This window comes from Schistocerca americana, chromosome 5, assembly GCF_021461395.2.
Source record: "Schistocerca americana isolate TAMUIC-IGC-003095 chromosome 5, iqSchAmer2.1, whole genome shotgun sequence".
Classification (NCBI taxonomy): Eukaryota; Metazoa; Arthropoda; class Insecta; order Orthoptera; family Acrididae; genus Schistocerca; species Schistocerca americana.
In genome coordinates, this window is record NC_060123.1 from 19,289,766 (window position 1) to 19,361,854 (window position 72,089).

Consider the following 72,089-nt stretch of genomic DNA (forward strand, 5'->3'; position numbering starts at 1 on the left):
TTTTCTTTTCTAACCTCAATTTCGGTTCGTGTTTTATTCGCTAGCAACAGGACACTAACTTTTGAGCCACTAACAGCTTTAACATACGACCAGAATTCCTTTCCGTTTTGTGAAATATCATTTGACACTGTTCTGATATGGTAGTCAATCAAGGCATCATCTATAGCTCTCTCGACATCTAAACGCGTTTCATTCAGCATATCTCTATCTGTAGCCCTGCGCTTTGTTTAGCACCTATTATGCAGTAATCTCTGTTTCTTTAGGTGTTTCTTTACAGTGATTGTATACCTGGGAGGTTCTCTCCCATTATGAACATGTTCTACTAGGTACATGTCTGTCCAGTGCACACTCAACTATTTTTGTAAAACTTGAGCTCCTGCCCTGTGCTGAAAATTTCAAGTTCCTCTTTGAGATATGACACTACGTATTTTTTATCTAGTTTACTGAAAAGTATATCTTTAATCTTGTTTTAGTTATCTTTTGTACTTTGGTAATCATTGTTGCCACAACCGCATCACTGTCACAGATACCAGATTCAGTGTGGACATCCCCAAAAATATATTTCCACCATGAGTACGGTTCCTAACTATCTTTTGTAGATAGTTTTCCCAGAAGGCGTGAGTACGGTTCCTAACTAGCTTTTGTAGATAGTTTTCCCAGAAGGCATTTAGTAAAGTTTCACAGGTTGTCTTACCACGCCCACCATTAACAAAACTAATTTTCCCAATTTATTGTTGGATGATTAAAGCATCCACTGATGGTTACAGTACAAGAGGAACTGCTTTCGTTGTGGAATGGAAGAAAGACTGAAGAAAAATCAAGACACGTTAATTTGTCGACATGGGAAAAGCGTTCGACATCGTAAAACAGTGCTACATTTTTGAAATTCTGAGAAAAACTGGAATAAGCTATACGGTAAGACGGGTAATATACAATATGCACAAGAAATGAAACAGAAGCATAACACTGGAAGATCGACAAGGAGTGCTCGGATTATGAGTGCTGTATGAGAGGGATGTAGTCTTTCGCACCTACTGTTTATACGTCGAAGAAGTAATGTGGAAATAGAAGTGGGGCTAAAATTCAAAAAGATATCAATGGTAAGATTCACTGATGACATTCGTACCCTGAGTGAAAGTGAAGAAAAATTACAGAATTTTTTGAATTGGATGAGCTGCCTAAGTACAGAATATGGACCGAGAGAAAAAAGAAAGGAGAAAGAAATGAGAAGTAGAAGAGACGAGAAAAGCTAGAAATTTGACGTCAGATTTGGTGATCACGAAGTGCATGAAGTTAAGGAATTCTGCTATCTAGGGAGCAAATGACGGGGCAAGGAGGACATAAAAGCCAGACTACCACTGGCAAAAAGGGCATCCTTTGCTAAGAGAAGTCTACTAGTATCAAACATAGGCCTTAATTTGCATGAAGACGTTTCGTACGTTTGGAGCACAGCATTGAATGTTCGCTGAACTATGGGAAAAATGGTACAGAAGAGACTCTGTGCATTTGATATGTGGTGCTATAGAACAATATTGAAAATTATTTGGACTGGCAAGGTAAGAAATGAGGAGGTTCTCCGCCGAATCGGTGAGGAAAGGAATATACAGGAAACACTGTCAGGAAAAAGGGACAGGATGATAGAACATCTGTTAATACATCAGAGAATAACTTCCATGGGACTAGAGGGAGCTCTAGAGGGGAAAAACTATAGAGGAAGACAGAGAGCGGAATACATCTCGCAGATAATTGAGGACATAGGCAACCGCATAATTTGCGTACAATGTTAAAGAGCTTCCGACGCTTTCTACCAGATCATTTATATACACTGTAAACAGTAACAGACCTATCAGTCTTCCTTGGGGTACTCCAGAAATTACCTTTACATCAGTCAATTTTATTGAGTTAAGAGCGTCGTGTTGAGTTCTGTCTACAAAGAAGTCTTGAATCCAGACGCAAATCAGGTCTGATATTCGGTAGGCTCGTATTTCTTTCATTAAAGACAGAGTGGGACATTGTCAGATAGGTTCGTGAAGTCGAGGAAAATGGCACCATCCTCAGTGCCGATGTTAACAGGGCTGTGGTTTTCATGGAGGAACTGACTGAGATGAGCTACTCTGTTTGTGGAACCCATATTGATTTTTACAGACGACATTTTCGTTCTCCAAAAACGTCATAACAAATGTTCCATAATCATGTAACTGATTGACGACGATACATGCATATAATTATGTGCATCTGCCCTACGACCTATGTTGAAAACGGGAATGACGTGCGCTTCTTCCAGTCGCTGCACAAGGTATGATAACTTGCTGTTTTTTTCTTTCTTTTTTAAAAGTAGCTATATCAATAACATCTTTTTCGAGGTTCGTACGGAGATTGAAGCGAGTGACCATACTTCGACCTTCGGCTGTGAAACTATTTCGGAACACCAAAATCAATATTTTGGCCTTCCACTATAGATCAGATCGTTACTGGAAACTATTTATGACTAATTGCAGTAAAAATTTTGCCTTTAATTTCACGCTAGTAATGGAGACAATACCTCTGACTTGTTAGTACAAGAAGATAGGAAATACGTTTACTTTGGTGAAGGTCTTCGTAAACGTGTCGAAATTGAAAGACTGCACAGAAAGTCTCTGGAACAGCATTCATACAATCCATGCCCACTGGACAATAATTGTATACGCTACACTGAGGCGCACGTGCTTATGCGAATCCTGACTTGTTTCTTTGTGGTCTACGCGGACGCAGTTGGGCGTACTAGAGCGTGCTACAAAGGGCGGCGCCCAGGAGTTGCGGAAGGGCCGCAGGGCTCCTGGGCTGCAAACTTGCCGGCTGTTGCGGTACCTCCTGTGTAGCGGCCGTCCGCCCGTACGTCCGCCGAAGGATGCCCGCCGGCGAGGCAGCGACAGCCGCCTGGAACCCATAAACCGAGCGAGCGCGCTGTCAACCTCTTTGATTTCGTTACGTACTTCACTAACACGGAGCGACGCAGTACAAAGGGTTGCTTACTCTCTGGAAATTCAGTTTGCGACAAACACTGTTTTGCTTGGTAGAACCTCCGATGCACAACGACGCAATCATCCGCCTTACGGAGCTCCATTAACAAGGATCGCTGTTTAGAGAAATTCCACAGCCGCTCACACTCCAAACGATGGGTGTTCAACAAATACCTGTTTGAGATAGAGTGATATAAGGTGGACGTTGCCAAGCGAACCAATGCCTAGGTGCAGACTTCATCCTGTCCGAGCATTCATTTAGCCGAATATCTGCTCTTCTCCAGTATGGATCCAGGATTTTGCGTGTAGGGTAAGTGAGTAGAGTTAACCCGATGACACCGACGTGGGTAGAGCCGGACAGCTTCTTCACCTGGATGAGGATGTGGAAGCTGCTGTCTCCTTGGACCAAAGGGAGGTGAGCTGAATTAGGGACACGACGTGTATCCTAAGTCAGAGTAGTTGAAAGGGTATTACTTCAGTATTAAAGAAAACACTTCAGCAGTTTTCTGACTCGGTATTGATGATATAACATATAAACTTTGTCAAGACTTATGTAGAAGTTTGCATATGGTTAATATTGTACCACAATATGTAAGGGTAGATACTTTTGTAGTCAAAGCAGGAAAATACGCGTCTGACATATTATAAGGAAATTATTTGATATCTTCCAACGTTGTACGAGGCTTAAAAGAACATTGCTAAGTAAATATCTGTGTCCTGTTACCCGAATAGAGGGTGACGATGCAATGGTGCGCCCATTGAACACCTACAAAAGAAGAGGTAGCGGATGGTGGGGGAGGGGGGGGGGGGGAATGGAAGGGGGTAGAGATCTCAATTCTGAATTCCCAGTTTAGGTTTCATGTATTTTCTCTGAAGTGCTTCGTGAGAACAGAGGGAATTTTACTTGAATAACATTATGGTAGTTTATTTTGATTCATCTCTAACAACTTTGACATCGGTGACACTGAAAACCAGTTTCCTTATTTCGTTTCTGTTGCTTGTTGCATACGTAATGAAAGCACTGGTTTCAGGATCCGCTGAATATGTCATTGTTGACAACGATGTTCAACATTTAAAATTGGCCTTCTAAATCTTGTAAACCCTTACTCTGCATATTTCGCAGTTTTGTTGGGTAGAATCATTTACATCGAAAGTACATCCCCATCTACGTCATTGTAATTATATGACAGCAAACCTTTTTGGCTCTTTCTGGATCGTTTGATCATGCCCAGTGCAGTTCTGAAATAGTTCTTCATATGAAAACGACCACATGGGGTTACATCATTTACAGATGTTACAAAATGAATTAGAAAATATGTATGTCTTAAATGTATCCAGCCTGATTTAGATTTACTGCAGTTTTAATTTAAAGCTCACGGTTCCCTCAAAAAAGCGATAGACAGTTTCCTGCCCTTTTCCATCTGCGTTTGTGCTTCTTTCCAAGACACTAGCGTCAACTGGATAAGAAACTCTATCTCCGCTTTCCTGCATATCTTAATCATCTGTTACCTGTGGCAGTAATCTTCTTTTGGGTGAATCAAAATTTAGACAATGCTGAGGTATCATCAATACCTTTGATCTGTAAATAAATGGAAAGAATGCATTGAGAATCTTCTCGATTTTGAACTCATGAATCAATTACAAGAATTTTGGATTGACAGATACGAGGCAGAAAACTGTTGCGCTCTTGTGAGGATTACCATTCTCTTATTCACCTTTAAAGTGACTTAGGACCAACATGCATTCACCGTAAACTACGTTGTTAAGCTTGGTAAAACTAAATTAGGGGACCCGAATGTAGGTGTTAAGCCCATTACTATTGAATATAATTCTAATATCGTTAACTCTGCGACATCACGCTTAGTTTATTAACAAAACCTCAAATATTTGTGTGTAGGAGAGCACAAGTTCAGTCACTGGAGTAAAACTCACTGCGAGCTGTGGTTCGAAACACTGACAAATAGGGGGCGTCTAGACTTCTCTGCTCCAAATCGACCTCCCTCCTCTCCCACACTACCTAAAACAAAGAAGAACAAAGTCTACGTAATTCAGAAGCTTATACTCTACATTTATAAATGGTGATTCGAAAGTATAATTTAGAAATATAGACTACAAGGGCCAAGATTATCGAGCTAAAATGATATATTAGTTTATAAATGTTGCATGTTAATTAAAGAATGCAAAAATGAGAATTCCACAGCCTTCTAGAATACCATCTCTGTATTCTGCTAAAATCATCGTTTACTTACAGGTCATCATACTAAATTACAGCCGGCCTCTGTGGCCGAGCGGTTCTAGGTGTTTCAGCCTGGAACCGCGCTGCTGCTATGGTCGTAGGTTCGAATCCTGCCTTGGGCATGGCTGTGTGTGAAGTTCTTAGGATAGTTATGTTTAATTAGTTCTAAGTCTAGGGGACTGATGACCTCAGATGTTAAGTCCCATAGCGCTTAGAGCAATTTGATCCATTTGAAATAAATAATAAAAAGTGAAATCAATACACAGAACTAACAGAACATTGCTTCATTGCAGCCGATTGCCTACATGCATTTTGAAGCAAGCAAACTTATATTTTCGTTGTGCATGAAATTTAGTAACCCATAGTAAAGAACAATATTGAATTCAACGCATGCTGTTGGATTTACAACCAAAAAATGTAGACAGAGGGCTCATTGACGTTCCTGAGGAACTAGCGAAGAAATACGAGTTGCTTCTCTGGAAAACTGCAAGCGGACAACTGAAGACCATTGGAGCCGTGTGGAGCTATTTCAGTGCTTCTCCACGCGTTCATCCAGTAACGAACTATGGCTCAATGTAAGTGATACCAGGTCTACTTACACACGCCTCACTCCCTGGGCAGAGATCGGATTAAATCAGGTGAAAATGTATATCGTGGCGTAGTGCCTGTTTTCAAATGAATTACAGTGATGAAAAAGTAAGAAACTATAATCGATGCTGTTTTCCGTCTAATTTCATGCAGACTGTCCTTAAGCAGTTATACAAAAATACTAAAAATATATTAAACGTGCAAAAAAGAAACTGCTAAGTGTAACTAAGAACAGAAATGAGAGATCTACGTTAATTTTAAATCTAGCAGCAAATCTGTGCAGCTGACAAGAAACTCTCATGTAGCGCACTTATCCATATACATGATTGAAAAGATATGACACATTTCGTACTGACAGTCATCTGCGACTTTCAAGACGCAGTAGCTCTTTTAAGATTCCCATCACGGTACCTCACCAGCTACTGACGTTTACAATCAAACTTTAAGGCCAAGGAGACGCTGATTTATTATGTCTTGAAACTGGACAGTTCGCATCCTTACGCAATTCTGCTTGTGAGTAATGAAGTGGGTACTCTTGCAGTAAATGACGGTTATTATTATCATGATCGATATGTGAATAGTTGAATGTAGTGATCACTGAAATCCCAAAAAACAGTAACTTACAACAATTGCTAATGATGGTTCATTGGGAGAGTACAAGGTATTCAACTGAAAAATTTATCGGAATAGTAGCGGATTGTTCTACCTCACTTTGTTTGAAGTTTTACTATGGAGACTTTTTTCTATGGAGACTCTGTATCAAGTAACGAACAATGACCTAAGTTACATGTTTTAAAATTCTGATCGCATAGAAGGTTCAAGTTGAGTGGACAGACTTGAAAAACGCAAACAAGTCACTTTCAACGGACTTATTTCACAGCGTTCAAACAAATGAAAACTTTAAACCGGTAGGCGAGTCAGAAATATATTCATTAATTATGCTCCGAATTCTTATTATTCGTTATTCCAGATTATTTTTGAGCATCAAAATATTAAAATGACATTCCCCCCAAAAAATTTTCTTACAGTACATCAAAAACATTTTCATTAAAAAGTATACATTCCGCTTCGAACACTTGCGTGGGTACATTTTTCACTGAACTGATTCTGGAGACCTTATACGAGGGGATTAATAGCCTCTTATCGGCTTTTGGGTACCATAATTGCTTCTTAGTACGAGTGTTTCTGGTCACATTTGGAAAGCAACCTAGAAAACTTCAGAACACGATACTAATGACGAAACTGTACAGAACGAAAAAATATTTTACTTTTAATTTAATGTAAACGAATGTTGTTTTCAGTGATTAGTCTTGTGGCTTGACAGATACGACTCGCCACGAATTCCTCTCCCGTGCCAACCTTTTCATCTGACAGTAGAATTTGCAACCTATGTCCTCAATTATCTGCGAGATGTTTTCCGCCCTCTGTCTTCCTCTATAGTTTTTTCCCTCTAGAGCTACCACTAGTCCCATGGAAGTTATTCTCTGATGTATTAACAGATGTTCTATCATCCTGTCCCTTTTCTTGACAGTGTTTCCTATGTATTCGTTTCCACACCGATTCGGCGGAGAACCTCCTCATTTATTACCTTGCCAGTCCAACTAATTTTCAACATTGTTCTGTAGCACCACATATCAAATGCACAGAGTCTCTTCTGTACCTTTTTCCCATAGTTCCGCTAACATTCAATGTTGTGCTCCAAAAGCACATTCTCAGTAACGTCTTCATCAAATTAAGGCCTATGTTTGATACTAGTAGACTTCTCTTAGCAAAGAATGCCCTTTTTGCCAGTGCTGGTCTGGCGTTTACGTCCTCCTTGCCCCGTCCTTTGCTGCCTAGATAGCAGAATTCCTTAACTTCATGCACTTCGTGATCACCAAATCTGACGTCAAATTTCCAGCTTTTCTCATCTCTTCTACTTCTCATTTCTTTCGCCTTTCTTTTTTCTCTCGGTCCATATTCTGTACTTAGGCAGCTCATCCCATTCAAAAGATTCTGTAATTTTTCTTCACTTTCACTCAGGGTACGAATGTAATCAGTGAATCTTACCATTGATATCTTTTTGAATTTTAACCCCACTTCTATTTTCACATTACTTCTTTGACGTATAAACAGTAGGTGCGAAAGACTATATCCCTCTCATACAGCACTCACAATCCGAGCACTCCTTGTCGATCTTACAGTCTTATGCTTCCATCTTGTTTCTTGTACATATTGTGTATTACCCGTCTTACCCTACAGCTTATCCCAGTTTTTCTCAGAATTTCAAAAATGTAGCACTGTTTTACGATGTCGAACGCTTTTCCCAGGTTGACAAATTAACGTGTCTTGTTGTTCCTTCAGTCTTTCCATTCCGTAACGACAGCAGTTCCTCTTGTTGCCTTCATTGTTCACAAAGTCAAACTGATCGTCATCTGACAAATTGTCATTCTTCTTTTCTATTTTTCTATATATTATTCGTGTCGGCAACTTGGATGCATGAGCTCGTAAAGTGGTTGTGCGATAATTCTTGCACTTGTCGGCTCTTGCGATCTTCGGAATTGCGTGGACAATGTTTTTCCCTAAATCTGATGGTATGTCGCCAGTCACATACACTCTACACACCAACGTGAATGATCGTGCTGTTGCCACAACCCCCAGTGATTTTAGAAATTCCTATGAAATGTGTTTTTCTTTCGAACATCTGTGAGAGCTCGTCTTAGAGATGTTCACTCTCTTTCAACTGAACTGCTTGCTAGGTTGTTTGTTGTCGCTGTATCTACAGTCTTAGAGAACTTCAGTCACATCTCGTCATTTCTTATGATTTCCATATCCAACTTCTTTGTAGACTGATGCTTCCGGACTAGTCTCCTAAATTTCAACCTACTCTTCATCATTACTTAATTGTGATCACAGTTGTTTCGCTCCTGGGCACGCCTGACAATCCAGTATGTCGAAAACGTCGAACCTCCATCTGATAACACTCCGACCGACTACTTTAGAAAAAGAGTGTCATCTATATTTTTAATGCCGCAGCGAAATTTTAATTTAAGGAAAGATACACCACGAATACCATTCGGACGATTCTTCTTCTACACTTCAAGTTCGAGAAATATTCCTGATACGGTGTCCATCTCTTCCTTGGCCTTCCCAGACTTATTCGGACTATAGCATTTTTTACAGTAGTCCGCCGCTGTTATTTCTGTCGAGATGATTTACTGCATTTCCTTCTACTGCCGTCAGTTTTATTTCTTACGTTCTACAGGATGGTTAGAAACAGTGCGAAAAATTTGTAAGGGTGTTGCAGGATAGGTTGCGATGAGAAAAACTGATAAGAAAAAGATCGATACTTCCCACAATTTCCGAGTTAATTAGCATTGATGTTAGCCAATCAGACGGTGTCACCAAACGTGTTCTTCGTCTAGTTTCCTAAAGCCCAACAAGAGAGCGATGCAAAAATTAGATATGGGACGAGAGTGATGATCTAACCGGAGTCAAAAAGTGGGCTCTGTCGTGAGCTGTCATCTACGCTATGACAAAAACTGTGACACTAACTGTATCTGGCGGGCCACTTAAATTTACACCCGAAGGACTGATTGGATAATGTCAGTACTTACTAACTCAGAGGACTACGGCATTTTTTAAATCAATTGTTTCTCAGCTCAACCTACCCTGCGACACCCTTACAGGCTTTTCAAACTTTTTCTGGCCATACCATATATGTTTAGTTCCTTCCTTATGTCTCCGTTTCTTGATCTGTCAACCTTGGTACATACTTTTACAGCTCTAAAGCATATCGTTTCAGCTGTCTGGCTCTTATATTCTTAGCGATTGTAAATGACCCACGTCTCACCTCCGTACTGTGTAGACGGCTATTCCTTTATAAAACTTATTTCTTGTGTCTTGTTTCTGAAGTTGGGGAGAGTGTTGTGCGTCGGGACACTGCCCACACTTCCACATCTAACCAACACTGCAGTACATTGAGGTGATTAAAGTCATGGGATGCCTCCTAACATCGTATAGGGACCTCCTTTTGTCTGGCGTAGTGCAGAAATTCGAAGTGGAGTGGACTCAACAAGTCGTTCGAAGCCCCTGCAGAAATATTGAGCCGTGCTGCCTCTATAACCTCCCATAATTGCGAAAGTGTTGCCGGTGAAGCATGTTTTGCACGAACTGACCTCTCGATTGTGTCTAATAAATGTTCGATGGGCTTCATGTCTGAAGATCTGGTTGGCCAAATCATTGCTCCAGTTGCCCAGAGTATATTTCAACTACTGGCCCAGTGACATTACATCGCTGTTTGGGAACATAAAGTCCATTAACGGACTAGATAGATGAACAATGACCGGTTCAGTTGGACCCTACAACCCAGTCCGTTCCATGTAAACACAGTCCACATTATTATACAGCCACGACCAACTTGCACACTGCCTTCTTCACAACCTAGGTCCAAGGCTTCGAGGTGTCTGTGTCACACTCGAAGCCTACCATCAGCTGTTACCAACTGAAATACGGACTCATCTGACCATCTGACGCTTAGTAACAGAACTGAGGCATCTGTGGCAAAAGTGTCTTCCCCTCAGTTGGGCGGAAAGTAAGTGGGACATGTTTTTGATCCAAACGCAGTGTTCCGTCTCGCCTTTGGAGATTAGCAATAAATCTGCCTGTTTCGGACGCTGACAGGCTATTTCGGGAAATTAGAAGAGTCGGACTGTCTTACGTTTCACATCTCCTGTTTCGCTTTCCTTCTGATATGTACACGGAGTGTAAATGCGAACTCAGTAATTAGGGTTCTGCTAATCGACTTTGGTAGGCCTAGGATTGTGATAGAGACTGAAATGCCTTCAAAGCTATAATGCCTGCAGCCTTTACATGTCTTGTACATATCTGTATGACACGTATCTATCATGCAATTTTTATCGTGAGCGAAAAGCGACCATGTGAAGCAGTATTCATCTATCTCATGTAGATTCTGGACATTTATACATGACATTTTAGCGAAAATATCATTTGAGAGAGGACTGAAACTGGGACCCTCTTCCCTTTATATAACGAAAATGGCTTAGTATGACACTTGGTAAAAATTCCATACAGTTCTGCAGTTGACATGTTCTGCGATGTCACGCCATCCTTCCCCCATAGTTTGACGATACTTGTCTCTGCAGCATCACTGTTACCTTCTTTAGGGAACGTGCAACAGCTGACAATAGAGAACCGCTTTGCAGCTGATGGTGAAATACCCTTGGGCATTGATGATTTCAGGGATCTCCCTTTCCAACACTGCTCGACATGCATGAAGGAAGTAGCTGCATAATGAAATCCAGCAATGATGTTATCAAAGAGAGACCGTAAAATCCTGTTCCTGAGAGCCACAGCAACAACGGAGTCGTCTTAAAAGTGGTTGCGTGTTTTACCTGCTGTTGGTGAACAAGAAGGGGTGTGGGGCTGCTACTGCTAGACCCTCGACGAGGTGACGTCGATGACGTCAACGGCACTGTTCCGTTACCGCTAGGCCGGACCAATTGGCAGGAACGCCCCCAGCTGAGACGACACACACATCGATGGCACTACTCTGGTACTGCTGGGTTGGGGGCAGTACCCTGGTGCCCCAGATGAGGTGACGGTGATGATACCAATGGCACTGCCTCGCTACGGCTTGTCTGGGTGTGGTAGGCTGCAGCCCCAGTTGATGTGATCAGACGTCGACGGCACCGCCCCAGTACTCCTAGGCCAAGGTGATGCAGACGTCGATGCTCACATCAATTAAAGGTCTGGTGCCGGTGCTGTGAGCCCACTTCCTTTTGCAATGGAATTAGTATCACACACAGGAAAAAGTAACAGACATGTATATTCACCAACAATAATTAAATTCTGACACTTCCATAGAGGTTCATCGAAGATAAGTTCTTTCAGCCTCTCTTCATCCTCATTATTACTCATAATATTATGCCTGCAATATTCTTATCTTTTTTTGCTTTAATTTCACTTCCACTTCCCTTGCAGCATCAGCAACAAGTGAATCTAGAAAAAAAAACTGTGTGTAACAATAAGAAAATTTTTACTATTATTGGTAGAAGAAGTAGTTGCTGCTCACATATCTGCCTCTCAATGACTGGTGTCATCACTCATGAGCTCTGAGAGATAAATGCCATCATAGATACCTGTTGTGAAAAATCAAAATCGATCTAATCACCTGCAGCAGAAAAAAACATGAACACGTAAGGATAATATGCAAACATGGAAAAAATTACATGCTTATATAAAAAGTTCTATATAAAAAGTTCTATATAAAAAGTTCTATGTAAAAAGTTCTTAATATGAATCATTCATGAGAAACACCATACCCTCATCATCGAAAGATTGTGATATGCTTGAAATCAAGCTGTCATCATCTGATGAAGGAGCGCATTTACCAGCGCTTTCATCATATCAGCTTGTGTAGAGCACTTCATCGCTGATCAGACTGAAATAGGAAGGAGCAGCGTGCAATCTTGGATGCAGGTACATATATACTGAGAGAAGCATGTGGTGTGGCGGGTGGAAATTATTGTATATATAATGTAGAATGTGGAGAAGATGCATTTCTCGGCCGATTAGCAACATGTGGGGTGGCGCGTGGAATTATTGTATATATAAATGTTCCTATTATTTATGCTGACTTTTGCCGTTCTCAACACTGGCTCACTAACTACAATATTGGCAACCAGAAAGTGATTAGCAAAACGTGAAGCCTGTAATTAGAATTCCTAGTGCCCACGTCATCTGAGAAACACATTTATAGCTACAGCTTATAGCTCTGAGGAATTAGGAGATTGTCTGGGATTCATAATCAAAAACGATTCTCTCTAAAATTTTCACTATATTCAGAAAGTCACAGAATCCACACACTCCAACTACCAGAGCAGTTCAGAGTCTAATTCGCTGATGCACTTATAACTGTTCAAATTAAATGTTTAAGTGAATGCTCGCCATAATTTGATGATAATGACCATCAAACGCCACGCTAAATAATCGTAGAATGTCTGTCCCACGATGGCACGTGAAAATATGACATACGCAAACTGAAAATAGATCATTAAAGTCGTCCCAGAATTAACACTTCACTCGAAAACGATTTCATGCCTACGCGTATCCCAAGTAACTTACTACGGCATCCAAGGCTCTTTATAGCAGTGATACCGATGCGACGCGATTCCCGGCACAGATGGTGTGCTAATCAGCCTCGGGAGAGAACTGGGGCCTTTTTTCCTCATGCAGCGTTCTTACGTATAAAGCCGCGGTGCGGACGGCTAAGGGAACACCTGATCAAATCGACTCTCCCGACTAGCCGCTGGGCTAGTAATGCACCACTTTAAGTTATCGAATAAATCATTGCTTCCTTTGCTGATGGCCGATGAAGCTCTCAATTTAAATGTGCAATCAGCACACAGGTAAGTAATCATAATAAAATATCTGACGTGGCGAAGTCAAATATTTTGGGCGAGAGAATTAATTTAATTACACTACACACAGTAGACGAGCTCTGAACTTGCCCTTTGGAGATACGCTATAGCTATAGTTTGATAGTTATTCTACTGAAACTTCTCACATCTTTATGATTATAGCGGATCTCCCTTATACTTAAATTTAAACATCCTAGCCTTATTTATTCGCCTGCTGAATCTATCTTGCTTCCTTAATTTTTAAGACAAAAACCAGAAAATCATGAATTTCAACTAAAATTTTAATTTGTGAGATCCAGAATACTGTTTCTACTAAATTATTATGAAAAAGGAATCTAAATATAAATTTTTAAGTTTCTAGCTCTTTTCTGTTGCGCCAATGATTTTTACGGAAGAACATCCAAATTTCTAAAATGGTTAAAGTTATTGAACTGATATTCAACACATATTGATTTAGTATTACTCCTGACATGCTAGAAACGTTTCAGGTTATTTACTTGATTTTTAAAGTATTGCACAACATTTAAGATGTCAGAGCTAGTTACAGTGGACTGGCTGGCACACAATGGAAAGACTGATGTGAATTTTATACGGCTTGAGTAGGCTGCTTCCCTACATCACCCTCTACTTAATTTTTTTTAATGTAAATGGGAAAAAGAAAGAAAAAAAATTAATTACAAAAAGAGAAGCAAGAGTACAGCTTAACTCCCTATGAAAATTAAAATTTAAATGTAAACATATAGAAAGATTAAAAGAAAACTGATTACCTACTTCAATTATTTAAATTTCTGGCATGTTCACTGCCTCTTAAGCAACATTATCACTCAAAATTTAAGCAAAATCAATTAAATACTTTGGCATACATATTGCCTTAGACAGAAAAACACATAAAATATGTAAAATTATGAAAATTTAAAATCCATTAAACACATCTTTACATACACAAGTTCAAAGAAAATATCACTGTTATTCATGATACATAAACAGATAATTATATCTTAGCAGTCTTTTCTAAACCTGAAAGAAAACTTCACAAATCATGACAATTTCATTTTTACACACATGGTTGTAGCCGCTCTGGCTGGCGTTCAACACTTCCATTCACAAGGGTAGAGGAGGGGAAGTTGCTATGGAGTGCGTCCTTCACGTTCACTCTAAATTACATGTGGAAAGGGGAGGGGTCACTGTGAGTTGTGTCCAAGTCACTCCATGCTTTCACGCAGCTACCAGGGTGCCATTATCTGGTTTGTCCTGTAGAACAAACAAGAAGAGTGCCTTAGACTCTGTTCACTTAATATCTAAGGGTGGGTCACAATGAAATGGGGATATATACATTTTACCTTTCAATATGTTACTGGAACAAAGTTAACAGAACTTTTCCAATTTTACTCTCGCGGTTACTTAACTGTCATAAAATCGGTAAACAAATGGCTCAAAACGCCGTTAGTCACGTACTAGAGAAAATTTATGCTCAAGGCATACAATCGTGAATCCTATTTAATCTCAATTAATTATTTCTGGGCCGGAACACTGAACCAATGCTCGGTACATTCCTGATACAATTGTATTTTATTTACTTAGCTGACTCATCTTCGATTACCTTATCCTTAGAGATAGTATATTTGATTAGTAGTTGTCTTCTCAGCTTCATTGTACATGTGAGTAACTTGTGGTAATAGTACAGTTCTGAGTGTTCAAAACACACTACGTTTAGTTGACTACTAAATCCACTTACTGGTCCTCTGCTACTGTGTCAGTTCCACATCTGCAATTATGTACTTACTTCATCGAAGTGTATTTATGCTGAGCTATAAATAATGTTTCACGTCTGCCATTATGTTACTCAGTTATGTTGTTAGTGTATGAACTTAAGTAATACTCACTCCATTAACATTTAAAGCACAGGATAGCACATTTATTTCATATCTATAGTGTATTGCAACTGATCAGTTTGCTCACGTGGCAATCCATTTCCACTCGATCGGACGCTGAAACCACAGGTAGTCTCTCTCGACCTACCACTAAAGTGCATTACGTAATTATGGACGGGCGTAATGCTAAATTCCTTAAACCTATGGGACACCATGAGCTGCTCTGTCTCATCTAACATAAGGGTACCTATGGTCGCATTCACGCCTCCAACTCATAATCTCAATACATGTAGGTGTGTCCTGTCACACACTACACCAAATAACTGCCAGCTCCAACCTTATAATTATTTCAAAGACGTGTCCTTCACGTCTCAACCACAAACACTGTTCAATTCTATTACACTGCCATTCCTTGCTACACAAGGTGAGTTTATTCTTACAACTTATCTGCTTTTTTTTTCATAACACTAAGCCAATCTCTTTTACTATTAATTAGTTAGCTCTACAGCATACAATAGGTTTCACTGCCACTTCAGATCCTGCTTGAACACGAATTTGTACATCTTCTTAAATTACTGTTGGTGGACCATTTCCAATAAAACAATAACTCTGTACTTATAATATTACCAGGGTTCTATACATACTTGTTACTCAAATACATTTTTATTTTAATTACATCATACTTCTCTGTTGTTTATGTCACTGTTAGGTTTGTCACAGTTTGTATTTTTTTTCACTAATCGGTGGATATAATGGTTACAGAACTCATGGCGTGATAGCCATGACGGAAAATTTTTGTATTGCAAAGAAGGAGTCGAAACTTTGGTGGATAGGAAAGTTGAAGAATGAGTGAGACCTGAAAAGGAAAGAAGATCTCACACAGCTGGGACTGCACAGCTGCCACACTGTGTAGAGGTTACAGAACAACCTCCTCCCTACAGAATTCATTAGCTTAATGCTGGCTTGATAGTCATACCGGAAGATTTTAGTAGTTGAGAGTAAGAGCCGAAATTTTGGTGGACAGAAAAGATGAAGAATGAGTGAGACCTGAAGACGAAAGAAGATCTCACACAGCTGGGACTGTACAGCTGCCACACTGTGTAGAGGTTATAGAACAACCTCCTCCCTACAGAATTCATTCACTATCTATGAACTTCTTTAGGTCGATCACGTTCCTGAGACCTAATATCTTTTTACTCTTAGGGTACTCTAGCCTATACGCATTGGCATGTGGTTTTCCTATGATCCAGAAAGGTCCTTGGTATACGAACATGAATATCTTTGTTTCTGCATTTATTTTCTTTGATTTTTCCTTGGTTTTGACAAGGACTAACTGACCTATTTCAAAACTGGTGGGTACAGCTTTTGCGTCATGACGCTTCTTTCTTTCTAATGTTCTTAGCTTACTTTTACTAAGATTAGCACTTTCGTCCCAATAACTCCTATTTTTCAGAACTCGTATAGGCAGCTCCCAAGTTTCATCATTAGTTACTACATGTTTATCAATAAAAGGTACTGTAATTACTCCAGTTATCGGCAAGGCCATTTTTAACTGGCTTCTTTCAAAATCAACAACACTCCGATATTTTGACAAGAAATCTATGCCAATTAAAACCTCAATACTGAGATTGTTTACAATTAAACATGGATGATCAATTATATTACCATTAATATCAAAGGGCAGCAAAGCTTCTTGCTTTACCGTTTTTGACACCTTGCCAGTAGCACCAATTATTCTTAGTCCTGATACTCTCATCACTGTAAGCTTGTCTTTACCAGGTAATGCGTCAAAGAAGGACTGAGATATCGCACTCACCTCACTTCCACTGTCTAAGAGACAGCGTACATTGATACCCAACATATTCACTATTATTATAGGGTGGCTCATTCTAGGTTGTACAGGTGGTTCCTCAAACTCTTCCAATAGTTCCTTTTGGATTTGTCTCCAACTAAAGTGATCGACAATTGTCTTCATTATATTTAGGTCAAAGTGTGTAGGGGTTTCCTGAATTAGATTTTCAGCTGCCTTTTCCAGTAGGTCTATTAATTTCAAATCGAAACACCGCACGACTTCATTACATTTAGTTTGCTGAACATGACCCAAATTACTGTAGTCTGAGCTATTCTGCGCCTCCAGACCGGGCATAACATTAGTTACAGCTAAACCACTTTCACCATTATCGTCGGTTTCCTTCTCAAGTGACAACTGGTCACAGCTACTGGGTTCATCGACCCCCAACAGGCTATCCTCTACACTCTCACTTACCTCCTGTCCTAAATCTATTAGTACAGTATCAACATCCTGCACAGGCACTTTAGATAAGAGCACATCATCCTCATCGCAAATATAAGCAAGAATTTCTTCTGCTTTTTCACCTGACAATTCAGTATTTTGTAGCCCTTTCCTACCGTTACACTGCTGCGCCTTCTCTTTCTCTTCCCACTTAAAAGCGTCTCTAACACGGTATCTATCAAATGCTGTGAGTGATCTAATATTTCTGCTGTATCCTTAGATGCTACCGACCCCTCATCCACATGTTCAGTCTGAGTATTCTGATCTGTCTTACCAATTACTGTAACTACTGGTTTAGGAAAAATAACTGCCTGTTGAGCGCCAGTGTCCTCATAGACGGGAACTAGTTTTCCTGCCTCGGCCTACTACTGTTTCCTTTATTTGCATTATAGTTAACTGACACAGCATTGCTTTCAACACTGTTATTTACTTGCACATTTTTGTTAGGAACAAAATTACTATCATTTGGATGCCATTGTTGGTTCTGATAATTATTTCCCCAATTCCTACCTCTCTTAGGATGGCGAACACCTACTGTTCTGATGTTTACATTTCCATTCTGCTCGTTCTTAAAATTACTACTAGTGTTATTAGCTTTCTGTTATTACGTGCTTGCTCCTCATTGGCAGCAACACGCTCTACACGTTCCAAATATTCAATGAAACGATCAAGATTGTCTCTAGGGGCAGATATAATTCTAGTTTGCCAATACCATGGTAGTTTGGCTTCAAGACCTAGTATTATCATTTCAGGTTTTAGCTTTTCGGCCAAATGTGACAAACGTGAGATCCATGACCTAGCAAACTCTTTAATATTTTCCTTGCCTGTATTGAAGCGTTTTCCACTCCAAAATTCTCTCAACACTTCATTTTGCTTACTGCTAGACCAATACTCATTAATGGAAGCTGTTTTAAGTTCCGCTATGTTTTACACTTAAACATAACATCAGCTGACCAACGCATGGCGTCACCTGCTAAATGGCTTCTAATAAATGAGATTTTCTCTCGTTCAGACGAAATTGGTGGAATCACATCTTCAAAATCGTTCCAGAAATCTGGCGGGTGGATATTTTTACCTGGATCGAACCGCAAGAACTGCCGACACCCGATAAAAGCGGCGTTTGCAGCTACAATTTGTTGCTTACTACCATTACCAGAAGTTACTGAAGCTTCTTTACTCTCAATGTTAGCAATGTTAGTACTAATATTTTCTACTCTCATTTCAACATTATCTACTCTTTGCACAATATGAGTAGTATCAGTTTTGATTGCGTCTACTTCTGCTTGACATATGTTTACTTTTATATTAACATCTTTAAACTTATCTGAGCACAGTTCAGATTCCGCCTCGATATTTTCTGTTAACTTGTGCTACAGCTTCGCATCTTCCATTTGGAAGTCTCTGCGAACCTCAGCAACTTCGGATTTTACTGTTTTATACATTTCAGAAAATTGTTGAGCAACCTTTTTTTTAATATCCTCATGATTGTAATCAATTTTATGATTCAAACTCTCCAGATCCTCTTTCAGCTTATTGCAACCAGCCCTGAAGGTATTGTCCTTTACCTCCAATCGTTTATTAAAATTAGTTTGGCTGGCCACAATCTCATACTTTAATTCAGCATTATTGGATTCTAAGTTATTGTCCTTTGCCACAAACCGTTTATTAAAATTTGTTTGGCTGGCCACAATCTCATACTTTAATTCAGAATTACTGCTTTTGACCTCAGTTATTTCAGACTTTAATTCAGCATTACTGGTAGCTATTGCTTGTAATATAACATTTAAATCAATAGCCCCAGTATCTTTGGGTTGCTCACTAGCTGGTTTTTTATCACACTCAGGTGACGAAAAACTAGCTCCAACACCAGAATCATCAAAACTAAATGAAACTTCTGATTGATCTGTCATATCTAACTTCTCCTTCTTAAACTCTACCATCTCTGATGACTGTTTCGTTTTTAACTCATCAGATAAACTATCATCCAATAAATTAACAATTTCTGATTTCTGCTTTACTACAGGGGTCTCCTTTATTGAATCATTGCCCTTTTTCACACTACTGTCAGGAGTCAACACTTCATACTTCACTCTAACATTACTATTTTCATTCATATTTACACTTGAACCGTTGTCCGGATTTACAGTTCCCTCAACAGATATAGGTTCTGATTTAAGTTTAACCTCGGTTTCTTCTGGCAGTCCCATCACCGACAGTCTTTTAGTGCAGGTTGGTAAAATTTTTAACAGCTCTTCACTTAACTTAGTTCCTTCTGCATGACGTATGGCACTGCCGGCGCGGCGTACCAGGATTACTGATGCGACGCGGCGCGTGAACTGCAGACGGCACTCCGACGGCTGCTGTGTGTTTGCGTGGCCCGCAACTGAAGGCGCGGCTCTGGTTGCTCCGGCGGACGACTGCGGTGAGGCGAAACTGGCTTCTCGCGATGCCGGCAGCGCCGCTACACTCAGTGCCAGCTCCGTCAATCCAGATGCGTTGTTAATCCAATTGCGTCGTCCACATGCACACGTAACACTATCACTGTTCTATTACTCAGTTGCGTGTCGCATTTCACTCCCGAATCCGAATATTTAAAAATCACTTTCACTTTTACTCAGTTTCTTTCCCGGCCAATGCACCATATGTGGGGCGGCACATGGAAATTTTTGTATATATAATGTAGAATGTAGAGAAGATGCATTTCCCGGCCGATTAGCAACATGTGGAGCTGCGGGTGGAATTATTGTATATATAAATGTTCCTATTATTTATGCTGTCTTTTACCATTCTCAACACTGGCTCACTAACTACAGTATTGGCAACCAGAAAGTGATTAGCAAAACGTGAAGCCTGTAATTAGAATTCCTAGTGCCCACTTCATCTGAGAAATACATTTATAGCTACAGCTTATAGCTCTGAGGAATTAGGAGATTGTCTGGGATTCATAATCCAAAACGATTCTCTCTAAAATGTTCACTATATTCAGAAAGTCACAGACCAAAAAATAATCCACACACTCCAACTACCAGAGCAGTTCAGAGTCTAACGCGCTGGTGCAACTATAACTGTTCAAATTAAATGTTTAAGTGAATGCTCGACATAATTTGATGACAATGTTCATCAAACACCACGCTAAATAATGGTAGAATGTCTCTCCCGCGACGGCACGTGAAAATACGACATACGCAAACTGAAGGTAGATCATTAAAGTCATCCCAGAATTAACACTTCACTCGAAAACGATTTCATGGTTACGCGTATCAAATCGGCTCTCCCGACTAGCCGCTGGGCTAGTAATGCACCACTTTAAGTTATCGAAAAAATCATTGCTTCCCTTGCTGATGGCCGATGAAGCTCTCAATTTAAATGTGCAATCACCACACAGGTAAGTAATCATAATAAAATACCTGACGTGGCGAAGTCAAATATTTTGGGCGAGAGAATTAATTTAATTACACTACACGCAGTAGACAAGCTCTGAACTTGCCCTTTGGAGATACACTATAGTTACACTTTTATAGTTATTCTGTTGAAACTTCTCACATCTTTATGATTATAGCGGATCTCCCTTATACTTAAATTTAAACATCCTAGCCTTATTTATTCGCCTCTTTAATCTATTTTGCTTCCTTAATTTTTAAGACAAAAACCAGAAAATCATTAATTTCAACTAAAATTTTACTTTGTGAGATCCAGAATCTATTATGAAAAAGGAATCTAAATATAAATTTTTAAGTTTCTAGCGCTTTTCTGTTGCGCCAATGATTTTTACAGAGAAACGTCCAAATTTCGAAAATGGTTACAGTTATTGAACTGATATTCAACACAAATTGATTTAGTATTACTCCTGACATGCTAGAAACGTTTCAGGTTATTTACTTGATTTTTAAAGTATTGCACAACATTTATGACGTCAGAGCTAGTTACAGCGGACTGGCTGGCACACAATGGAAAGACTGATGTGAATTTTATACGGCGTGAGTAGGCTGCTTCCCTACAAGCAGACTTCTGCATTTGTGTGAATCTAGCACAGCACTGATGTTCGTGCTCTTTATGGGAATGAGGGACACATGTGAAGCTCACATCTGCATGTACTACTATGTACTTGTAATCCGGTGCCTCGGCATGTGGTGCATACGCGCTACTGCGATAATGTCCCAGCATGACCTAACCAAGGTCGTCTGACCAGCTCTTGTACGTATTACCAGTACAACTAGGACGCAGCTTCTCGCAAAGCCCCCTGCTACACCCTGTCACTCAGGCCCGTAAGAGAGCTGCCACCTACACAGGCCAAAGTGTACGAACATTAGATAGGAATAGGAAGATTGCAAGCTCTCATCCAGGCGAATCGTCTGGTACTCCATGAAAGGAAAGGTCAGCTATAATCTTAATTTGTACTGTGCAACTGTAAAGCCGTTTATATTCGACGGAGCTTCCAACTAGGCAGCTAATAATCTAAAATAAACTCTGTCCGAACTGGTCTCGGAAGACCCTAGCGGTACTGACCGACCGCCGTGTCATCCTCAGACTGTAGGCGTCACTGAATGCAAATACGGAGGGGCATGTGGTTCAGCATAACGCTCTCCCGGCCATTGTCAGTGTTCGTGACCGGAGCCGCTATTTCTCAGTCAAGTAACTCCTCAGTTTGCCTCACAAGGGCTGAGCGCACCCCGCTTGCAGACAGCGCTCAGCAACCTGATGGTCACGCATCCAAGTGCTAGCCAAGCCCGACTGCACTCAACTTCGGTGATCTGACGATAACCGGTGTTACCCTGCGGCAGAGCCGTTGGTCCCAAGTAGGCAGGTGCTACGTTGAAATTACTTCATTTGTGTTTTGTTTTACTTAGGAAGATGCGCAGTGATATTCAAAGAGAAGTCGACGACTTCATTGAAGTACTTATAAGAAATGCTATCGCGGAGTTCTACACACAACAGAAAGTAGTACCTAGTGTGGCAAAACTTCTTGCAGTGCTGTGTGAGAAGACGAATTGGAAATGGGGCAGTACCTTATTAAAAACTTTACTTATATCGATGGGATTCGTGTGGGAATCCGTAGTGAACAAACGAAATCTCTTCCTAGAAAGTGGTGATATTGTCCTTTGGCGGCCCCGTTTCCTTGCACATATTAAGAGCATTAGGAAAGCTCAACAAAATATTTTTTATCTTGATGAGTAGTGGATTGATAGCAGGAAGAGACACAAATATTTAAATAAAATAAAAGAAAAAAGAACAAATAACAACATAAAAAAAGAACCAGGCCACAAGATGAACTGGGTGTTATGGGGTGGAGGACTGCCTCCAGGAGGTTGATAGTGCCAAGTGTTGGCTCGAAAAACGGGTTTGTGAAGCAACCGGAGCTAAAGTTCTCTACGAAAGGATATTATCATGGCCAAATGAACTCTGAGAATTTCTAGAAGTGGTTTTCGGAGATGGTGCTCCCAAACCTTTCGCCAAATTCTTTGTTCTGGACAAAGCGTCGTATCATTGTACGCAACTGGACAAAACCCCATCAATGTACTATCCAAGGGCGGCGATGATGGAATGGCTGCGAAAAAAGAAAGTTAAATACAATGACAAAACGACAAAGGCTGAGCTATATGCTCTCGTGCAGGCGAATAAACCGAGTGAAAAAACGTATGTAGTAGACTTACTTGCAAAGAGTGGAAGCCACACCGTGGTTCGCCTCCCACTTTACAATTGCGACCTGAACGCAAAGTGAACTTGCATGGGCGAAAATTAAACAGTACGTGGAAGAGGCCATACCTATGCAATTTGATACAATTGAAATCTCACCCACTTCTCCCTCTGAAATTAGGAAAATAATAAACTTGCTTAAAAGCAAAAACTCGCATGGAATTGATGGCATTTCCAGCAAAATACTGAAAGCTTGTTCTCAACAGATAAGTAAGATTCTCAGCCACCTGTGTAATAGCTCTCTGGAACAGGGCATTTTCCCTGATAGACTGAAATATGCTATTGTTGTACCTTTGCATAAAAAGGGGGATAGATCTGATGTCAACAATTACCCTCCAATCTCCCTTCTAACAGCTTTATCCAAAATTTTTGAGAAAGTAATGTATTCAAGAGTAGCTTCACATATCTCTAAAAATGAAGTACTACCAAAATGTCAGTTTGGTTTCCAGAAAGGTTTTTCAACAGAAAATGCCATATATGCTTTCACCAGTCAAATTTTGAATGATCTGAATAACCGAACACCACCCATTGGGATTTTTTGTGATCTCTCAAAGGCTTTTGATTGTGTAAATCATGAAATTCTGCTAGACAAGCTCAAGTATTGTGGCATGAGTGGGACAGTGCACAAATGGTTTAAATCGTACCTAACTGGAAGAGTGCAGAAAGTTGAAATAAGTAGTTCTCGTAACATGCAAAGATCAGCACATTCCTCAAACTGGGGAACTATCAAGAATGGGGTTCCACAAGGGTCAGTCTTGGGTCCTTTGTTGTTCTTATTATATATTAATGACTTGCCATTCTATATTCATGAAGAGGCAAAGTTAGTTCTCTTTGCTGATGATACAAGTATAGTAATCACACCTGACAAACAAGAATTAACTGATGAAATTGTCAATACTGTCTTTCAGAAAATTACTAATTGGTTCCTTGTAAACGGACTCTCACTGAATTTTGATAAGACACAGTACATACAGTTCCGTATAGGGAATGGTATGACACCATTAATAAATATAGACCTTAATCAGAAGCATATAGGTAAGGTAGAATATTCCAAATTTTTAGGTGTGTCCATTGATGAGAGATTAAATTGGAAGAAACACATTGATGATCTGCTGAAACGTTTGAGTTCAGCTACTTATGCAATAAGGGTCATTGCAAATTTTGGTGATAAACATCTTAGTAAATTAGCTTACTATGCCTATTTTCACTCATTGCTTTCATATGGCATCATATTTTGGGGGAATTCATCACTGAGGAATAAAGTATTTATTGCACAAAAGCGTGTAATCAGAATAATAGCTGGACTCCACCCAAGATCATCCTGCAGACATTTATTTAAGGATCTAGGGATATTCACAGTAGCTTCTCAGTATATATACTCTCTTATTAAATTTGTTATTAACAACCAAACCCAATTCAAAAGTAATAGCAGTGTGCATAACTACAATACTAGGAGAAAGGATGATCTTCACTATTCAAGATTAAATCTAACTTTGGCACAGAAAGGGGTGAATTATACTGGCACTAAAGTCTTTGGTCACTTACCCAATAGTATCAAAAGTCTGACAGATAACCAACAAGTATTTAAGAAGAAATTAAAAGAATTTCTGAATGACAACTCGTTCTACTCCATAGAGGAATTTTTAGATATAAATTAAGGAAAGAAATATATTTAAAAAATAAAAAAAAATAAAAATAAAAAATAAAGAAAAACAAAAAACCACAAAAAATAAAGTTGTTATATTAACTTAAGTATGTTGTTAAATTAACCTAATTATGTCATGTATTAGAAAATTCGACTCGTTCCACATAATTACGAAATATCGTATTCATGATCCATGGAACTAGTATTAATCTAATCTAATCTAATCTAATCTAATCAGCCTCTCTGGAGACAGTCTGCTGCCAGCCTCAAAAAAACTGACAGACAGTGCCTCCAGTTCTGTCACTCCAAACGCCTGGGAAGGGTATTGCAGGAAAGTGCAAGAGATGGAGTGCGATTACAGGAGCGCGGTTACAGGATTCCAGGTGGTGTTATGGAAATTGCAATAGACAGCATTGTACTAGCTGCCAGTGACCCAGTGAGGACTCGTCTAACGCGGACGCAGCGGAACAACGTTAGAGCTGTTCCCGCACGAACACAGCTCATAATGACTCTTCACGCACCGATACGGCCGAGAGTGACTAAGCTAAGTCGTCAAACTGTTTCACGCAGTTTGTAAATGCTGCATATACTGAATTCCATTGGTTTTATATAAGAAATTGTGTTTGTCTGTAATTTGTGTAATTTTTGATAACTGTTACGCAGTTGGTAGCGATAGATCTCTTGGCTGGTTTCGTCATTGACTATCCCCATGCTTCAGATCCGCTTACACTGAAGCGCGAAGCATGGGTGTAGGCTGGCTGCCCTGCGAGAGGGGGGCGGGGCAGTCTTCCCCCTAGCCTCTCTTCTAAACCCTACGGTCGTAGTCCTCATTTGTTTACGCTCACGGACGACTGCCGCGATCTAGCGTCCGAGTAATACCATAAGTGACTACTACAAAACAATGCTCTGTGTGTAAACAAAGAACACGAAACTATAAATACCAAGAAAAGCCTTATTAGACGTGGGACAGTCCTTAACGCTTTTAAACTCAGTTTTTAAAATGTAACTAGTCTCATTAATATGTGTGACAATTAATACCTGTAACTCTACCACATAAATCATTCCGTAATCCTGACTGAAAACTAAATTCATTTGACACTATTAAACATTTGAAGAACATCTGAATAGAAATTCAATGGTAATTCGAAATATTTTGGGTTTCTAAATTGGTCTCCAAACACCTATTACGCGTCACTCACTTGGCAAGCGGTTCTGTGAAAGCTGTTTACTTAGCTAACAAACTACATAAACAATGATTAACAGTGTGGAGCTATCTCTCATCAACATCAACAACGTATTACCAGTAACTTCATGGTATCCATGATGGCACGTGGCTCCGTGTCGTTCAAAAGTCACCAACAGCCCTTGTTATCTAACACAAAGTGATATTAAAAATCTACGCTAATCACGGGAAGCTAGTTTTGTATGTGACTGAACCTAAACTGACATGCTCTGGACATGTATTATAACTCGGCACCTATAAGCAATGTTAACCAACCAGAGTTTTCGTACTCAGCGAGGTGGTGCAGTGGCTAGCACACTGGACTCGCATTCGCGAGGACGACAGTTCAATCACGCGTACGGCCATCTTGATTTAGGTTTTCTGTGATTTCCCCAAATCATTCCAGGCAAATACTGGGATGTTTCCATTGAAAGAACACGGCCGACTTCCTTCCCCTTTCTTCCCTAATCCGATGAGACCGATGACCTCGCTGTCTGGTCTCCTTTCCCAAACAACCCAACCCAATCCCCAAAGTTTTCGTGCCTGACTGGGATTCGAGTACAGGAGTGATTTTCATTGCTGAAAAGTCACAAAGACACTTCATACAACTCATTTTAGCAGTTATCAGTAAGCAAATCTAAATGTTGTATTATATGACGAAAATTTTTCTTATCGATTAGGGCTCCTATCTTGCTACCTATTAACTAACCGCGAAATATGTTTGTTAGATATGGTTTCATTTACAAGAAACAAACTTGAAATGACGCGACGTAAAGTTCTGCGTTGGACAGGGATTCTGACCAGCACCTAAGCTGAATGTAAACAAAGCACAATCTAAATTCAGATGCCAAATTTCTCAGCAGTAGCGAGATGTCTGAAACTAAAATGACGATACAAATGAATGATTCTGTCTTCCTGCCATTGTTTTCTAGCGGAAAATGGACATTACATATAGGTTTCTTTCACCAGTAGAGAGATGTGGGCATGCATGAACTAGAAATAACGTGTCGAAGAGTTTAGTGCCGACTGGGAATCGAACCGCTCACATATGGTATTTGATTAACACGAACAGACATTAACTATCGAAATCTTTATCACCATTAGCTAGGAGAGGGACATTTGAACATGAAACGATCTGATGGAAATATCCATGTTGTTGACAGCGAATAGGGAGACGTTAAAAATCAAAACTATTTTCCATCTGCGGTTACGCGTGCTCATATTGGAGCTTGAAAATAGATGACGAAAATTTTTGTGTCGGACCAAGATTCGAATCCAGACACGCACCTTACGTGGACGCCTTGACGAGTTTTAAATCTTGCGCAAATAACGAAACGGTGTCCTTTGAATGGAAGATCCGAGTTCTAATCCCAGTCAAGAACCAACATTTTTAAAATCTCAAGGCCCAAATAGAAGATGAAACAAGTGTCCTGTGATCTTACACTGCGTTTAGTTCATTAACTAAAACACAATTACTAGTTTTAATGAAGGACAAAAAGCCAACCAGCTGCACAAACTTCATTGCATTGACCCCCTTTCGATTGGGACTAAGGGTGTCTTCTTTAGAATAAGCTATAGTTACCTATAAAAAATTTTATCAACATAGGAGTATAAAAACATTTAAAAACCTTAAGTGGCACGAGATGTATTAAAAGCAGAACTTAGGGTCACATTGCTTGAGGAGATAATAAAACAAATTGAGCGGAAGTGCTCAAGTGAAACAAATAAACGTTATCATTTAAAGTCAACATTAAAACCACAAGCATGGCAAGCCGCTAGGGCTGACAACATACGCTAAGGTTTGTCAACTGATTACGCCGCTACGTGGAAACAGCGTAATGTGCGCCACCTTCAGGGTGCCAATAGCGTATAGCGGCATGAATTAACAATACAGCTGTCTAATAAGTGAAAATAGTTATTACAAGAGACCAAGCTTATTAACAGACGTATAAAAACAGATAAAAAATGAGAAACACAGGAAATGCTGCGAACTGAAGCAGCAGTTGACGCACGCAATTTGCCGAGTGCAGAAAGCATTAAATTGCTCGACATGAACAGAATTAACATAGTAGAAATAACCGCCAAGAAATACAATAAAGGCAATTAATAGAGGAAGAAAACTATGTTTGAGAACTTCATGTAAAGATCTTCAGCCAAAGAACGACAGTATGTCAAAAACTTGCTCACAGCAGTTTGAAGCCGTTAATGAAATTACTGAAATGGAACTGTTCGTTAAGAATGAGACCATCATTCACTGATATGTGCTTATAAATTTTCAATTCTTGTTCTTTTCTTCACGGATATTAGTAACTTCATCAACACCTTTCGGTTTGTAGCCTGTATTAAACAAATGATCCACGAAGGAGGAATTATGCATATTACTACCTTTTCTTCCTAATTAATGCTGTTTACATCAGATATTAATGGCTCTTCCAGTTCTTCCTACGTAATAAACTGGACAAGTGTTACAGGTTATTTTATACAAACCTGAATTACGCAAAGGAGTAATCGAATATTTCAAATTGTTAACTAGATTTTTCTGCAAACTGTTATTAGTGGAAAGGTCACTTTGCATCATTTTCTAGCAGACGATGAATTCTGTGGGATATGGTCTATAAATACAGCACTGAAGAAAATTATGTGCTTTCGTCACTATCATTTCTAGTAATATTGCCTAAAGTAGTGATTCTGTTGTTGGTTTTTGGTTTGAAAATTTTATCGACTGATGAAGACTCATAACCCTTATTAACTACTACAGTTTTTATTTAGCTTTTCAACTTTAAGTTTTTCTGGAGACAAAGGTGTTGCAACAGCTCAATCAACGGCTGAACGAAAAAAGATTATTTTAATGAGATTTAGGATGCGTTAAGCTAGAGTGTAAAGTTTTATCTGTACTATCATTCTTCCGAAAAATGTCAAAAGGGATTTTAGCGTTAATTACATTTAGAGTGACGTGTAAATAATTAAGTTGACGATTCTCTTTTTCTAGTTCACGGATGAAGTTAAATTTTTCATTAAGTTCATTGAAAATCCTAAACAGACGATCAGTTTCGTTATTAGGTCTGTTGTAAATGGTCGACTGTGTATCTAGAAAACGGCAGAATAGGTAGATTAGCTGCTGGAAATGTTTTGTAAAATTTTCCCTCCAGTGTATTAACGAAGATGTCTCCTAGGATGCCTGCCAATGGATTTCCCACTGCTAGCCCGTCAGGTTTTTTGTACATTCTCCCATTAAAACGTAATCCATGTTCAACACTTTAAATTGCTTGTGTAATAAACGTCATTGGTGACAGACTTTTGTGGATTCCGCCACATTCACATCTATCTTGGCTCAACCTCTAGTCTTCATAATTGATCGACCACTGTTTGATTCATGCGTGTTTAAAGGTCGTCTAAAAAATCTGAGGATAAAATCTTTTAAAAGATTGTTAAGTCCTCTTGCAGCTGCTAATCCTCATTTACTGTGAGATCAAGGTGCCACGGTTTCGCGACAATGAATCGCATCTTCAGGTTAACCTAAAACAATGTACTTTATATACGAATTAGAGGCGGTTAAGTACAAAACTACTAATAGTGCCTACTATGAAGAGATAGAAAAGTGCTCACCTACCTGTATCACATTATGCTGTTAAACCAGTACGATCTCCCAACGTTAACAACGCACAAAACTCGGCAACATCAAATGCACTGGATTTTGGGAAGATCCATCAATAACCTTAGATAATTACGGGTCATCGCTGAGTGACGTACTGGTTTAGACCGAAAAAATAGAGCGGATAAGCGGAAGAACACGGAAGCGTGGTATCAAAACTCCGTAAGTATACTCCAGTAGCTTCTTACCTGTGTTGAATTCCTGATAGAAAAACAGCAATTTCGGCTGTGATGCGGAAATGACGTCATCGCGTGCAGATGCAGCCGCTAGTAAGAAAGTGTGTAATGTCGTGATACAATACTATTCGAAGGTTTGGAGTCATTTCAAATGAAATTGACAACTGAAGGCGATGCTTGTTGTTGGCAACATTACTAACACTTCTAAAGCAGCTAAAATATTCTGGGTAGTATGCTTGGTATTTTATCTTTTGTACAAATCCCACTTATTAAAACTTAAAACTGATTAAAACATGAGTTAATAAGATTGGATTTCGGTCCCAACAACAAATAGTTTAAGCTAGATTAATTCTTACGATTACAAGGTATATTAAGAAAATAGCTAAACTTTACAAGGGAATCACAACACAGAGTTTATTGTAAAACTGGGTGTATGAGAACCGAAAGTCAAAACACAGTGAACATGAGATACTACAGTCGCTACTGTGAAGGGACTACTTGCAAAGGAGGGAACAAGCAATTTTAATTCGAGAGCGTGGCTGACCGTTCAGTGTTTCGTTTGAGTGTAGCCTTAGGAAGTCCCTGATATGGGTGTCTTCGAGAATGTTGAGAGTATTGGCCTTGCTTCCGTAACGTAAGATCTTTAAGTTGGTTCCTGGATCCGTAACATTATGTTCCGCATCATGCATATTGTTGGAAATTGCGGATTTTGAGTTCGTCACGTTCTTTGAAACGGATACGAAAACTAGGAATAAATAGAACAAATACCCGCTGAATCGAATTTGTTGTAATTTATTCGTTCATTGTAGTGAATTTGAAATCCAGTGGTTCTTGGCATAAAGAATGCTTGTGAAACATCTTAATCATTCAGATTTTTTGCTACTTTGGTGGAAATTATATTGTAATTTGGTGTGCTATGGTAATAAGGCTTTTGGTAATTTGGCTTTAGATGATAAAGTTATTTGATTGCTGTGCAAGTGAAAGGGCGTCTGCCCTTTCACTTGCACATTTTCTTGCAATCGTCCTGTTAATATTATCAACAAAATCTGGGTTGTACCCATTAACATGATCAATATGTTTCATTACGTTCATTTCTCGATTGAAAGCTATGTCTGAAAGTGGAACCGTCTATAATCTACACACGAGTGGTCTGAATGCTGCTCTTTCATAGTTAATTAGGTTATTCGATCACTGATGAAACTCCACGTCTATTGTTGTCGGCTTCCTGTAAATAAATCCAAATATTGCAGTGAGCCGTGTACACAATATTGAATAGTGAACTGGCTTCCACCTGGCAACCACTTAAGTCGTAAATGTTCTAATCCGATTAAATGTATCGTTTTCTAGTTTGGTAACAAATATGTTTGCTAAGTAATAAGACAACGGGTAGCGCATGGCTAAGCGGTGGTTTTGTAAGAAAAAGTTGTCCACAGACCAGAAATAATTAAATTTGGAAATTACCTTAAGTAATTGGATTACTTCATCAATTTTTTTGGTAGGACGATTACTAAAAAACGTAAGTGGTTATTTGGAATATTTATAACATCGTCCACGGGTACTGAGTGGTACATATTCTTAATGTCCAAGGAAACTAGGTTTTAAAAAACATGTTCCCCATTCTTGTGACAGAAGTATATGCATTATATTTTTATATTGGAACAATCACTAACGTTTGCATAAAATGTTGTTGATTTGCAAAACTTCCAGGCTTCCTCATCGGTTTTTGAGGACGTGACCTCCCAACATACAGAACTATGATCGACGAACTTTCACAAAGAAACACCGACGTTAAGTACAACAGGCCTGTCACAGTTCCTTGGGTTAGGAGGAACGCTGCTTTTGTTTCTGATTCAGACTTACCAACTTGCTAGGAAGTCTTCAGTCCAACTGCCCACCTGGATCGATATTATGTAAGCACATAATTTGTCTACTAGGAACTACATCGAAGTGAGGTCTTCTAGAAGCGGCGAACATGCCCTCTTTCTGCATTAGAAACAGTGTGCAACAATGGCGGCTGATTCGATATAATATGTTGTTGTTAAGACATATATTTTGCTGCGAAAAGCAACGAAAACGGCAGGTTAGTTATGTAAAAGTAACGGACCTGCTACTTCTAGAAATAAGCACGTAGAGGAAATATAGCCATTATTTCTATTCCCAGTGTTTCTTTAACCTCTGCAGAACGCCTTCAGAAAAGCCAGCTAAGCAGTGGTTGAAATGAGCTGACATTTTCCTGAGTGGTCCGCCCCACGCCTTCACTCCTACGGCCCTCCTAGGAGGAAAAGTAGGAAATTCAGGTTGCAATTTTCTAGATTTTAGCGAGAGAGCAGTTACTTTAACGCGAACAATAACCGTTAAAAGGCACAAACAGTACAGCCGTAAACTTTGAAATACGACGCCATTACGTTCAATTGCTAGGAAAATCTCGGAAGAATAATCTAAGGAAACTGGGTGCGCGAGCAGCGTATTTCGCAGCCGCTTCGCGGCTCTAATTGCGGAACTTGCTGGGTGATGGTGGAAGCAGAGGGGGTGGGGGTGGGGGTGGGGGTAGCAGGGGGGAGGCGGACTGGCCAACAGTCTGTGATCGGGAAGAGGAGGGAGGGGGGGGGGGGGGGGGGGAAGCGGAAAGCGAGGGCCTCATTAGCGGCCGGGGACGAGCACTGAGGTAGCAGCCTGCCGCACTGTCAGCCTAAATTGCCCCAGCTGGCCCTATCTGTACACAAATGTACTCCAGCGTCCTTCGTTCCCTCGTATCCCTAAGTAGGCTGATTACGCAGCGAGAATCACTGCGCCGCGATACCCACTCTGAGGAGCACTTTGACTTCCTGCTTTAGTTTGAGGGCTTGCGGCTGTTTTTAATACTCCGTCCGCTGAGGGAGGGGAGCGACAAATGAAGTCGTAGTCATTCTTCTCAGACCACCGTAATACAATTCGGCTGAAGACATCAAACGCAATAAAAAAGCAACTTGTCATTCTTAACAGAGAGATATCCTCAGACGTCAAAGTATCAATGGCCGTGTCCCAAGGTGCTTTCTTTGGGTCGTCGCTCATCACAATATACGTAATGTTGGTAATGGGAGTGCAGGGACTGGATTGAGCTGTGAGTGAACGTATACTTTTGACGACTTATTTAGTAACCACCCAAAATCTCAGTTTACAAAATTTCACGACAACCGTTTATATTTTGAATCAATTGCTTTGGTAACCAAGACCACAACAAGACTTCACTGACAAGATAACGCTTCCTCAATAGCAGCCAAATGCGAAACATAATAACGAATAATTTAATCACAGTGATTGCACAACCACAAAGAACAAAATCAATAATAATCATAAACATTAATATCAGATAATGAACTTACACTGTTTAAAAAAGAAACAGAGCCTAACAAAATTACACTATAAAAAATATGCCAAAGAGTTGTAATTAAAACATCAAGACAAGAAAATAAACTTACGCAATTACGGTGAATGCAAACGAAAGCAGGGAACCAAATATATATAGCCTTGGTAATATGTTGATAGTTGTACGTGGGCCCACAGCCCTGATGAACTATGCACTGTGAATTAATCAGAACAGCCATTAGGCCTAACATACGTTAAACACCTTATTGCTCAGGTAGATATGCAATACCATAACAAAATCAGTTTAATACGTTGAGGGTAGTGGGTCACAGTGGTTTCTAGCCCAAAGTACTGACATCAGCTTCAGCGCTTTCTTAACCGGGGTGTCGCATTATAGCTGAGGCAATTCTTGTGTTATGCTGATATCATCATCAGCTCTTCCTTATCTCCTAGGACGTACTACAAATCATAGCATCCAGCCATGTTCCAAGACCATGGAGAAGGAGGGGACACTGCCCACACCCCGTGAGACCCCTGCTCCACATCATCATTGGATTCCATCTCCAGCACACACGTTCCAGCAGCCATGCCCGTGCCTCCACCTGGCAGTAAGGTAGAGATGCTGTGATCTGATGATCTGACAATAATAATTAAATATATTACGTCAGATGTGATAAAGTATTGGCCATTTTTGCTCACAGCATAAAGTCACCAGTCAACAAGATCAATAGGCGGGTCAGAAATTACTGTAAAAGTTGGACTCCAGATCTCTATTCAAAAGAAGATGTATGACGAACATCTGTGATGGACCTCATTGGATGATCACCGATGTGGGAAAAATCGGTGGAGTTAATAATTTCAGGTATCTCGGTGAAGTCATCCAGGAGAATGGATTAGAAGAAGAAGAAGCAATTAATGTCAGGATGAGGAAGTTAGACCAAGCATACCAACTGACAAAGAATACCTATAACAAAAAGTCTATGAGTATAGGGGCCAAGTTCCGACATTATAATACATTTCTAAAACCGGAGGGCTTATATGTGTCCGAAAATTTTGCCATGAATAGACAAGGTCAAGCTGAGCGGCTGGAATAGCCAGAGCGTAGGACATTAAGGAAAATCCGAGGTAATAGATAGGTTGATGGACAATGGCGAATGAGAGCAAGTGAGGACTTGTACAGCAAGATAGAACCTATCACAGCATCCATTAAGAAGAGACGATTGTTATTTTACGGTCATCTCATGAGGAAGGACCGTGACCGACTAACAAAAAGAATATGGAGTTTCATCCAGTCTAAGAAAACAACCCAAGATGCTTCGAAGAATGTGAAAAAGACCCTAGGCAGATTGTTATGTCAGAGAGAGAAATTCCTGACAAACAAATTTAGAAGATTGGTGAAAAATTACGAAGGTTTTAAAATGGCATCAACGTCCAGAACACGGAGAGGACCATTATCCAAAGAGCATAAACAGGCACTTTTTGGTGGGCTCAGAAGGTACTGGCAGGAAGTCAAAGCTGGAACAAGAACAAAAGCTAGACACTAAAATTAAATTGTTTGTTACCACGCAGTGCCTAATGGCTCATCTCGACAGTAAAAGAAAGTATCTGAATTGCGTAATTTATTGAAAATTTTGCTGACTACATTTGCATTACTGGCTTCGAAAACTTTGTGGAACTACTGGCTGACCAGTCACTTTGGTAAAATACATTTGAAGCTGTATATCAGTCGCCATGGAATATTGAAACAAATAAATAACATTTTTCTCCATAAAATACAAAAAACGAATTAGAAATGTGTTGTTGTCGAATATGAGTTTTACCTTAATACTATCCTGCAAATCCTAACAATGCGAAATAAAATCAAGTCCTGTTTTAAATCTCAGTTACTTACTGTGATCAAAAAATTGCTCTGCTACAGAAACGAGCCATTTCTTTGTACCACGAGTTGTTCTCACTGTATCCATAGATAGAAAAACTGTAGAAAATTTGCATCGCACTTACAAAAATGATAAATGTTCATTTTATGTACAACACTTCACTTAAGACGCAACAGAATCATAAATTAATTATTTTCCACATCCGTGATGCTCTTCACATGCAACAATGGTGTTTTCAGCCATTCACCACAACAGTGCTCCTTGTCAAGTGTCATAATGGTTTAAAATGTTTGCAGTGTTAAAAAAAGGGCAAGTTAATTTCCACGTAGCTGCCAAATTAGTATCCAGAATTCAAAAGTAAGCGCTCAACACAAATTTTCGATGACTAATAACAGTTCACAGTTTTAGGAGCTAGTCTTATGAAAGCGATATCGTAAAATTGATCTGACGCCAAAAACATGTTTTAGCTAAAATATTACACTAGTAAAATACTAAATTAAGCAGGTAGGCGCACTTGCAAATAGACTGAATGTAATTAATTAGGCCTACAATTTATACCAATTCACAATATACCCTCAAATTAAATGTTTCCATATTTACATTCTTCTCAAGCACCATTTCGAAAGGAACACAGTTAATGTTTCACGATATTCAGTAAAAAAAGTATAATTGATGATGCTGATTGCTAGTTATTGCTATTATTTCATATGACACAGGCCTACTTTCACAAAAGTTTGCTACATAAACTATGTGCCATGGCTCCTTAAAAGCTTTATAGACTGTATTATTCACCACAACTATGATGTCAGGATACTCTAAAAGTCCGCTAAATATCCTGTAAACACGAAAAGTCTGATGTTAAGTTGATTCTCTAGGACCTAGTTGAGGTTAAGTACAAGAACAAAAGCTGTAAGATCCAAACCAGTGACATTACCAATCTATAATGTCAAAATATTCTAAAAAATCGTCGGAAAACAATGTTTACATTTCAGCACTATCTAAATACGTGAAGTGTGCATTCAATCTGTGCAGCTGCATTTTGAGAAACAAAAGCTCACGAAAATAAAACCTGTAACCACCTATACCACACACGCATGCTCAACATAATGGTCTGATTAGAAAAGGAACGAATAAGGTGCTTTTTACTATATGCCACAGAACGAAAGGAACTGCTTAAAAACACACACTCACAAGAGACCGATCAAAGATGATAACAGCGAGAGATGTGACATTGCCAGAGAATGTAAGATTTCGCACTCGTTGTAGGCACAATGAGGTATCAGATATACCTAATGCCTTATGCAAGACATTGTACGATCACTTTCTATTGCTATAAATGCTACACAAATACCGCAGCATGTCTTAAAGTGATGTTTTTCTCTATAACATACAGATAAATATGGAAGTAATTGTGTTCTAAACTGTAGTGAGTCACAAGTGGAAATTATGTTAGAGATCCTACTAGCCCTTGATTGTGTCACAGCTATAACACATGCTCAATATGAAGTCCTCAACCACATTACTCATGCTCGGATCACCTTACAATGCATGGTTCTTCAACACTGTAGTGTGACAGCATGGAATTGGCAGTTTTCATAGACGATGATATCGACGTCGTAATACACAGAAAACAGACGAAATAATGTAACTACAGCGTTGATAGTGTTGGGGAATTACATATAATTGTTGAAGTAATGTAATTACACTGATGAGCCAAAATATTATGACCAGCTGCTTAACAGCTTGTTTGTCCGTGTTTGGAACGTAATACGTTACTGATTTCGCTTATCAAGGATCTGGCAGTTTGACGACAGGTTTCTGGATGTATATGACATACGTCTATGTAAAGGTCATGTGGTTAACATAAATAATGGGTCGCTGGTTTGTGTACGCAGGGATGGCGCCCAATACCGACCCAGATGGGTTCCATAGAATTACATCTGAAAGCTGGTTCGCAGGACAGAGCTGATCAGGTTGTGGAAAGGGGCCCAAATCAGTTGCTGCTAGTTGCACAAACATACCAACTTTATTTGCTAAAAGCACTTAATCACAGATGCCCCTAAAAGAATCAGAAACAATGCGGTTAAAGGCCAGAACACAAGTTCTTAAAATTGCGTTAAGGAATACACTCGGCTGAAGACCTTAGTTACAAAATAGAAGAACTGAGGGCTTAAGGCCTGGATAACAAGAACTCCAGTAAGGAAATTCTAAAAGGTTTTGGACAAAGACCTTTCAAATTTTAATTTAAGTAGGCTGAAGGCCTAATGTTAAAATATTTCGCATAAGGTTCGGCTGAAGGCCATATACTGAACATAGAACAACTCAAGGCTTGAGGCCTGGATAATAAATTAAGATAGAGAGAAAATTTTCAAATGATGATTTTCTTTTTTTTACTTCAGATGGTTGAAGGCCGCATCTTAAAATATTTCACGTAAGGTTCGGCTGAAGGCCACACGCTGAACATTAAAACGAATGAAGGCTTCGCATAGTACTTGAGACAAAAGAAAATCGCAATCCCAAACAACAGAAGAGTGGTGCTCAGAAGTTTTCCAAGGTTCGGTCTTGGGAGGAAACTCTAACAACAGGTTAGGTGAGACAGGCAGCTAAGCGTAGCACTAAATAATCGGGTAGCAGCTCGACCTAGGAACGGCTGAAGACCCAACCTACAACCTAATCAATTCCTCTCCAACCAACCAACGGCACGACAACCGAAAATATCAGCAAGGACGAAGATCGCAGCAGGACTACGTCTTGATAATTGGCATCTAAACACAGTCAAGGCACAATAATCACTCAAAAAAAAAAAAAAAAAAAAAAAAAAAAGGAGAACAACATCAAGCTCTCAAACTATACGCCGTGCCGAACTGCATCAACACAGTGAGGAAAAGACACTGCCGGAAAACCACGTTAACGACCAGGGCAGGTAACCGGAACGTTAACGGCCACAAGGCAGAAGATACCGCTGGTGCTCTTCACAAATAAGTTACAATCACTTCAACAGTTAAACACCATACAGGAGGACGGCTGCAAAATTTTCCGACTCCAGCACACATAAGGTAGCTGCTTGCAGGAACGGCCCAGGAAGCAACAACTGGCAATGAAAGAAGAGATTTGACAGAAATTGAGGTTTCGTAACAGGATAACTGATTACTCAACTCCAGTATCGAGGTTCGGTGGGCGACGAACTTTGCAGCTCTCGCAACTACTGCCTCACAACTCCGACCACGCGTGCACGCCGCCAGCGGCCTCGGCCTGACCATATATACCGCGGAGACTTCCTCGCTGCTCTGTCGCAACCGACCGACCATCCACACAGACCACCAAACAGAAATATAGCGGTCACACCAAAGGTGGTACAGCAGTACTAGTATTGATAAACGCTGCTGCTGCCACTGGCAGAGGCTAGTGAGCAACTCCTTCAGGTAATAACTGAGGGAACAATAAGACGCCGCTCGATGGTGAGAAAATGATAAAAAGAAAAAAAACGACGTCAGCACGAGCCGGCCACGGTTCAACATCAGGCGAATTTGGTCGCCGAGACATCAACGTGAGTTCACTGCAATGCCCCTCAAACCACTGTAGTACAGTTCTGGCTCCGAGACATGGACAATTTTGCTGCTGAAAGGTGACATCGCCGTCGGGGAAGACATCAAGCGTGAAGGGATGCACGTGGTTTTTTGCAGCTGTCGGCGTGTCTTCGCTTACTAGCACAGGTCCACGGAAGCACAGGCTAATGTTTCCCATAGCATTAATACTGCTCCCACCAGTCTGCACCTGTGGCGCCCTTCACCTCGATGACAGCATTTGTGGAGACGACCATCGACCTGATGTAGCAAAAATGTGATTCACCCGAAGACCCGACAGGTTTCCATGGACTGACAGTAGAATTTCGATGGTCCCAACCCCATTGTGATTGTAATTGACGAAGTAATTTGCATAGTTATAATCTGTCCTTTGACAAGACGCTTAGCTCAGTGGATTTCCTCATTTGTGGCCCATTTATTCTCTAGGGTGGTCCCCCGTCCACCTCTGATGCTCTAACATACTTTTCATAGTGTGTCACGTGCCCACAATGTCACAAGGCGGCATCCAGTCTCGTGCTGGGCAGTGGCCGTAACGTTCTGGCATACCAGTGTATATTCCATAACAGAGTAGTGGTAAATAAAGGTACAAGTAATTGTGTAAGTAACATGCAGTTTTGCACAGGAATAAAACACATGACCCATTCTGTAATGATCTCCAAGCTCGTAATACCTTGGTCTTTCCCAAGGAAGACAAAGGTTTCCCGTACGTGCACGACTGGTCAATTTATAAAATCTGTAATGTGGTTACCAATAATGTTGCCCACAGCTGGGCTTGTGATTTGACTTATAAATTTACTCTATAAATTTACTCTTATAAGTTTACTCTAGAATTTGAGGTCATCTTCCGTAAATAGTCAACCCTATCTGACGTATCATATAACCCTATGTGTCTTTTTATATGCTAGATGTCACCTGCAAATGAACATCGCGCCGCACTTAGGGAACTTTATAGAACTGCCAATGCAGGCTGGTTCCTACGACTGCAGCATGGCAGTGGAGAACCATAAACACTGCATCAGATCCGTTAAAGTTGGTATATAGTGTAATTTTGTGAGGCACAATAGTACATACTGTGAATCCCAGATGCAGAATGTATAAACTGATTCATCAAAATGGTGGCGAATACTAACATAACGGAATAATTGAATGGTAAATTCCGTGATCTGTATATGACAAAGTGCCAAATTGGGATAGACAGACTGTGCCACTGGCAGTGGGGAACAAGATTATTATTCCATGGTGTGTCATAGGCAAAAAGCCATGAGTATTCTTCATAGTTACTGTCCCACTTATTATATGGTTCGTGCTGTAAGGACCTTTGTCTACAAAAACATAGTATTTTTTCACACTGATTAAACGACTGCAGTTATGTAACATGTATATAGTTGAACGGTATCAGAGATACTATTGCAGTATCTGTTTATCATTCATAGTCATGGAAGGTGGTCACACTATGGCGAGCTTTCGGAAAATGTCTTAAAATCATTAATTTACGGTTTGAGTGATGTAAAAATAAGTGAGGAGATTGTTTATAGAATAGTTGCTTTTGATGCAGATGTTCCTGGCTTAAGGTACCTGTGGGGTCCTCGCATGATTACAAGTAGTGGAGAATCAGATTGAGATATGGTGAACTCTGTTAGCAGTAAGAATGTAGTGCAACACATTCGATAAAAACTGCAAGACTATTTCTGTCATTATCACATAATTGAGTACATCATCAACTTGAACCTTTAAAGTAAACTTAGTGTAGTCAACGTGTGATGTGTGCCAGAGATATGTTTCAGCTACAGTAAGACCATTTTTGTAGAATTTCCATCAGTTTATTATTTGTACTGCAGAAAGCAAAATACATGTTCTCCAAGGGAAAAATAATAATATTTATAATGGAATGAAACATACATGTTTTAACTTACAGAAAAACATTGATATGTATACAACTTCATATCATATACACATACATTTAGACCACTCTCCACAGATTCAGACATGGCCAATGCATTCCTTAGTTGTAAATCACAGGTTAAAAACGACATTCTTTTTAAGTGAAGAAGTGGAGAAAATTGTACACATATTACAGTTCTTTTAAAAAATAATAATAATTTAACACATTTTTCATGTGCATAGACTTTTCTCAATAAAAGTTCATTGTTTTCCCTTTGGTCAAAGCCACTTACCATGTTGTAATATTCACTGAAGAATTTTCTTTTATGCATGCTAAATTCACTATGTATGTAATTCTGCAAGTGGGTTGCTATGAAATCAATTAAATGAGAGCAAACACACAGGTAATGTTTTATGATACCTTACACAATGCCATCGAACACTTTCTTCACATCATCGGTTTATGGATGAAATTACTTGGCAGCAAAACTTACTGGTTCACATAGCACATGAATGCTTCCAATACTTTTGTTTTTACTACACAATATGTTGTCATACAATACAACAGGTTAAGTGCTGTGCCGCTGAAAACACTTACTGTTGAGGTACTAATTCTCACTGCTGGTGAAAACATTGATGTTGATGTTGACATTGCCTGGCCCCCAACACATTTGTTAATTGGCTCTCAGTGTACAACAGTCTTTCACATCGCTCACATAAAATGTTCCTGTGAACATTAACATTGAAGGCCGATGTGGCCGAGTGGTTCTAGGCGCTTCAGTCTGGAACCGCGTGACCGCTACAGTCGCAGGTTCGAATCCTGCCTCAGTCATAGATGTGTGTGGTGTCCTTAGGTTAGTTAGGTTTAAGTAGTTCTAAGTCTAGAGGACTGATGACCTCAGATGTTAAGATGTTAAGTCCCATAGTGCTTAGAGCCATTTGAACCATTTGATCATTAACATTGCACTAATCACTAGGTGGGCTAGTAACTGACATTGCCTGGCCCCCAACTCATTGGTTAATTGGTGCTGAGTGTACAGTAGTCTTTCACAATAATCACTAGGTGATATATATATATATATATATATATATATATATATATATATATATCTGTGTGTGTGTGTGTGTGTGTGTGTGTGTGTGTGTGTGTGTGTGTGTGTGTGTGTGTGCCGATAATCCCTCCCCTCTCTATCCCCACCTCCTTTGGTACTGTCCACACCAGTGACCTCCACCATACCTACTTGGGGGTACCTTATGCATCAAATAAGTCTAATATCGTTTTCTGTGAAGAATTTTATGTGCTTCCGAAACTAAATAAAAAGTTCTCTACTAGTAAAGATTACTGCTGACGCTGATGCTATTGGCACTCAGACTAAGACCAATGCGATTTATAGCTAAAAAACTTGTTACATCAGTGCACTATTCAGGAACAGACCAAACGCCACTTGCTCCCTATAGGTGGAGCATTTCCCCCCCCCCCCCTCCCCACCACCACCACCACCACCACCACCTATTATTTGCTAGGCATTGCAGAAAAGACACAAATTCACTTCCATATTTTTAATGCTTATGTAGGTGACCTAAGAAAGGTCATGTAATTCGATTACTGTAACCTAACTACACATATCTAAATGCCAACAACAACAGTTTTTTTAAGTATCCTCACCATACTCTGTGCCAATTAACTGCATGTGACAGGGTAAACTATAAAGCGTACTCCAACATTGATGAACAGTAACAGTGTATGTTTAAGAGTGTGTTTGCCTTGCTATCAATTACTCAGAAGTTAACGTTTTAACTGCTTGCACATAGCTTTACTAATAAATAACAAAGCTGGGTGGAAGTAAATAACAGCAATGGTCTATTTACAATCACTATGATGTAGTACAGGATTTTGCAAACAAGCTCCTTCTCTAAACCTTAAATTCAGCCTGTATTACATCGAGCCCAATAGGTGTGAACACATACATTAGAATATCATTCATAAAGTCGGCCTCTATGGACTTGATGGGCTTCACATTTACACTTTTCGGTACTGGGGGAATACAGACATTGATGCATGGCTCCACTTGATCTATAGTTGCACTATGGCTATGCAAGTACTCAAGAAAGTAATACTATGCTCCTTTCACATGTGGATGTTAGCTTGTTAGTCTATCTACCACAAATACTAGTGCACATTACAAGTTATTCATGCAAAACACTAGAATGTTGTGTGTGTGCTTCCCCTGAAGGTAATTCAAGCATTGCCTCACCATGCATGTCAACTATTTGAACATCAATAGGAGTATGAGATGGATCATACTCGTCTGTCATTTTGTTATCTATGTACTCCCTCATAGTTCATAGACAATCCATCTCATTCCATGAATACTACACTTTAGCACCAACACATTCATCTCCTACCTCTATAAATACTTCAAAGTCATTGTCAGTTGCTAGGTAGACATTTACACATTTAAAACCACTGGCAGTTAAACTGTATGTATTAGTGAACAGCAGTATTCTGTGATACTGTTGTGATACTGTTGTGGCTGTGCTACAGCATTGATAGATAACACCAGGTCAGGAAGATATCCTGTGGAGGTGCTGGCTATGTGCTAATGTCCAGCATTGAAAACAGTATTGAGTATAACAAAGTTTACACACTTAAAAATAATAATAATAGTTAGTGGTGAATGGGCGAAGTACCTACCAATAGACTTCTACTTCTTCTGCCTAGGTGATTGCTGCCACTGCTGGTGCAGTTTCATGCTGAACAGTACATGATTATGTACACACTATCACATTATTTTATTAAAAAAATAGGAGGCTGAACTTACTTAAAATTGACTGGGTAAGGGTGGGGGGGGGGGCCTCTCCCTCTCCCCATGCTATGGCCTTGGCACATGTGGATAGAATTCCACATGCAATTTTTGGAAGATTATCTTGCAGAGCAGTGGGCAGTTGGGTGAACTGAAAAATAAGACGAAACTAGGTAGCTGAAAGAGTAGCGATAACTTCTCTTACCTACACGAAAGTCATTGTCTCCAACATCTGAGAATTCAGAGATCAGCTGTATGACAAGGCATTAATATATATGGGTTCAAAGCATCCCCACTTCCATATTCATTAAGGAAACTACAGACCACATGGGTATTTTGGTACAAACACTGGTTACAGATTGATGCCTGCATATAGATCTCAAGCCTTACAAACTACAGTGTATCTACCACTATGTTGATGATGTGATCAGCAAATAGCAATGGGAGGTAGATGTGCTTACTGAAAAAAAATCATAACTGTTTATGACACTTTGATACACCCATTGTGTCATTTGTTTTATATAGTAATGGAACATGGTCATTCTCTGTGTGCTTACAGAGTACATCTTCTGTTAGGAGTTGGACACTATTCATTAGCCATTAGGTGTTAGGCATCAGACATTAGGTATTAGGCACTGGGTATTTGGCATTAGCCATTATGAGTACTTGATGCCTCATAGTACTTGCAAGGTGTATGAAACCTTACATATAGGACAGTATTATTCTTCTTGCAAGCATGAGGCACCAAATACATGTACTGACTAATGTCAAATGCCTAACAGCAAACGCTTAACGTCTGATGCCTAACACCTAACGACTAATGCATAACACCTAATACATTATGCCTAACACATACTGCCTACCAGCTAATACAAGATATTCTCTGTAAGCAAACCAATGTATGACCGCCTTAAATTGCTATAAATGTCAAACAAATGCTACAACATACACTAAAGTGATATGTTACATAAACACATCATGATTTTTACTCTAACTCCATCCACTTCTCATCAACATTAGCTGGTCATGTGATCAGTGTAGTTGTAGATGCAGTGTAATTTGTAAGGCTTGAGATGTTGATGGAGGCAGCTATCTATGACATATGTTTACATCTTGATACACATACAGTTTGTACATTTCCTGATGAGTATGGAGATGTGGATGCTTTGACATGCATATACATTAATATCTTGATGTATAGCTGATCTCCAAATTCTCAGCTTTACTATCATGGAGACATTGACTTTAGTTTAGGTAAGAAAAGGGCACCACTATACATTTGACTACCTAGTTTCTACTAATTTTCCAGGTCATCCAACTACTTTGCAAGATAACCTGACAAAAATTGCATGTGAAATTCTGTTGATATGTGCCAAGGCTCTGGATGGAGAGAAGCAGAGTCTATGTCCCCCAGCTTTCTGCACCCATATTAAATTCCTCTATTTTCGAACAAAGTTTTTTTTATAATAATGTGATTCTGGGTACATCATCAATTGCTATCTGGCGAGAAGAGACGCCAGCAGTAGCAACAGTGTTCAGCTGCATAGAAGAGGGAGACGACTATTGATAGGTACTTTGCTCATTCATCACCAATAATAATAAGTATTATTATGGTTATTAAATTTGTATGCTTCATTATACTTAGCATTTTTGTTATTATTATTATTATTATAAACTATGATCCAATGCCAGACAAGAGCATGTAGCCATTCCGCGCTGCATCACAGCAGCTGTGGTTCGCAGGATGTCTTTCCAACCTGGTGTCATCTGAATATGCCATAGCACAGCCACAGTGGCAGCCTCAAACTCTCTTGTAGAGTGCTGCTTTTCACCAATACGTATAATTTAACTGTCCGTGGTTCTAAATGTATAAATGTCAGCCTAGCACCTGACGATGACTTTAAAGTAATTACAGAGGAAGGCAATGGACAATGTTCAGTGCTAATGTGCAGTATTCATGGGATGAGTGAAACTATCTATGCACTATGAGGGAGTATATAGATAAGAACATGACAGGTGTGTGTGAAATGTTCCTGTTATTGGACTTATGGTTCCAGTAATTGATATGCATGCTGAGGCAACACTTGAATTAACTACAGAGGTGCACACTCTTACATAAAACATTCGAGTGTTCTGGAAGGTCATGAGGAAAAGATCAACATGAATATACTGGCTGATGTGGTCCACAAATATTTGACTGCACTTCAAATCAAAGACAACAACTACATGGCTTACATCAGGGAAGTGCTAGCAGAATTTTAGGAGGTGCCACTAGCAGTCCGTTGACATATTTGGTTCCAGCACGATGGGGCACCCCCACACTCCAGTCGAATCGCCAAAACCCACATTAGACAGAATGCATCGGGGTCGTTCGATAGGTCGATGTGGCCCTGTATTGTGGTAGTCTCAGTCGTCGGACCTCAACCCTCTGGACTTCTTTCTGTGCGGCCAACTGAAGAATGCATTGTACATAACCCAGGTGGAGTCAGTAGATGACCTAGTGGTGGGGCTACATATAGCTTATGACAGGGCTTCCCAACCTTTTCTGTCGGCAGACCCCTTCTTCAGTCGAAAATCCATGGCGGACCCCTAGTCAGTCAAGAGCACAGTAACTTTAAATTTTAAAGCGAAACCCATGGGAACTGAAAGCTTCTTAATGCAAGTGCCATGTTCCCAGTGACCCTCCTCCCCCCCTCCCTCCCCCCCCCCGCGAAGTATCAATAGTCCTTGGTTTAGAGATGAATGAAAACAACTTGAAATTAACAATCAAATTTGAATTCCCACTGTATCCAGACACTTACTAGTGGATTTACTCCCTTTGTTCAACACACTATAGCCTGATTGCAATTACTTGGTAATTGACATTTCACACATTGGAGCTGCCTTCCTCCAAGAGAAATCAACGTCACGTACAAACTGTTCCTTGTTGACAAGCTACTGCTTGTGGTCTGTTCACTTCCACTGTTTGGCTACTGTTGAGTAAGGAATATGCCTATTTCGTAACAGTCGTGTGTGTGTGTGTATGTGTGTGTGTGTGTGTGTGTGTGTGGTTTTTCGTGAAATCCGAAGAAATACGTTGAAATGTATGTAAAGCCTATGGGACTTAACTGCTGAGGTCATCAGTCCCTAGACTTACACACTATTAACCTAAGTTTAACTTCCGCTAAGGACAACACACACACACACACACACACACACACACACACACACATGCCCGAGGGAGGACTCGAACCTCCGGCAGGAGCGGCAGCGCAATCCACGACGACATGGCGCCTTAGACTGCGCGGCCATTCCGTGCGGCTGTGAAGAAAAGAGGCAGACCCATGATTCGGGATACAATCACATCACGAAAGAAAAGAGGCCAAGGAATTGCCTTTAAAGGACTATTGTGACATCTGTTGTGCAACGTGTGGGAATACATTCACTCAGTTTACATGCGTTTCCAAAACCGGATTTCATAAGCCGACGTCCCAGTTTCGCTTTTGGTTGGTCAGGTAAACATTTCAAAATTGATTCTGAAAATCTGCTTTTATAAAGCCGTTTTCCAGTTCCACAATCGATTTTTACGTCTTTGCGTATCTACTGAACGGCAGCTGCCAGTCCATAGCCGGCAGCTGGCAGGCGGCGTTGCAACAGTGTTCTGTCAGTTCGTAGCTGGCAACTGGCAGGCGACGTGGCAACAGTTTAGTCACAGCTGACAACATCAACTACTACTTGGTAGAGATGGGCAAAACTGTTCTTTTCAGAGATTGGATCCGAACTGTTCACTCCCTGAAATGAACTAGGTCTTTTTCATGACTCACCACTCATTCACAATAGAAAATAAATTGAAGGCACATTGCCCTTTAAACTTGGTTTATTCCAGTACTATACCTGTATTTTGATCTTATTTGATCCTATTTTGAAGTAACACAGATAATGAGTAAGAATTTTGTATTGTTTATTGAAATTTCCACGATATGACAAAGTTTTTGATTATCGATTTATTTTGCACTATCGTGGTTTTTTGGGTCATCAGAAAATGTTGTAACTTGAGATTTACATGAACAATGTATTTGGCTATAATGTATCAAAATTTCATTAACCTCGTACAAATACATCCCAAGCCATATATTTTTAAAGTGAACATTTCCTTCCGAAGACGCCCAAAATCGCAAAATCCGTACTACAATTAGAAAAAAATATAAATTTGACTGTAAGACCAAAGTGCTGCATATAGCCTTATGCAGAATAAAACAAGGAAAATATTGGTGTATCACATTTTGCGATACGTTTATTGGTTCGCTCGTAATTAAAGTGTAAATTCGAGTGTCCATAATAAAAAATCCTATAGTAAGAGGAGTCGTCAGGAACCTCATCTGATCAGTTTAAACAAATAAAAATAAAATAAAAACAAATGATGTATACATAACATAATTATGTAATATACATATCGGTATTAGTACGAAGAACAATATCCAGAATAGACGAACTCCGATGCAGAGGCGCTGAGTCAAGCTGGTCGAGCCGCGAGCTGTATTGCTGCGTGAGCTAAGACCACAGAGACCAGAGTGACACCTCAGTTGCTTTGCTCAACGCTCTGGCTAGAGTCGAGAACGGTGGGGTGAGCGTTGAGCGGGCGAGTTCCGAGGGTGGGGGGAGCTGTAAACAGCCACCACTCACCCGCTCCGAGACAAATCGTCCGTTCTCTTGCGAGCAGGTTGTTGCAAGTAGTTCTTATGATCTCCGCTGGGAGTCTCACTGTCCTGTTGCTCGCATCAACTGCCCAGAGGGCAGGACGTGCGACTGAAACGATCGCCGACGGAGTGCGATGCTAAGTTAAGGTGCGCCAGACACTGCACGCGGCAGAGGAAGCACAGAGACGGCACGACATATGTGAAACACAAAATCCAATGGGGCACTGCACAATGCAGGCAGCCAAGGCAGAAGCAGGGCAGAGGCCGGCGCCGGCTGTGTTGTGTGGCGTGCCGTGTGCTCTGACCAGCAGAGGCCCCGCTGACCTGCTCCGACTCTCTCTCTCTCTCTCTCTCTTTCTGCTGTGTGAAACGTTTGGAGCTACCGTTCTTTTTTTCTGAATCACTGATTGTTCACTCCTTTGAAAGATTCAACTCTACAAAACAGTTCAGGAGCGGATCCCCCATCTCTACTACTTGGACGCTATATTGTAGCAGTCAGCATTGACTGTAAACAAATTAGGAAAACAAACAAACAGACTCTCTTATTTCTATATAAGAAGACAAAGCATTTCACAGAACGTAAGACATTTTTCTCAAAGGAAACAATTCTGGCAGAGGATGTTTACCTTTTACAAAGCGGCACATGAAAAGTCCTCATTTGTTTAAGCTCGCAGCCAGTTGCCACAATATAGTGTCAGAGTAATAGCAAGTAATTGTAATTGAAGTACAGGCAGGACATATTTTTAACTGAGAGGACGGAATATATTATAAAGAAAAGAACTTAGCTTTAGAGATCATTTTCATTTTCGTAACAAAAATATCAATGCCAACAGAATTCAATTAATAATTATTTTGTAAATTATTGAAGACAGAAACAATATTCCTACAGAGCTATAGTTCAGGTACGTACACTGAGCATCTACGAAGAAAAATGCTTTCTTCTTTACTATAGACGAGTCTGTAGGAATAACAATGGAATCCTAATGTGATGGTTGAGGATGCTTCTACTGACACAATTTTGAAAAGTTGGGTTCAATTCTTGACAACTGGAGAGGGATGTCTGGTCCCGCGTCTAGACAGCTTCGGTACTTAGTTTTGTGGGCGGCATAGATCGAGAATCCAGATTCACACATGTATGTTGTGGCAGACGGAAGAAGTACACGTTTTGCCTTTTCAACAAGGGGGTAGTATTTCTTGTTATCCAAACGGATCCAAAAGTGTGAGTAACCGTCAATGCCAAAACTTGATTTCAAGTTAGGGTCTGCGGCAATTTCTATCAACAACTCATATTCATTTGACGATAGAATGTTCGGCTTTTTGGATACAGTAAAGGGGATGACCACCCATTCGTATTTCTGCAGCTCCTCATCTTCAGCTGTTGGGAAATAATGCTCCAACAATAACATCAAACTTCGGAGATGTTCCAGGATTTGATGAAACAAATTCTTCCCAAGCGCGAATGTTTTGTTTTTCAAAAACTCCTTGAGAACAGGAAAACACTCGACCTCCCCCTCCTCGACACTCTCTGCCCAAAAACTGATTTTCCTCTTGAATCCTCGAACAACGTCTATAGCAGTGACCTTTGTTTCACTTTGCCCTTAGAGTGAAATATTCATTTAGTTCATTTTGGGGAAAATATCTGACAAATAGGCAGGTATACACTGCCAATTTTCGTCATTAATAAGGTCTGCTAATTTGGTGTTATGCTACAAAAGGAAAGCTAAGATTTCCAATTTTAATTTGTACAACCGAGAGGGTGCATCCCCACGTGAGAGCCACCTCACTTCTGTGTGGAGAAGCAGGGAACAATGAAGGCCTCCCATATCTTCACACAGTATTGTGAAAAGTCTTGACTTCAACGGCCTTGATTTTATCTAGTTAATGATTTGAATGGATTCGTCTAAAACTTCCTTGAACGAAACAGGCATTTGTTTCGTAACTGAAGCGTATCTATGGAGGGCACAATGACTACTGCTGCAATTCTTGGCGTTTTCTTTTATTTTCGTTATTGCCTCGACTGTAGGACCCGCCATAGCTTTTGCACAATCTGTACACACATCTATGCAATTAGACCATGAAACTTCGTTAGTCTTTAAAAAATCATCCAATAGACGGAATACTTCAGCACCTGTTGTGTTGGCAGGTAGTGGTCTGCATAATAAGAGGTCCTCCTCAAAACATCCAGAATATTCATAACGGACAAAAGCCAATAAAATCGCTAATCCTGCAACATCAGTGGATTCATCTATCTGCAGCGAAAATGAATTGTGTTGGATGCGAGAAACAAGAGTGTCTTTCACATCATTGGACATGTCAACAATGCGTATTTTGACAGTATTGTTTGATAATAGCACCAAAGATACAAGCTTTACTAACTTTTCGTGTAGCATGCAAGAAGTTTCATTAATTGTTTTTGCATGAGTTTTCATGCAATGCTGAGAAGCAGCCAGTTCAGCACCCTTCCTTTTGAAAAAATCGATGTCGTTAGCCTCAAATCCGGGTGAATACCTTCAAAATGACGGCAAAATTTAACTGGGACCATTGAACTGTTCGGAAGGACTCGCGCACAAATTACACACTGAGCTTTACCCTGCTTTGTCTCCATAAAGCCCATTTCTAAATAGCTTTCGTTGTACTTACACTTCTTGGTTACACCACTTCCACAGGATATTGCAACCAATGGAGTACTTGCAGCGTTTTCACATAATATATCGGGCTGTGGAGCTTCTTTTTATTGTTCTTCCTTTGGTCGTCCTCCCTTCTCGTTCATTTCAACTGGCAACTTCCTTGTTGTGAAGGCGATGGAGAAACTGCACCCTTCTTCAATGATCCTGACTTCAGCCACCGATCCATGTTAGAAGTAATAAACTGGTCAAAAATCGACTTATGAAACAGGTAGTGCACTGACAAAGCAAGTCTAACATTTAATGATGCCTGGGGCCGCATACGTGCCAGCGAGCGCTGTGATTGGTCGACAAAGCTCGCTCCGCGCATGCGTAAAAGGTTTCAGCGCATCTAGCGCCGTGAGCAGGCGCACAAACGACCCCCATATTGTTGCGAAGCTGTCGATCAGAGAAGCCGCATTCTCTGGCACTGAGCTGTGTGTGCGTTCTCACTTAGGAAGCGCAAAGGCTGTTTGGGAATATGTTGTTGTTGTTGTTGTTGTTGTTGTTTCTGGGGGAGGAGACCAGACAGCGAGGTCATCGGTCTCATCGGATTAGGGAAGGAAGTCGGCCGTGCCTTTTCAAAGGAACCATTCCGGCATTTGCCTTGAGCGATTTAGGAAAATCACGGAAAACCTGAATCAGGATGGCCGGACGCGGGATTGAACCGTCGTCCTCCCGAATGCGAGTCCAGTGTGCTATCCACTGCGCCACATCGCTCGGTTTGGGAATATGACCTGAAGTAAAAGTACACATGTTTTTCACAAGAAAAAAAATAGTGATGAATTTGATTTTCACATTTTTATTCAATAATTTTACACGATTTGGTGAAATGTGGCCGCGGACCCCCTAGAAAGAGCCGGCGCCGCGGACCAGACGTTGGGAAGCCCTGGCTTATGAGATTGTTCGCTCATACCTGCAATCGATAAGGGAGAGTGCGGGAGTCAGCTATGCAGAATTCAGGCATGCTGCAGCGCGGGAGGGAGGTATTTTGAGCACTTACTGCAACTGTATTCACAAGAAGTGAAAACACTGTTGTGAGCAGTACCAGCGATCCGCTAAACTAATTTTAACAAGTGAATCGCAAGTTAAAATTGTCAGTTTAAATTAAATAATAAAAGGAGCGACGCAAGGAGCAGGACTTATGGCTCTGAAGTGGGGGGCTGAGTGAGGTAAACATACCAGGACAGCAGCATTCTTAGTGACACACACACACAGTCCTTTACATTCTAAACTAAATAATGTTTCCATCAGAGTATCAGCACTCAAATTCCAACTAATTACTGAGCTGTATTACAAACATTACATAAGACAGTCCCGTTCGCCCAGAACAACGACAGTGATCACAACCAGAGAGTTACGCGCACACACACACACACACACACACACACACACACACACACACACACACACACAAGTTTAGCAACCGTTAACTATATAATTCCAGTACTAAAAACAAATTTCAGTAACCGAAAGATTTTTGTGCCCAAGTGGCTTTAAAAGTGACGATAATGAATTTCGGTGCCAAAATGATTCTTGTGTCCACAGTGGCGTTAAGAGTAACGATAATGAATTGTAATTTAAAATGACTGGAAATCTGAAATCCACTTCAGTTGACAAAATTGACTGTGATAGCATTAAAGATCTGTACAAGTTTGCAACTGACAAGATCGCTAAATTCATGTATTCGTGTAGAAGACTGGTTTTGACAATTCTCTGTTACCATCTTCAGATCTATGTTTAAATCATTACATACTCTTCTCCTCCAGTACAGTAAGTTGTGCTATACTATGTATGACGATGTTGGTATCGTAAGCTATACTAGAAGTTGGCATGTCAGTCTTAAAAAAAAAAGCTAAGTACACACATATTATTGCGCCGATTACAAGCGCTCACATTCATTTGTAAAGTGGTGATGAATGTGAGCACTTGTAATCGGTCCAACAAAACGTGTCTAAATAGCAGTTATCTCGCGAACGGTACCTTTGTTCACCTATGTTTACTGGAACTTTTTTGCTTCTATTACTGCATATTGTCAGCCATGGTAGATTCTGCTATTAATTCTGACATATCTTGATGCATTGCCACTTGGTGGATGGTTGGTTTGGATTCACAGCTGTGTATTTTCTAAGTGGCAATAAGGATTTCCGTTCCAAGGCCGTTAGATCCGGAATCGGTATGCCAACTAGGCAAAATCGCCGTGACACAAAGGCAATAATCCTACCGTCTCACCAGCTTGAAGACACGCAATGGTACAACACCGTGTCCAGTCGATAACTTTATGTATATCTTTAGGTGCGCTATTCAGCCGCCAAATAATTGTTAAAATTCATGGTGAAACCTTCAGCTGTCACTGATTTCCTGCAATTCACTACCAGTTTCGGTTAACGACCATTTTCAGGCTTTCCTGCCATTTATCCTAGCTAAGGTTGATATTGGTCATCTAGCGAAACTAGCAGGAAATTGCGCAAAAATAAGTGACAGCTGAAGGTTTGACCATGAATTTTAAGAGGCGGTAACAGCCTGCTGCATATCCTCATCCGACAGTAATCGTCGTCTCTTCAAGGCCTTTGCTAACGAACTGAAGACGTGGAAATCGGACAGGGAGAGATCAGGACATGGGGCGGGAGACTGAGTACCTCCCTCTTAAGTTGGCATAACTCGTGCGTTGCTGCATGTGCGACATGGGGCCGTGCGTTATCATGTAGCTGCACCACCTGCTGTCGCAGTTTGCCGGACGTTTCACCTCAATCGCACGCTGTAATTTCTCCGTCGTTGCGCAGTACCGTTCCCCAGTGATGGGGAGATGAAGTTTCTTGATATCAGTAAGCAATGGGCACCGGTGATCAAAGAACAGGGTGAGCTTCATCTTTCCAGCAGGTGGTTTGGCTCTTGGTCTTATTGGGACGATGGGACCAAAGGTGACACAATGAGTGACCGCTTTCCACTCCGGTTACCAGCGGTGGTACCAGCTTTCGTCGCCTGCAACATCGTGCTCAGGGAACACGTTGCCTTCAACATCTAAACGCATCAGGTGCTTCAAGCAAATAGCTATCTAGTTTGCCGTTTGTTCGGCATTCAACGAATGGGGTATCCGTTGGCTGCAGACCTTGCAGTAGCCTGACTCCTGCCAGATAATATATTCCGTGATACCGAAGCTCGTGTCGAGCTCCTTTGGCAGCGCAAGAACAGTTATGCACGAGGCCTCCCTAATCGCTTCTACTGCTGCCCTAATGGATGAAGCTGGCCTCTCAGATCGACTCGCGCCTTGTATCGAACCGTGAGCAGAACGGAACTTGGCGCACCATTCCACAACAGTGGTCTTCGACAGACATGCTGTCCCGTACCCATTCTTCATTCTCCGATAAATGTCTAACGGTTTTTGTCCTCCGGAAGCAAAGAAAAGAACAGCAGCACGTTGGCTCTGTTTGGACGCATCTGGTAATGACGTTGACATAGTGCACGTTTCCACATTTGCCGCACGCACGTCAGAAAGACACGAAAGCCACATGAACCCTTTGCCCCCTTGTCGGTGGTTATACACCGCCATCGAAGTAGCTCTGGGTTTACCGGCATCGAAGTCGCTGTGGGTTTCGCATACGCTGCAGTAACGCCCTGAAATGGAACGTTTCTGATCGCCCCTTATATTTTGTAGAAGCATTATAATTGCTTGTCGATTTCTTCCTGAACAAAAGAAATAATTATAACAACAATTTATTTTTCCACCCCGAAAAAGGCGGGGGCTTACCACCTCCAATAGGGTGACGACTATTAAACAACTGTACGTGTCCCGCCAGCCATCACGTGCATATTGTAAACACTTCTACTTCAAGTGGAGAAGACGTTATTACTGAGGAATAAACTGGGCATTTTCTTTTTCTGAAACACTCTAAAAGTAAACCGTAATACAACTCCCTTTTCCATAACTGTGTAAATTAAAATTGTATCGTAACTTAACATTTACGCTGATTCTCTCGTATACACTGTTGAAAAATCCACTTTATATTTGGTTGCTACGTTGGTTGAAAACGTTGCTACAAAGTGACTGTTGTCAGTAAAATGAATACATATGACATAACGGGAAGTCTGATTCACTTCGCATGCAACCTCTGCTTACATGTTCGCTGCGGTTCATATCACTTACGGACAACGAAACGCACAAAATCTGTAAAATATTTATCGAAACACTAATTCCGTAGAAATTTTGGAACACGTGAGGCAATACTGACCCTACGACTTATCTTAGAAAATAGATTAACGAAAGATAAGCCTAAGTTTCAAGCATTCTTAGACTTACAGAAAGCTTTTGACAATGTCGATTGAAATACTCTCTTTCAAATGCTGAAGGTGGCAGGGGTAAAATACAGGTAGCGAAAGGCTATTTACAATTTGTACAAAAACCACATCGCAGTTATAAGAGTCGAGGGGCACGAAACGGATGCAGTCGTTGGGAAGGGAGTGAGACAGGGTTGTAGCCTCTCCCCGATGTTATTCAATCTGTATATTGAGCAAGCAGTAAAGGAAAAAAAAGAAAAATTCGGAGTAGAAATTAAAATCCATGGAGAAGAAATAAAAATTTTGAGATTCGCCGATGACATTGTAATTCTGTCAGAGACAGCAAAGGACTTGGAAGAGCAGCTGAACGGAATGGGCAGTGTTGAAAGGAGGATGTAAGGTGAACATCAACAAAAGCAAAAAAAGAATAATGGAATGTAGTAGAATTAAATCGGTTGATGCTGAGAGAATTAGATGAGGAAATGTGACGCTTAAAGTAGTAAATGAGTTTTGATACTTGGGGAACAAAATAACTGATGATGGTCGAAGTAAAGACGATACAAAATGTAGACTGGAAATGGCAAGGAAAGCGTTTCTGAAGAAGAGACATTTGTTAACATCGAGTATAGATTTAAGTGTCACGAAGTCGTTTCTGAAAGTATTTGTATGTAGTGTAGCCATGTATGGAAGTGAAACATGGACGGTAAATAGTTTAGACAAGAAGAGAATAGAAGCTTTCGAAATGTGGTGCTACAGAAGAATGCTGAAGATTAGATGGGTAGATCAGATAATTAATGAGGGGGTATTGAATAGAATTGGGAGAAGAGACATTTGTGGCACAACTTGACTAAGAGAAGGGATCGGTTGGTAGGACATGTTCCGAGGCATCAATGGATCACCAATTTAGTATTGGAGGGCAGCGTGGAGGGTGAAAATCGTAGAGGTAGACCAAGAGATAAATACACTAAACAGATGCAGAAGGATGTAGGTTGCAGTAGGTACTGGGAGATGAAGAAGGTTGCACAGAACAGAATAGCATGGAGAGCTGCACCAAACCAGTCTCTGGACTGAAGACCACAACAACAACAACAATCATGTAATTCTGTATTTCACAGCTACTGACATATGATACCAATGTCGGTAATGGGAAATGTGGAAGTAGGGTACTCACTGCTTTAGCGATGAGAGAAAGAACAGTTTTTAAAAGTCTAAAAATAAATATGCTATCTGAGACCACTTTGGGTTGTGGGCCAGGCAAACGGCATTACGTTCAACAAACACTCACGTGATTGCAATTTAATTAAAATGACAGTAGTGTGCAGAGAACACTGAGGACAATAGCATATAACCGGTAAGAGAGGCAACGCCAGAGAGAGTGATTTGACTCCATCTGTTATCCCCAAAATATTTCACTGTCAGTTTTATTACCACGTCAACGAAATTGTTTCGCAATCTGTGTCAGCAAGGAAAGTGAAATAAATTGACAGACAATAACGAATTACCTGTAAATTAAGGCCCTTCATCGCTTTGGCTCTTTGATCTATTATTAAAACATGGACATGATACATATGTCTCTTTTCCAGCCAATGATACGATTAAAGGGCATTTGTTGTCCAGATTTAATATTTCACATATGTTGGTGCCTCTTGTATCACTGCGAAAGCAAAAATCGTTTAATCACTTATTTAAACTCCCTCGTAATGGAACGTCATTCCGCAAAATGTTTTATTGCTTTGTATATAACCTAGTATGCAGAATGAGATTTCACTCTGCAGCGGAGTGTGCGCTGATATGAAACATCCTGGCAGATTAAAACTGTGTGCTGGACCGAGACTCGAACTCGGAACCCTTGCCTTTAGCGGGCAAGTACTCTACCACCCGAGCTACCCAAGCACGACTCAGGACCCCTCCTCACAGCTTTACTTCTGCCAGTTCCTCGTCTCCTACCTTCCAGACTTAGCTTAAGAAGCTGTTCTGCGAACCTTGCAGAACTAGCACTCCTGGAAGGAAGTTTCATGTCAGCGCACGCTCCCCTGCAGAATGAAAATCTCATTCTGGAAGCATCCCCCAGGCTGTGGCTAAGTCACGTCTCCGCAATATCCTTTCTCCCGGCAGTACTAGTTCTACAGTTTCGCCGAAGGGCTTCTGTGAAATCTGGAAGGTAGGAGACGAGGTACTGGCAGAATTGAAGCTGTGAGGAGGGGTCGTCAGTCGTGCTTGGGTAGCTCAGATGGTAGAGCACTTGCCTGCAAAAGGCAAAGTTCCCGAATTCGAGTCTCGGTCCGCACACAGTTTTAATCTGCCAGGAAGTTTCGTGTCCTAGTATAGTTATCTTACCTGCTATTTAATGTACAGATAATGGGGAAAAAAATATTTTTGTGAAACGTTTTCCCCGCTGCTAGTATATACGTAAAGAAAAAGTCGGAGTTCGCCTTCAAAAACTGACGATAAATACTTCCCTTTTACGGCCAGCTTCTGTCCCCAGACTGTCATTTGCTATCATAAGACATTTAAAACATCTTACATGGCTATATAAAACATATGCCATCAATTAGCATATATAGTCTCGTATACAGAAGACTGAGTGTTTGGTACTGTATGTTATTGATTATTTAATGTAATTTAGTACTGGTGACATGTATTTTATGCTAATTAGCGCCGTAGGTTTTGTATCTCCACGTAACCTTTTTTAAATGTCTTACCAAATTCTAATGATGGTCTGAGGTCTGAAAGTGTCGAAACAAAGATGTATGTATTACCAGCTCTAGGTGTAAACTATTACGTTCCTTGTTAGTGACAATATCACTCCGTGGTAAAGACATTCCAAATTGAGAAATATGCTGTTCGTTTATGATCTTGCGCTTAATTTATGGTCGCTACCGTCGGTTTGTACCCATTCATCCCATACTTACATCTCACATCTTTTGTCTCATTTCGTTCGCATTTTAGCAAGTTGGCAGTGCCCTACCGAATTCTAAATCAATGCTTTTCCATGAGATAGGAAGTCATTACTTTCTTCTATTTTTGACTGTTTCTTTTAACATCTCTTTAATACGTAAAATAATAAAAACACTTCTGTAGAACCATATTTTGTAAGCAGCTTCGCTGCCTCTCCTTCTCTCGCTTAAGAAAGTATCCGAAAATGTTGGCTACGAAGTGTTCACGTAAAACGTCACACATTATTTGGCTGCCTATGGAATGGTTTAATGTTCAGTTCTTAGCCAGTTAGCAGTGCCTGTTGTTGAGTTACATCATAACTTTTTTTTTAAATGTATGCACCTAGATGAAAATTCACTGTTCAGAGACGTATTTCGTTTTGTTCCGATCATAACGACTGCAGACAGCATCGCTCCAACGGAAGCAACAAGTGCATTGACCCCTGTAACGTCTGCTGCTTGTACCGAAGTCCCAACACACAAAGTAGTCCCTACATAAATGACAATCATATTTACAATTTTTAAACATTTTTGCATTATATAACGAATTATTGTGGTTTTCAATGTTAACTTCAATAATTCTTAACATAATGTTGTTATTCTATTTAAACTCAATGAGGAAAATTCTCCACAATGGATGGCGCATGGATACAAACACTCTGACTCATCTTTCTGGTAGCAACAACAGAGTTGTGATCTACGAGATCTTTAGTGTCTCTTGGATCTTGGCTGCTACGAGTAAAAGGTATTATTGTAGCTTTATCGCTACTTACTTGTACATCTTAGTTTTCACAACGCAGTACCGCCTACACATTGTCTCAATGTGTGAGAGTAGGTGAGTTCCATCAATTTCTGTTTTCGCACTTCTTCTTGATTTTAGAGTCATCAAAGAACTTTAACAGTTCAACAGATTGAATAGTGTATTGGAAAAGAAGTTATAAGGTGAGAGTCCTCAACAATGAAACAAGTGGAAAGGAATGTAGTAGATTTAATTCAGATGATACTAACGGCAGTATAATGCTGAATACGCCAATGAAAGCAGAAGATGAATTCCGTTATCTGGAAAGCAAGATAACTGACGACGTCTTAAGTAGAGCAGATATAAAACTCAGGCAGTCAACAGCAAGAAGGGCTTTTCTAACAAATACACTTTAACATTTAATATTAATCTGAGTATTAGGATGTGTTTGTGAGGGTATGTAGCCTTGTTTGGAAATGAAATGTGGACGATAAATACCTCAGACAAGAAGAGAAGATTTTGGAAAGGCTGCTGAAGATTAGATGGGTTCTGGATAACTAAGAAGAGGTACTGAATCAGGGAGTAAGGAAATTTGCGGCGCAACTTGAGTAAAAAAAGTGAGCGGTTGATAAGACACTTTGAGGCAACAAGTAATAGTGTTGTCAAGGAAGGAAGTGTGAGGAGAAAAAGTTATAGGGGGAGACCAAAGCTGGTCCACAGTATGCAGGCTATAGTGAATGTAGGCTTCAATCGTTATTAGAAGAGGAAGAGACATGGGCAGGATGGACTAGTTCTACGAGGTACATGAAATCAGTTTGTGGACTGAAGACAATAACAGCAACATATTTTTAGCCGATTGCTATTCTTGTTTCAACTCTATTGTGGTGTCTTTGGTTCGTTGACGAGTCGAACTGCAAGGGAAGTCGGATTCTTGCTACAGGCTAGGGGAACAATGTCGTCCACTAAACTTCATATTGATATAATTGTTGTTGTTGTTGTGGTCTTCAGTCCTGAGACTGGTTTGATGCAGCTCTCCATGCTACTCTATCCTGTGCAAGCTTCTTCATCTCCCAGTACCTACTGCAACCTACATCCTTCTGAATCTGCTTAGTGTATTCATCTCTTGGTCTCCCTCTACGATTTTTACCCTCCACGCTGCCCTCCAATACTAAATTGGTGATCCCTTGATGCCTCAGAACATGTCCTATCAACCGATCCCGTCTTCTAGTCAAGTTGTGGCACAAACGTCTCTTCTCCCCAATCCTATTCAATACTTCCTCATTAGTTATGTGATCTACCCATCTAATCTTCAACATTCTTCTGTAGCACCACATTTCGAAAGCTTCTATTCTCTTCTTGTCCAAACTATTTATCGTCCATGTTTCACTTGCATACATGGCTACACTCCATACAAATACTTTCAGAAATGACTTCCTGACACTTAAATCTATACTGGATGTTAACAAATTTCTCTTCTTCAGAAACGCTTTCCTTGCCATTGCCAGTCTACATTTTATATCCTCTCTACTTCGACCATCATCAGTTATTTTGTTCCCCAAGTAGCAAAACTCCTTTACTACTTTAAGTGTCTCATTTCCTAATCTAATTCCCTCAGCATCACCCGACTTAATTCGACTACATTCCATTATCCTCGTTTTGCTTTTGTTGATATTCATCTTATATCCTCCTTTCAAGACACTGTCCATTCCATTCAACTGCTCTTCCAAATCCTTTGCTGTCTCTGACAGAATTACAATGTCATCGGCGAACCTCAAAGTTTTTATTTCTTCTCCATGGATTTTAATACCTACTCCGAATTTTTCTTTTGTTTCCTTTACTGCTTGCTCAATATACAGATTGAACAACATCGGGGAGAGGCTACAACCCTGTCTTACTCCCTTCCCAACCACTGCTTCCCTTTCATGTCCCTCGACTCTTATAACTGCCATCTGGTTTCTGTACAAATTGTAAATAGCCTTTCGCTCCCTGTATTTTACCCCTGCCACCTTCAGAATTTGAAAGAGAGTATTGCAGTCAACATTGTCAAAAGCTTTCTCTAAGACTACAAATGCTAGAAACGTAGGTTTGCCTTTCCTTAATCTTTCTTCTAAGATAAGTCGTAAGGTCAGTATTGCCTCACGTGTTCCAGTGTTTCTACGGAATCCAAACTGATCTTCCCCGAGGTTGGCTTCTACTAGTTTTTCCATTCGTCTGCAAAGAATTCGTGTTAGTATTTTGCAGCTGTGACTTATTAAACTGATAGTTCGGTAATTTTCACATCTGTCAACACCTGATTTCTTTGGGATTGGAATTATTATATTCTTCTTGAAGTCTGAGGGTATTTCGCGTGTTCCGTACATCTTGCTCACCAGATGATAGAGTTTTGTCAGGACTGGCTCTCCCAAGGCCGTCAGTAGTTCCAATGGAATGTTGTCTACTCCGGGGGCCTTGTTTCGACTCAGGTCTTACAGTGTTCTGTCAAACTCTTCACGCAGTATCGTATCTCCCATTTCATCTTCATCTGCATCCTCTTCCATTTCCATACCCGACTCCGCCTGTTCCCACAAGAGAGATTCTGTCTCGAGCGTTTCCGTGAATTTTTGAAACTATCCTCCTACCTCCTGTGTAATGTTAACATGGTCTGTCTAGAGGCACAGCAAGAAATAAAAAAGTCATCCAAGGAAACAAATTTTAAGTACTATTTGCAGAAAGGTAGTCTCATATTTTCGTGAAATATTCACATTTACAGCACAACTTTATAAACGAAGCCACCACCGAGTATCGCGAGTATCTGCTACAGCGAGAGGGTCTTCTTTACTAAAAGCAAAGTGAGGTCTATAGAAAAATCTGTGAGGTTTACCTAATGCACTACGTTTACGACGACGACCCTCACGTGTTCGGTTAGTCTGCTACAACTGTATACTGGGGCACACCTGGTAAAGAGGAGAGGTGTTGCAACGTCGTCAAAGATCCTGACACAACCAGAGGTAACGTCTTGTGAATGGGTGCTGATTGTTGAGCCAGCAATACTCCTAAGTAGACTATTCCTTACTCGACTTGCAACCAAAAAGGAAAATTTGAAGAAGGACATTGTTCCACCGGGCTGTATAACATATTACTTTATTCTGGACTACCCATTTTGGACATGCCCAATTCTTGAGTGCATCTAAGAAAGTAACAACACACCATAACGAAATAAGACAGTTACAGCCTCAAAAACCATAGTACTATATTGGATATAACGTTACACAAACATAGTAATTGCATGTAGCAACAGATGCGGATACATCGTTCTCGCCTCATCAAAGAGTCGTGTGCCCTGCGTGTGTGTGCACAGCACAGTCACCAGTTATTTTTCTTTTATTATTTCATCACCCCTTACCCCACGTGGGGGTGAGGGGCTGTCAGTAGCACAATACTCAACTCTTTGGCCAAGAGCTTCTTTTAAAAACATAACAATGACGATAACAAATGTTATTAAAGGAGAAACATTAAACATGATTTTAGAAACAACAAACGGCATAAATTTTGAATAAAATGTTCTCGGGTTTCCAACGCGAAGATTGATTTGATCTTGTGTCTTTTCAACAGGCAGCTTATCCTGCCCGACACAGAGCCACAGAATGGCAGCAAAGCAAGTTTCTTTTCCTGCTCTTCGTCGGTGGTCTTATCCTGATCTTTCCCAGAAATCACTTCTTTCACTTGATGGGCTCTGTAGCCGTTATTCCTGAAAAACCTTGCGTAGGTGGCTCAGTTCATGGGGCAGGTTATCGTCGTCTGATATTACTCTTGCACGATGCACCAATGTTTGTAATACTGTGCTCTTCTGTGCACAGGCACAAGATCAAATCAATCTTCAGGCCTCCAACGAAAATCCGTCAGTTACTGAGAGCAGTAAAAGACGCAGTAGGTCTCAGAACACCTGGGGTCTACGAAATACCTTGTGAGTGTGGCCATAAGTACGACTGACAAACAGTGTGCACTGTGGAACAACGCAGGAAAGAACATGAGAGGTATTATCGCCTACGCTATCCAGAGAAATCTGCGTTAGCTGAGCATGCATTAGAAAACGATCACCACACAAAATTTGACGATACCTCTGTCGTGGCTCGCACTAACGGCTTCTAGGACAGTTTAATAAAGGAAGCTATTGAAATAAAAATTACCGCAAACACTCTGAATAGAGACGGTGGCTTGCAGCTCAGCGCTGCGTGGGATCCATCGGTTGAAGAGGGCACATCGAAAGCCGACTCAAAACATGCTCGTTTATGGCAATGTCACGGACACAAGTGACGTCACAGCCGGCAGCTAGCGTGTACAAGGGCGCACCAACGGCCCACTGCCAGTCATACCACTTGACAATGGCCAAGGAGTGCTTGGCCGAAAGCTCGTGCAGTTTTAAGCAACTGATGCGGTTGGAAACCCGATAACATTTTATTTATTTATCGCCGCGAGACTCTGCATTCATACAGTATAAATTTTGTTGGTACCTACATTGAAAAGTATAATACTGTATTCATTTTTAAATTAAGAATCGAAACGCTAACAGTTAAAAATCGAAAATACTTACTTTTAAAAATATACTGCAAAAAAGTGAAATACTTCTACAAAAAAGCTCTCCACTACACTTACTTAAAATCTGAATGACTGCATTGGTAGACAAGGATTCTGAGTGGAGACAATATGTACCATGGGTTTGGGGTAATTGGTAGGACAAGGTAGGGATTTGTCAGACAGGAAAACTATGGAATGAAGGTAGTTTTAGTCTACTGCGGGCTTTCTATTGGATGTTTAGTACGTGATGTTTCCATCTTAGTACAAGTCGATGGTTCTCTCAAGGTATTTTCTTGTATTTGTTAACTATATAGGACGATCGTACATGGTAAGGTAAATGTCATAGAGCCAGAAGGAGCACGTGGTTGATCCTATAATTATTTCCTGGGTTTTGGAGGAATTGACCTTGAAGGACCACTAGTTACACCAAGAGATAAAGTGAGTGATTTGTAAGCATCGTTGAGGTTTCTGGAATGTGGGGTAGAGAGCAAGGAAGGTTATGTCAGGATAGTGAAGGAGGTGGGCTGGCGAAGGAGGTTTCGGCATATCACCAGTGCAGAGGAAATGAGGGAAAGGAGAGAGAAGGTGGCCCTACGCCATAGCAGCGAATACTTTGCACGCCTGCTGGTCAGGGCGGCGCACCATTATGCTTTCGGCGACATGAGTCCTGCACTGGGATGGGGAAGGTACGGAGATAGGCACTCTTAATAGGGACGAAGGATAGATGACTAGATAGAATGGATACCATAAGGTGGACATAGGTAATTGGAAATGCATATGCCTAGAGTTTGAAAAGGAGACCGGAATGACATGTATAAACATAGGCATTTTTAGGTGCAGGGAGACAAAAATAGCACATGTATGGTAGGTAAGATAGTGGGATAGGACATGGATGAGGTGCAGGACCTGGACATCAGGGGAGAAATTGGGACAGAAGCCACGCTATTTGATGGGGAGTAGGTGGCGTCGGTTCAGGTGTAGATGGAGGCATTGGGAGAGGATGGAAACGAGGACTCTGCTAAACACTGAGGCAAGGATAAGGGACGGTAGGAAGAGGTGTCAGTGGGGAGTTTCTGCAGTTTGAGGAAAAGTGGTATTTTGGAGGTTTTCCAGCGTGGGACAGCGGTATTTGTGTGTTCATGGATGGCAGGGAGCAGGAAATAATCAAAATTAGGGTCATCAGGAAGAGAGATGACGTCAGAGAGACAGGATGCAAAGTGGTCAGCTATGCTCAGCTTGTCAGGTAAGGGATGGTTGTTGTGAATGAGCAGGTAGTGTGGGATGAAATAACTACCAGTGAGCCAGTGTAGTGCTTCCCATTATTAGAAAGAGCATGTATTATTGAGTATTAGCATGTATTATTGAGTTTGGTGCAAGTGTGGCACCTGTCCCAGAGTTTTTTGTATTTAATGAATTCCTGGTGTTTCTCTGTATTTTCCGATGACATGTGAATTTATCCTGATCATGTGTCCACAAGAAGAAACGGTACAAGCGACGAGATTCTCGAAGAAACTTTAAGTTCTGTGTCATGGGGGGGGGGATGATGGTGAAATATAATCTTGCTAGGGATGTTGTTAGATATAGGGTCTGAGAAGGTCTGCTGCAGGAAGAATGTGGTATGAGGGATATCTTAAGGTTGCTGGAATGTCAGGTATTGGCCTTCATTCTGGGTTTTCATGTATTCCCAGTACGCATTCCAGTTGGTACAGGAGTAGTGTTGGACAGCTCTTGGACAGAGGTTGAGACGGGGTACATGAGGATGAGGTAGTGTGTAGAGATAGTGAGGAGAAATGTGGTCACTTTCAATCGAACTTACTACTTCTGGAGTGAGGCATCTAAGGAGCTTGGGAGATGCTCAGGCGACATCTGGGGTGTAGCCACTTTTACGGATGGATGTGATGTGGGATTGCGACCTTGTTAATTTGCAAGCGGTCTATAACTGGCCCTAACGTTGAAATTCTACAGGTGTCTGTTATGGATGCTGAGGTTAGTGGCAATAACGTAGATGGAAAAAGTATGGTCAATGTCAGTGATGGAGTCATAGGTGATGGAGTGATTGGGTCAGGTGTAGAGAGAGCCACAGGCAATGGTTAGGGTCTTGAAGAAGAGGGTATGGGAAAGGGGCTTGGTGGGAGTATTGAGTAAAAAGTCAGATGTAGAGAGTGGCACAGATAATAGGGTTGTGAGGAAGGATGTATGAGTAGGGGGTGCATTAGGAGTATCGAGTAACAGCTACCACCAAACAGGAATGTTCTTGTGCAGGCCAACTGCAACTCTGTCTCTGTCCAGAGGATATAGGGAGAGGTTCAGAGAGTGTGATGTGGTGGGAGGAACGTTTCATTAAAGACAAAGATATGGACACTGTGATGGGACGGGGTATGTACTCATATGAAAAGATGCTTTTTGGTGGGTAGTGAGTTCATGCTGTGGTACAGGATGTTGTAGGTCTGTTGGCCCATTGCAAGGGACAAGAGTGGTTTGTGTGGGTGAGGACTAGAGGGACTTTAGGCCAGGGTGACAAGGCAAGTGAAGATGAAGTGGACCTGGTTGTAGAAGTAGACGGTTTGGGTGTTGAGATGCAAGACAGAGTGGCAGCAAGGGAGATTTGTTGGAGGGCATGTGGACTTTGGGGTGAGTGGATGATTTGGAGGGTGACAGTCACATATTTGATGATGTCTTCAGAAGTGAGAGCTAGGCAAAGAGAATTGTTGGGATAAATGGGGTATCAATGGGACATATCAGAATAGTGAATTTAGGTTGGGCAGGTTAAGGCTTAAGTTAGCATTTCGTGGGATAGGTGAGGCGGGAATCAACAGGCTTTGCAGGTACGAGGGGAAGTAAGGTTAGGGTACTATTTTTAAAAAAAAGGGTGGCTTTGCAGTGTAGACAGATGGGTTGCTTTTACAATAAGCAATTAGGTCATCATTATAACAGAGACACTTTTGACAGTGGTAGTAAGACTGAGGATAGGGTTTAGAAGGTTCGACCTTGTGGTGGTGGTGTATAGGGGCTGTCTGTTTAATGGGTCTGAGCACTATGGGACTTAATATCGGAGGTCATCAGTCGCCTAGAACTTAGAACTACTTAAACCTAACTAACCTAAGGACATCACACACATCCATGCCCGAGACAGGGTTCGAACCTGCGACTGTAGCGGTCGCGCGGTTCCAGACTGAAGTGCCTAGAACCGTTCGGCCACAATGGCTGACCGTCTGTTTAAAGAGAAGCTGATAGTGGAGATGGATTCAGTAAAAACATGGACGAGGCGAGTGGGGCCAAGGTCATTGTTGTGAAGTGTTACATGCCCTCTGCTGTTGCTGATCTGCATAAACAATGTACTAGACAATCCGAACAGCCCTCTTAGATTGTTTGCAGATGATACTGTGATCTTGTAAAGGCATCAGATGATCAAAACCAACCGCTAATTCATTTCTACAAGATGTTTGTATGGTGCGAAGAGTATCAGTTGACTCTAAATAGTGAGAAGTTTGAACCCATTCACATGAGAACCAGAAGGAATCCGCCAAATTTTAGTTGGTCGATAAGTACCAAAAATCTAAAGACTGTAAAATCGGCTAAATCATGAGAGATTAGCATCACGAATAACTTTAATAACATCGTCGGGAAAGCGAACCAAAGACTGAGATTTATTGACGAAACACTTACAAAATGCTACAGATCTAGTAAAGAAGCTGTCTGTACCACCGTTTTCTGTCTTATTCCGATTCCATATCACATAGGACTAACTGGAGGACATCGAGAAAGTTCTAAGAAGGGCAGCTCGTTTTTTACTATCACGAAATAGGGAAGAGAGTGCCACGGATACGATATTGGCTGCAAATGGTCTACAAGTAGCCAAACATAACCATTTCCAGTCAATGATCGGTTCAGTTGGACCAGAGAATCCAGTCCATTTCATATAAACACAGCCCAAACCATTATGAAGCCACCACTAGCTTAACAGTGCCATATTGGCAACTTGTACAGATGGCTTCGAGGGGCCTGCACCTCTCTCGGAACCAACCATTAGCTCTTACCAACTGCAATCGAGACTCATCTGAGCAGGCCAAGATTTTCGAGAGGTCTAGGGTAACGAGCCGAGGAGAGGCTCTGTAGGCGGTGTCGTGTTGTTAGGGAAGGCACTCGTGTCGGCTGTCTGCTGCCACTGCCCATTGACGCCAGATCTCGCGACACTGTCCTAACGGATACTTTCGTCGTACGTCTCAAATTGTTTTCTGCGATTATTCCAAGCAGTGTTGCTTGTCCTTTAGCACCGACAACTCTACGGAGAAGCCGCTGCTTACGCTCGTTAGTTGATGGCAGTCTGACACCACGTAGTACGTGGTGAGAGGAAATGCCCGAAATTTTGTATTCTGGGAACACTTTTGACTCTGTGGATCTCGGAATATTGAATTTCCTAAAGATTTCCGAAACAGAATGGCCCATGCGTCTAACTCCAACTACCATTCCGTGTTCAGAGACTGTTAATTCCCGTTTTACGGCCATAATCACTTCGGAAACCTTTTCACATGAATCATCTGAGTGCAAAAGACAGCTGCGCCAGTGCACTATGTCCTTTTATATATTGCGTAGGGGACACTACCGTTATCTGCATATTTGCATATCGCTGTCGCGTAACTTTCCACCTTAGTGTACATAAATTGAAATGTTAGAAAGTCTTCTCCGAGCTAATTTTTCTGGACTGCGGCCTTGTACGGAAGTGAAACACAGAGGATTAACAGTTCGGGCGGGAGGAAAATGGAATCTTGGGAAATATTGTTCTACAGAAGAATTCTGAAGATGAGGCAGGTAGATCGGATAACTAATAACGATTTACGTAGTCGAATTGAGGAGGAAAGAAGTCTATGACAAAATGTCTAATATAAGGGATAGGTTTGTAAGAAATAACCTCAGGTATCAAGGAATCGTCAGTCTGGTAATGAAGTGAAAGGTTGGGTTAAAACTATTGAAGTGGAATGGGGCTTGAATAGAATAAGCAGCTTCAAATGGTTGTATAGTGCATCAGTTTCTCAGAGAGGTAGGGACTTGCACAAAGTGTGCCAACATGGACAGCTGCATCAAACTTGTACTGGAGACTCCAACAATAACAGCAGATCTATGGCAAATCAATAAGGGCATTGGGTGACTAGCCAAAGTTGGCCGTATACGATTTCTAAGGTTACCAAGATAGTTTAGTTTTTCGTGTACGGTTTTGCCGTTTCGAGAGCCGAAACGACACCATATAAAGGCAAAGTGCTCAACAAGAGACATCTCCTGTCAGCAGCTGCTGTTGGGTTTTGCACATATAAAGAAGCCTTAACAAAGGGAGGCCAGAGTGCCGGACGCAGGCGCGTGAGGCATAAACAAGAATCACGGCGGCGCACCCGACTTGCAGGAGCAGCCGCGCACCCGTCTCGTAAACTCTGGGGGGTCTGCTGGCAGATGTGCAGTAGTCTAGCGTGGCGGCGCAGCGTCGGTTCCGGCGCGGATTACAGAGTTTTATGCAGCTCTATCCACAGCAAGCACTGCGCGTAAAACGCCGCCTGTCGTGCCACCGTTTTATGTCTAAGCCTCTGGACGCAATCTCTCTAGTCTGCAGCTCTCTTAGAGCTATTCACCTGCACTAATAAGCTGAAGCTACAGCTCTCCCCCCTGTGATCGTAATCAATACAAATTAGCAGTAATTACCTATGTCACTGTCTCCGAGCATATTTTTAGTTTGTACTCACATCGACGACAGAAAAGAGAAATAAATATAAGGACAAAGGCATGAGCTGCAAGCACGAGTATAAATCGAAAGTAAAAACCATTAGACCATTTTTTGAAGTATTCACCTGACACCTTGTCAGCAACAAGGGAAATAGACAAGTTGATGTTCTAAAGTACATCGCTTCATCGCGTTTCTCATTATCATGCAACACCCAAACGTTTTGTGTTAATTTCCTTTATGAAATTGCCGTTCTGTGCATCGTGCTTCTATATTTTTTTGATAATCCGTCTTCTGACTAATTTTATGTGGTCCTTCACAAAGTCATCTCCTGTGCCAACCTTTTAATCTCAGAGTAGCACTTGCAATCTGCAACGATGAGCCACAACATTATGACTACATACCTAAAAGCCTGTATGTCCACTTTTGGTATTAATAACAGCGGCGACGTGCCGTAGCATGGAAGCAATGAGGGAGGGAACTGCCATCACATATGCACACACAAGTCACCTACTTCCCGTAAATACCGGGGAGGGGGGCGGTGAGCTCTGACGCTACGTTCAGTTGCGTCCCCCACCAGATGTGTTCTATCTGGCTCAGATCTGGCGAGCTGGGCGGCCAACACATCCTCAGGACTCGCCATTGTGGTCCTCGAACCACTGCATCACACCCCTGGCCTTGTGACATAGCGCATTATCTTGATGAAAAATGCCACTGCCGTCGGGAAACGTGATCGGCGTGAAGAGGTGTACGTGGTCTGCAAGCAGTGTACGATACTCCTCGGCCATCACAGTGTCTTGCAAGAGCTCCATCTGGCCCATGGATAACTACATGAATGTTTCCCAGAACATAACTGAGTCGGCGCCAGCTTGTCGCCGTCCCACAGTGCAGGTGTCATGCACCTGTTCCTCTGGAAGACGACGGATTCGCGCCCTTCCATCGGCATGATAATGAAATCGGCATTCATCAGACCATTTAACGCTCTGACACTGAGCCAACGGGCTAGTGCCGATGGTCACGTGCCCACTTCAGTCGTAGCTGCTGATGATGTGGTGTTAACATTGGCACATGCACGGGTCGTCGGATGCGGAGGCCCATCGTTGGGAGTGTTTGGTGCATTGTGTGTTCAGGCACGCTTGTGCTCCGTTCAGCATTAAAGTCTGATGTAAGCCTTTGATTGTGTAAATCATGGAATTCTTTTAGATAAGCTAAATCATTATAGTTTGAGGGGGGCAGTGCACAAATGGTTTAATTCGTACTTAACTCGAAGAATGCAGAAAGTTGAAATAAGTGGTTCATGTAATGTTAAAATAAAAGCTGATTTCTCAAACTGGGGGGCTATCAAGTACGGGGTCCCACAGGGTTCGATCTTAGGTCCTTTACTGTTCTTGATGTACATTAATGACTTACCATTCCACATTGATGAAGATGCAAAGTTAATTCTTTTTGTTGATGATTCAAGTATAGTAATAACATCCAAAAACCAAGATCTAAGTGATGTAATTGTAAATGATGTTTTTCACAAAATTATTAAGTGGTTCTCAGCAAACGGACTCTCTTTAAATTTTGATAAAACACAGTATATACAGTTCCATACAGTAAATGGCACAACTCCAGTAATAAATATAGACTTTGAACAGAAGTCTGTAGCTAAGGTAGAATTTTCAAAATTTTTAGGTGTGTCCATTGATGAGAGGTTAAACTGGAAGCAACACATTGATGGTCTGCTATTAGGGTTATTGCAAATTTTGGTGATACGAATCTCAGTAAATTAGCTTACTACGCATACTTTCATTCACTGCTTTCGTATGGCATCATATTCTGGGGTAATTCATCGTTGAGTAGAAAAGTATTCATTGCTCAAAAACGTGTAATCATAATAATTGCTGGAGCCCACCCACGGTCATCCTGCAGACATCTATTTAAGGATCTAGGGATCCTCACAGTAACCTCACAGTATATATATTCACTTGTGAAATTTGTTGTTAATAATCCAACCCAATTCAAAAGTAATAGCAGTGTGCATAGCTATAACACCAGGAGAAAGGATGATCTTCACTATGCAGGGTTAAATCTGACTTTGGCACAGAAAGGGGTAAATTATGCTGTCACGAAAGTCTTTGGTCACCTACCAAACAGCATCAAAAGCCTGACAGATAGCCAACTAACATTTAAAAATAAATTAAAAGAATTTCTAGATGACAACTCCTTCTACTCATTGGCTGAATTTTTAGACATAAATTAAGGGAAAAAAAACAAAAAAAAACTTAAACATTAGTGTCATGCAATATTTTGTGTAATGTAATATCTTGTACAGACATATTTTATTAACCTGACACGTTCCACATCATTACGAAGTGTCGTATTCATGATCTATGGAACAAGTATTAATCTAATCTAATCGCCTGTCCTGTTTTACCAGTCTGCTCAGCCTATGACGTCCTACATCTGTATTAAGGTGTAGCCACCCAACCCGCGAGGTCTGGACGTGGTATCACCAAGGTTTCACCGCGTGTTGAAGACACTGACCATAGCAGTTCTCGAATACCGAAAAGTTGTACAATTTCCGAAATGCTCGTGCCGAGCCTCTGGGCCATCACAACGTGCCCTCGGTCAAACTCACCTTCTCCATTCCGCACACGGACAGCACACTCACTGATAGTAGATCCACCGTGAGTGTGTCTTACAAGCACTCACTACTCGCCAGGTGACGTTGGACTCGCCTGGACACGTTCATGTCGATATCAGGTCGGTGATCATAATGTTCTGGCTGATTGGTTACGTCCTCAATTATTTCCTGGATGTATACCAATCTCTGTCATCCTCTGAAGTTTTCACCCTCTACTGCTCTTACTAGTACCATGATGTCTGAACAGATGTCCTACCACTATGTCCTTTTTCTTGTCAGTATTTTCCATGTATTCCTCTCCACGCTGACTACTCTGAGAACATCCTAATTCCTAACGTTCTCAGTCCACCTAATTTTCAACATTTTTCTGCAGCACCATATCTCATATGCTTCAATACTTTTCCGGTTTTCTAACAGTCCATGTTCCACTACCATACAATGTTGTGCTCAGAACGTACATTCTCAGAAAATTCTTCCTCGGATTGAGGCCTATGTTTCGTACTAGTAGACTTTTCTTTGTGAGGAATGCCCCTCTTTGCCAGTGTTAGGCTGCTTTATATGTCCTTCTTGCTCCGTGAATCATTGGTTATTTTGCTGTCTACGTAGCAGAATTCCTTAACTT